General features: G+C 42.8%; 1 long non-coding RNA gene and 1 pseudogene across 1 annotated transcript; one reads left to right on the top strand and one right to left on the bottom strand.

The window, feature by feature from the left end:
• Positions 1-1,933: 1,933 nt before the first annotated feature.
• LOC147033795 (uncharacterized) lies at positions 1,934-3,655 on the bottom strand (annotated as a pseudogene).
• Positions 3,656-17,264: 13,609 nt separating this feature from the next.
• LOC147033794 (uncharacterized) lies at positions 17,265-51,872 on the top strand. The gene is made up of 4 exons (XR_015058749.1): positions 17,265-17,338; positions 28,482-28,620; positions 51,197-51,385; positions 51,575-51,872. It is a non-coding gene; the product is annotated as an uncharacterized LOC147033794 (long non-coding RNA).
• Positions 51,873-72,089: the final 20,217 nt, after the last annotated feature.

Genomic DNA, 72,089 nt, shown 5'->3' with positions numbered 1-72,089 from the left:
GAGCAGGAGAGGGAGGCAGGTCCGCCCGCCGTTCGACCCCGTACTCCGAGCCAGCAGAACCCCAGAGCCAACCAAGGTGAGGAACGAGGCCCAGGAAGGCCTCGAGACACAATGAAAACCAGGATCGAATCAGCGCAACAACACAGCATGCTCCCAGCACAACAGCCTCCACCAGAACAGTTTTTCTGTCCCGATCTTCTTCCTCTTCACCTTTTTTTCCCGAACAGAGCCTTTTTATCCTCGAGTCCCCGCCACCTCCAATCGAGCCGCCCCATTGGCCCTCCGCCGCTGCCCTCCGCCAATCGTGATCACGGGGCGGAGCCATCCGCTGCACTGTCCTGTGAGGTCACGGCAAGCCTCCAGGGAATACCAAAAGGGGTTTACGCAGACACACTTACCCTACCCCATATCCCTATCTAATTACGTGACAATTATCATTTCCCCCTTGAAGAAATGGACATTTACTAGACAACTTATCACCACTGAATTGCTACTTATTACATCGAGATCCTGGTACACTCGAACAGCATGGCATACCTAATTAAACATCCGAATTACCCTTTGAATGCATACCCCCCCTCAAACGTAACACTGCCCCCTCCTCTGGTACCGCAGCTCCTGCAAGGTATATCACAGGCGCGACCGTACCAGCCTTAACACTTACTGACTCACACCTAATTAACCTAACGAAACAAAGTATGAGGGGCAATGGGCAGCGAGTCGCAGCTAACTTACCTATCCTGCTTAATGTACTACCCCCTTACGGCCTTATCCTCGCCGAAACAATCATTCATTTTTTTATTTTTTTAATCACATGAGAGCACTGAGCGAAGTTGCACTCCATCCTCTGGATCATCGCTCTTGCCCAACACTCTTCCAGTGATCTGGGGAGGGGAAACAAAAGGTTCCACAAAAACACAACACTTATACTTTACATTCCTACTCTAAGCCTTAATGACACTATTCATGGGATATTTACACTTGACCGCGTCCCCCACTGGATGCTAATAGACCCAGCGTTACCTGGGGAGCCAATTTTCAAATTTGCTCGCCCCAAAATTATGCGGACATCATGCCCTTGCTGCACATGTCAAGTTGTGCGGGATCGAGTGGGACTCACACATCTTCACAACACTCACACCATGGTCATCATCACATTTCTAGGTCATGGTCCCCATTTTAATGATGCAGGCTGAATCCCGTCATGGCCGTGGGGTGGGTTACCACAAGATAATGGGGGCATCTCAGGTGCAACCATGCCCACAGGTAAGCTTAAGTCCAACCCGGACGTTTCTCCGCCCCGCTCCCTTTGATTCCCACCCCCCTGGTAGCCATCAGCTCTCATCCCGTACAACACACTGGAAGGGGTCTCACTGGCTCCTCTGACCTTCCTGGGTCGCCAAGGTCCTACCCGCCTTGGTCGCCCAACCAGACCCTCTCCCAGTTGCCTCCAGACACTGTCACCGTTAGCCACCAGGGGTGAATCTCCTTGAAGGGGGTCGCAATTCGCGCTCACCGTGAGCTTCAGCAATCCTTGTGGACAAGCACATCATCCCCACCCACAAAACCCACATGACTCCCCCACCCCATCGGCCTTACATGTGACACCTGCATTTCTAACACTTCACCGACCATGACCTTCCCTGTTACCACACCATGTCCAATAAAAAATCAATGTGTACACCATACATTTCACTTCTTTACTTAAAACAACTCACACAGCACTTCTCCTCACCCGATCCACGCACCAGCCATTGGACAGCCACTCGTGCCCGCTTTGTTTCCAATTACCCACTGTCCCTATTGTCACTCTAAAACCCAGCAGAACTTACAAACCCATGCCAATTTTTCCACAATTCATTTTTTTTCACCAAAGGAGGGCACTTCGCCACAATCTCAGCAGCCGAGCATGGCCCTATATGCTCAGCCCAATCTAGTCTCCCCGACCCCCGACAGTGATTTCCGGACTCGACCAAGGTAAGGGCACCTCGGATAGACCTAGCGGTTCAGCAGGAGGATTCATCCTCTCCGGGCTTGAAAGTCTATTGGAGGGTCTCTCCATCGCCGGGTACCGGCAATATCGTTGCATGTGTCCTCTTCGCCCGCACCGGAAACAACTCCCCATAAAAGGCCCCCGTGGGTATCGGTGTAATGTCTCTTCCGGTTCCGGACCCCCTCAGCCATAATCAAATTGCTCTATTGGCTGGGCTGGACCCCGCCGCTTTGGCGCACCAACTACCGAATTACCCCTTATCAAACTTGACAGTTTCTGGCAAATTTCCTGTAACATTTGGGTAATGCCAATTTCTCCCAGCCCCTCTCCTTGATCCTGAATCTCCGCCTGTCGGACCGTCACCGATGGCCTCTCCAGCATCCGACCCGGCCGCCTCCACCAGGCCAGCCTGGCTGCGCACTCAGCCGCTCGGTGAACGGTGGGTGGATCCTGTAACTCCACGAGCACTCGGACCTCAGGGTCCGGAAGAGCAGCTAAAAATTTCTCTCGTGCCAGTCTGTGCCATGCCTCCACTGCTAGGTCCCGATACGTGATCCTAACTGATTGGTAAATGTCCTGTGCCAGCTCCTGCACTGTCTCACCCGGCTTTAATCTGCGGTGCTGGAGCTGGGCCCGCACCAGATCACAGTTCGCTGCGAACCCAAACCGACGGCTCAACGCCTCGCAAATGTGGGAGCTGGTCAACATCCCCTCCGCGATCACGTTTAACACATCTGCGGCTGGTCCCCGCAACGTTGCCACCAAATTCCCTGTACGTTCCCGCTCATTCCACCCGTTTAGTCGGGAAATGCACTCAAATTGCGTCAGAAAAGCTTCAAGGCTCCCTGACCCGTCAAAATTTACCAGGGGGATCACTTTCCCGGTGGCCCGCTTCCCAGTTTCTCCCTTGTCCGAATCCAGCCCAGGGATCAAACACCCTTGTGGCTGCGTATCCAATTTCGGAGCCCACTGTGGCCAAAGATGTTTTGTGGTGAGGGTCTCATGGGTCAATTTTGCCTCCTGTTCCAAACTTTGAATGGACCGATTCACCTCTTCCCGCAGGATCTTCTGGGCCCGCACAACCTCCTCCAAGGCTCCGTCGCGAGTTTGCAGCTGCTCCTCAACCAACCCGTACACTCCACTTACAAAAGACGGCTCTACCAGGCCTTTATCCAAGTCTTCATCTTGGCTCATAATTTTATCTTGTTCGTCCAAACGAGCCTCCAATTCTTTTACCTCCTCCGCCAAATTCATCCCTTGCTTCCTCAGCTCTCCCCACTCTTCAACTTGCAGCTGCATACGAGCATCCACACAGGCACGATGACGTTCCAGGCTTTCATCCACTTTATCAACCCGAATGTTCGTTGCATCAATTTTATCTACCAATCTTTTTCGTATATTTTCCCCCTCCAATGTAATTTCTATCTTTGTTTCCTCCAATCTATCCTCGAATTTACTTTGCATTTCCCCCAATTGAACATCCACACACTCCTGCATCTCAGTTTTCATTTTCTCCATCTTTTCCCCCAATTCATCCCTCATTAAATCAATCCGTGCACCCAACTGTTCCCCCATTACCCCCAATTGATCTCTCATTTTCTCCATCTTTTCCCCCAATTCATCCCTCATTAAATCAATCCGTGCACCCAACTGTTCCCCCATTACCCCCAATTGATCTCTCATTTCTGCCCTCTGTGTCACGAATTGATTTGCCATTTGCGCCGTCATTTCTGCCCTCTGTACCGTCATTTCTGCCCTCTGTACCGTCATTTCTGCCCTCTGTGTCACGAATTGATTTGCTATTTGTACTGTCATGTCTGCTATTAAACGTTCCAACATTGTCTGTATCGTCATCGCACCGGTTTCCGGCGCTGCCGGCCCCGTTATGGGCGATGAAGCACGGTCCACGCTTGGAATGGGGGAGTTTCCAACCCTACCCCCGTCTCTCCCTTCTTTCCCCGACTCGCTGCCAGACACGTGGCCTTCCTCCTCAATCATCTGCACATCCTCCATGGTGCAGAAGTCCCGTTTGCCGCCAATTAAATTTAATTTGAAAACTCCCGCCAAATTTTTCCTGCGCTCGCGCGCTTTTCTGCAGTAATTTTATGTTCCAATTCGTGGCGACATTTTAATCCTGGTATATAATTTAGAGGGGTTCGAACATCCAACACCCTAACACCAATGTGACGTCCACGGGACTTGAACAGTCCCGCCAACGTAGAATGAGCCGAAACGATGGAGGCGGTTTATTTATTTATAACCCAAAGATGGCGGTTTTAATCGCTCTACCGCAAACGGGACGAGGAAGGTGGCACGAGTCGCTTTTCACTAAGTTGATAACGTTAATTTCTCTAACCATAAATAACAAGACTCCGCAAGAAGAGGGATCCGGGGCGATTCGACGGGATGGTGGTGTGGGTTCGGGCGTGGGGAAAACACAGACAATTCCAATGAATATACAAATCTCAAACCCTCTAAGGCGCCAGGTACACACACACACACACACACACACACACACACACACACACACACACACACACACACACACACACACACACACACACACACACACACACACACACACACGTAGCTGGTCCTGGTGGTCAGGATGGCCCATGGTGTGGACGCAACAGTCCCTGGATTGGCGTCGGACGAGCTGGTGTTGTGCTCGTCAGGGCCAGGAGACACCGTGGTGCTGTCGACCTCCTGGTCCTGGCCCAAGTCCGCTCACAGCCGCCAGGGAACCAGTTCTGGCGCCAAGTTGCGAGCAGGAGAGGGAGGCAGGTCCGCCCGCCGTTCGACCCCGTACTCCGAGCCAGCAGAACCCCAGAGCTAACCAAGGTGAGGCACGAGGCTCAGGAAGGCCTCGAGACACGATGAAAACCAGGATCGAATCAACGCAACAACACAGCACGCTCCCAGCACAACAGCCTCCACCAGAACAGTTTTTCTGTCCCGATCTTCTTCCTCTTCACCTTTTTCCGGAACAGAGCCTTTTTATCCTCGAGTCCCCGCCACCTCCAATCGAGCCGCCCCATTGGCCCTCCGCCGCTGCCCTCCGCCAATCGTGATCACGGGGCGGAGCCATCCGCAGCACCGTCCTGTGACGTCACCGCAAGCCTCCAGGGAATACCAAAAGGGGTTTACGCAGACACACTTACCCTACCCCGTATCCCTATCTAATTACGTGACAATTATCATTTCCCCCTTGAAGAAATGGACATTTACTAGACAACTTATCACCACTGAATTGCTACTTATTACATCGAGATCGTGGTACACTCGAACAGCATGGCATACCTAATTAAACATCCTAATTACCCTTTGAATGCATACCCCCCCTCAAACGTAACAATATATATATATATATATATATATATATGTATATATATATGTATGTATATATATATATATATATATATATATATATATATATATATATATATATATATATGTATATATATATATATATATGTATATATATATGTATATATATATGTATATATATATGTATATATATATATGTATATATATGTATATATATATATGTATATATATATGTATATATATATATGTATATATATATATGTATATATATATATATATATATATATATGTGTATATATATATATGTATATATATATATATATATATATATATATATATATATGTATGTATATATATATATATATATATGATTGTGGTTTCTCACCACTCCGGCATGCAAGCGACCGCTTTTAACTAATCACCGCCGCGCGCCCACCGGACGTGGCAAACCTCGTCGCAGCTTTCGGATCAACGCCGAAATCCAGCAACGGGTGTGTTTTTAATCACACCGTAAATCAGCCAACTATTCTCTCCATGCGCTCCCAGGTCCGATCGCCGAATTGTCGATTTACCCAAGTATGCGCGTAGACAGAAATGCTGGGGATTTACACCTCAACGGGACCTGCTTGGAAACGAGCCGCTTAAGCAGCTCGCTCCGTTTGCGATTTGCCGAGCGGTGTATTATTGTGAGGCCCCGTTGGACCCGATTATCTTATCGGCTATTTAAAAGCCAGCTATTATGTCAAATGCAATACGGCAGCTCAATTGAGGGAAAGGACACAACGAACAGGTGGACATTCAAACAATGACATTTATTTATACACACGTAAGCAGTCATACACGTATGCAATTAAACAAGTATGCAATCATGTAGTCAATAAAGCAATGCAGGAACGAGCAAGACAAAGAACTACAACCGTTCTATTCTTATGTACACATTCACTTAACAGTTCATTACTTGATGGACAAGGCGCCGCGACATTCATACAAAGAAAAACTCCAGGAAAGGAAAAGGGAAGAACTGGACCTCGTGGGCCTTTAATCGTTCACAGAGCTGTGTAGACCGCAGGAGCTCCGAGAGGCCGTGCTGGTTACCTGCCACCTTCGTGGTGACTCGCTGGTTGACCCTCGATGTTTCGTCGACACGGCATTTGGTACTGCACGACTTGGTTGGCCCAAGTCCCGCCATGTGGCCTGGTGGTTCGGGCCTAGCCGAAGACGCCTCCGAGGAACGAACGGGCCTTTGCTCTTTCGAGAGTTGATGCTCTTTTAAGAGCCTGCCCGTTCCTCAGCGTTGGCGATCTCTCTTCGGCTTTCTCCACCGACTCGCAGTTCTGCGCGGCACGGCAGGCTTGGCTGCGCTCCGACGACCCCAACTGCCCTCCACTGGACTCGAACCTTGCCGGGCTGCTGGCTTCTTCCGACTCGACTCCAGCTCAACTCCTGACTTCCACTCTCTGCAGCTCCCCGACAGACTGCTTGCTTGGCGTTCAGCACGCCTTTATATGGGGTCTGTGAGTGAGTTTGATCTCTCACCCCTCACCTCTCACCCCCCGCTGGCTCCGCCCCTTTTGCGATTCTGATCCGATCTCTTCACGAAACGTGGAGAGAGAGCGGACGTGGTAGAAATCATCAACCATGCGGAAGTTGCAGGAATCATCAGCCGTGAAAGCGGTCGTTGTGGAAATCATCAGCCCCCACGTCTGTCGGCGGAGATGCCGCTCATCCGTGGGATTCGCCGTGGCTGGCGAAAAGATGGCAGCGTAACGGAGATGAAGGTGACGCGATGTTGTGGTTGCTTTGTGGTAGGGATGGCGTGGTTGTTGAGAGGCAGTTGTGGTTGTTGAAGTAGTGGTTGTGGTTGTTGAAGTAGTGGTTGTTGTTGAAGTCGTGGTTTTTCCAAAATAAAGATAGGAAAAGAATAATGGCTGACCCAAAGATGACAGCCCGGTCACACGAATAAATCCCTTTTGACATCGGTGGGGAAATCTAATCTGAACACACACTTATCGACATAACTGATCTCTGGGAAACCTGAATGGTGTTCTGTGAATTTCCACAACCGTAACAATATACATACATATATATATATATATATATATATATATATATATATATATATATATATATATATATATATATATATGTATATACTGTATATGTATATACCGGGCGTAGTGGCGTGCGCCTGTAATCCGGCTACTCGGAGGCTTGGGTTGGAGGATCGCTTGAGGACGGGGGCTCTGCACTGGGCAGGGTGTAGAGCAGCCCGGAATCATGGCGAAACCCAAATCCTGATCCCTGTGTCGTAAGAGGCGACCAGGGTTGCGTCAGGAAGGGCATCCGGCGTAAAACCTGTGCCAAATCAGTATGCGGATCATAACGGATGATCCGCTGTGGCGACCCCTAAAGGGAGCAGCCGAAAGATGAACAACAACAACAACATACTGTATATGTATATACTGTATATGTATATGTATATATATGTATATGTATATATGTATATGTATATATATATATATATGTATATGTATATATGTATATGTATATGTATATATATGTATATGTATATGTATATGTATATGTATATGTATATGTATATGTATATGTATATATATATATATATATATATATGTATATACTGTATATGTATATATGTATATGTATATGTATATATATATATGTATATATATATATGTATATATATGTATATATATGTATGTATATATATGTATATATATATGTATATATATGTATGTATATATATGTATATATATATATGTATATATATGTATATATATATATATGTATATGTATATGTATATATATGTATATGTATGTATATATATATATATATATGTATATGTATATATATATATATATATATATATATATATATATATATATATATATATATATATATATATATATATATATATATATATATATATATATATATATATATATATATGTAACCGTTAAGCCAACTGTGCTGAATATTAGCATCTTCATTTTTTTTTTTTTACAGATAAACAGCTGGTGTGCCATCACCGAAAGGGTTACATTTTGCAACATTCGTATTCCATAATTGTCCTTTTCTAGCTGTTAACAGACACATTACTTGCAGAACTGTCCTAATTATCTTGATAGTCTACTGTGGCATCCCACTTCCCAGGATAGCTCACTGCGTTTTGAATTGAATTACTTTAAACAGCACCGTTGTTAAAATATCAAAAAAAAAAAACCCGGCAAGATTATCTGCGCATTCACACACCTCTGCTCGGCGAATTGCAGTCCCAAGAATGGCAAGCATTTATTGTTTGTTTGTTTTTGCAAGGGCGATTTAATTTGTTTTCTGTAAACGCTAAGGGCCGATTGGATGCATAACACATTGGGTGAAGTGTCCTATAATTCTTGAACCCATTGGACCATTTAATTTGCTTCCATTAACCCGAGTGAGGATGCCTGAGCTTTTTACTGTTGTCAAACTGTCTTGCATTGCCGTTTTGGAGACGTCCGTCAGGATTGTTTACATCCCACTTTGAGTAGGACAAGTATTTTTTGATGCTCGCAGCATTTTTTTTTTTAAATGAATCGATCATCGATCAACTCTGCACATTTTCCTCGTCTGGTCTTTTTTATTTATTTATTTACCTCTTCTTCTTCTGCTCTCGTTTACTTACACTGCTCTGTACTTGTTTTTTAAACCTACCTACGGTTCATGCTGCAGCTTGTACATGTATCCCATTCGGGACAAAGCCACTAGTACTCATCGGCGTCAGTATATGTTTACATGTATCACAAAGACTTTATCAAATGATAGACAAATCAACACTAAATGAGATTTAACCTCATATCCCTGAATCATGAGCTATGGGTTGTGATGGGAATGCCCAGCACACCCTTCTGTAGGTATGGTCATGTTCTCGGGTGAGGTTTTAAAGGTGAGAAGTCTTGCTTGATGGGAAATTATTGATCAGAGCCAATTTGAAGGGTCCAACCTCACCTACTGGAGGACTGGGCTGTAGGAATGATCCAACCTCACCGACAAAGAAAATCTCTTCCTGCATTGTTTTTAATCCTTATTTTCTTTTTTTTTTCTTACTTAAGGACAGGAATATAACCCATCGATTCATTATTTACTTTAAAACAGCAAATTATTAAAAACATCCTCCAACCCCATCCACTTTTTATTCATCAAAAACATACACAGACAACCTTCCTTCTTTTTCCCCCAACTTCCACCTCCTCACTACCTCATTTCCCTTTTGTCCGCAATTATCCCAAGCTCTCGTAATCTCTTCATTTTCTTCTTTTCTCTTATTTCTCATTGCCAAGATTGACCAAGGACCTCGTTTCCTCTTTTGAACTTCCCATCTCAGGAGGTGTTTAGCAATACCTGACTCACAAGGTAAATTTCTTGGAAAAGTCTCGATACTGTTTTGTTGCTGACTCCCCCACATCCAGTACAATGCTCTACATCTCCAAAAGTTAGGCTTCTGCAGCATCACTGTCTACAGATCTGGAAAATAATGTTACTGAACACCTACCTGTAACATGTCTTTCAACACAGGAAAGTCCCAAGCTCTTTGTCCATCCAAAATGATCAGCCCCCAATTATCTTATGCAAGCTGTATTTATTATGGTAGATGTGCAAAACACTGGAAGACAAGTAATCCCCTGAGATCCTGGTCCTCATGATCAGCCAAAACCTGTCTAAGGCAGACCATGTCTCCAAACTGGCTTCCAAGACTTGCTGTAGCATTGGTATTCTCCACAGAACAAAGTCAATTCCAAACCATGCACATAGCTCATTATCGGTGTTCAAGACGAAATACCATGGAGTATGGCTCCCCACCTTGAACTGATGGAACAGCTTCTTTGTTTTTTAAAACAGGAGGGAGGCTCATGGAATACCAAGGTAGAACTGACAGTGGGATAAACATCAAGGAATGAACGAATAGGAAAAAAGGAGAGGGAGCAAGGAAGGAAACAAACTCACAAGTAAGATGGTTGGGTGTGTGGGGGGTAATAAAGATCATGCGTCGTCACAATTGGGGATGTGAAGACTTGATGGTGTACTGCTTCCTTGAAGTTCTGGCAGGAAGAGTGAAACTGAACAGCCTCTGGAAGGTGGTTCCATGGATGGGAAAATGTAAGTTCAATGATAAAAAAAACATATAAGGTTATTCGTAATGCAAAAAATAATATACAATCAGTAATGCTCAGACAATGACCTTTGTAACGATGTGGGTTTTATGATCCCTGGTCGAGTCGTAGAAGAGAAAATCATCGCAAAGACAAACACAATGAAAAATCGCTCATAGAAGTGACACTTGACAAAACAGAACAAAGTAGAATGGCATTCAGGAGAGCGTATACCTCCGAGAGGCTGAACAGTTTATGATTTGGATCCCACTGTATCCACTGATAGGCTGGATCTGAATTCAGACCTGAACCAAAATCGAATCAGCTTGTTCTTGTCACCAAACCAACTCATCCACTTATAGTTTTGTCATTACCTATGCAGAACTTTTTGAGATATCATCACATATATCGTTTTTGGCCTGATCTCTCAATTATAGAAATTAGGCCTATGTTGACCTTTTGACCTCAAAAATAATTGGTGGTTGAATTCAGTGACCTCATATGCAAATCATCTTCAAATTTCAAGTCAATCCGTTGAAAATTAAAGATTTTACAAATTGCATCTTAGCTGTTGAACTTTGGCCTATGTTGACCTTGAAAATAATTGCTGGTTGAATTCAGTGAGGTGATTTGAAAATCCTGTTCAAAAATTTAAGTCAATTGGATGTAAATTGACAATTTTAGAAATCTGGCCGATGTTGACCTTTTGGCCTCTGATGATCTCAAAAATAGTTGGTAGTTGAATTTAGTGACCGGATATGCAAATCCTCATCAAATTTCAAGTCAATCCAATGAAAATTGAGGATTTTAGAAATTGCACCGAAGTTGTTGACCTTTGACCTATGTTGACCTCAATAGTTGGTTGAATTCAGTGACCTGATGTGCAAATCCTCTTAAAATTTCAAATCAATCCAATGAAAATTGAAAATTTTAAAAATTTGGCTTAGGTCGACCTTTTGGCCGATGTTCACCTCGTAAAACTTTGTCGCTTGACCGTCGCAAGGATGGTGCCTACAATCTGCGGAAGTTTCAGAATGATCGGCTGAGTGGTTTGGGCTACAGGTGAGCGGCCAGACAGACAGACAGACAGACAGACAATCAAACTAACAGAACAGATCAATATACTGTACTTGGCAAAAAAATTTTGACAAGTAATAAGGCATTTATTAGCTCCATTGGACTTCGTTCGAAATGGGGGGGAATTATGGATTTGGTCTCGATTTTTGTGTCTGTGCGTGCGTGCATCCACAACCATACCTCAGACATGTATGGACCAATTTTATTCGTACTTAGCACAAAGACAACACATGATGGTATACATATACACATCATTTTGTTTGTCGATGCAATTAAAGATGGCCAACTGGCGGCCATTTCAGTTGTAAAAAAAAATTAAAACCATGTGTCGAACACGTCCTCAACCATTTGTCGTACATGCATTTACCGATGTTATTCAAATTTGGCACACAGTTAATGAATGATGGCTGACGTATGCACGCCATTTTTTTTTTTGGAGATCAGATCTAACATGACCGACTGGCTGCCATTTTGTTCCTAAAACGTGTCCCCAACCATTTCTCAGACATGCATGATCCAAAACTGTTCAAACTTGGCACAAGCATAGTACATGGTGGCATACTTGTGGAGCTCACTTTTATTTTGCGATTGATCAAAGATGGCTGACTGGTAGACTGGCTGCCATTTTAGTTGTACATAAATGTGGGCTCGCCCTTTAACTCCGTCCAGCAAAATTACGAAAACAGTGGGGGCTATGACATATTTTATGTCTTTTTTTTACTTATTATAGAAATATTTGATGTTGATTATGATGTCGATGTTTACACATGCCAACACACACACACACACACACACACACACACACACACACACACACACACACACACACGCACACTTCATGTCCATCAGGGGCACGGCATACACACTGATGCCTCCCCATGCATGTGAAACACCAGGGTGACACCTTATAGCTGGGTTAGGAATCTAACTCAGACTAGACAGCTTCGAGGCGAGTATACATACCTCAAATCCCTCCTGCCAGCCCATCTTGTCAAAAAAACCTTTCACAAAAAAACACCTTGCCAGCACTATGAAGAACGTTTTAAATACCCTCGGGTATTTCCTTCATAGACTGTATTTGACTCCCCATTCGGTGACAACCCTAAGATGGATTTCGCTGGAGGAATGGCACGTTTAGATAGCACTCTCATGAATTAATTTCTGGAGACAAATTATTGAACAAACAAATGTCGATAAAATGAAGAAGGGTATTTTCAAATGAAACCTCTGTTTAATACAGCAATCACCATTCAACTAATCATCGCATCCACCCACTCAATTGTGTATTTACTTGGATTTTGTTCTTTCCAAAACCTGCAACACTTTGTAACATCAACCTCCAAACAACAGACCCATTTCACTTGTTTCCAAAGAAGTTGTAGGGCTGCTGGAAACTGGTCCATGTTTCCTTCAACATCAAACCATCGGTAGGAATGGTTTGTTTGTTCAAGCAATGAAGCCAACCGACGAAGTGAAACCTTTTTCTTCTGCTGAAAGTTGCCGAGATGATTGAGAGGGAGGTTGCATTGCAAAGCACTGCACTTTCCCAGACCAATGTCCCTCCCCCCTCCCCCCCCGGGTGTTCCAGTCTTAACATGCAACAGCAAGTTCTTTCTCAGTCGACCAAACCTTTTATGATACACCACACATTTTCAGACGCATTTTGCAAAATGAAGCCAAAATGTGAAAAAAACATGTGAGTGAAGTCGATGGCTTGCCATCACAAATCGCGACGCTTCCCACCAAAAGAAAAGTTGAAAGATGGCAAAACGTTCCACGAGGAATGATCCAATATCCAAATCCACTCCGTGGTGGTGGCAGAGGAAATTACAAGTCAACTGTGGAGATGACTTGCATTTTTGCACTGCACACGTCCCAAGAGAGTGAAAAGGCCCAAAGCCAACCTCCATTAATCAGGGGATGCAGGGGAAGGTGGGTGAGATTCTGGAGGGAGGGTAGATGGGAAGAGGAAGGGGTAGGGTTGGAGTCTGGAGGGAGGAGAGTGGGGTGGGAGGAGGCAAGGGGAGGGTGGTATGAGTTGGGGGAAGAAATAGGAAGGAAGGCAATGGGAGAGAGGATGGACCCGGAGTTGCCTGGCAATGCCGGGCACCCCTGCTTGTCCAAAATAAATTGTTACATATTTCATGCATCCTTCATTGTTGATTAGTTTCATTTAAAAATGTGCAAAGTTAAAAAAAAAAAAAGTGCATTTAAAAATTTCATCCAAAAATGTGCCCGTAATTGTATTTTTGGGTGTTTAACCTTTTGGCCCTGTCCAAGGGCCCCAGGGGTGGAGGGGGCCAAAAATACTACTGCTCTTGCAAATTATTTTCATGTGTTCATCATAACACCAAGTTTAGTGAATTTATGCACAACCAGGAGAAGATAGCGTTACAAACAAAGAGACAGACAGACAGACAGAGCTGATTACAATAGACGTTTTTTGAAAGCGTGGGGATAAAAGACAAATAAATCCCTGATCCGATAGTGATGTGTGCTTTTCCTGCATGTAGTACCAAATGTGATTCCAGCTACTCCTGTGTTTTGAGATTTGTCTGAAAACTTTATTATTGATGATGATAAATTAATCTTTGGTAATACTGTTCAACAGAATTACTTGTCTCTGGGAAGGTGAGTCTCGGTGTGCTTCTGTTTTTTTTTTTTGTCTGATGATGAGCAAGCACTCGAAACGTTAGCTGAACCTTGTTTCCCACAGCAGTAAATGTACTCTTATCAACATCTTTATATATCGATCCTGTATAGTGTATATTCATAACCTGTGTCCACCTTTCTTCCCTGTTTGTCACTTGTGAAATCAAAGACTCGCAAGTATATTGGTTGGTCTCGTCTGTTATTCTGTCTGCCTGTGCATGTCAAATCACCAACAGGTCACATTTTCACTCCGATATTCATGGAACTTAACCACCTGGTACAAGTAGTCACTAGCAAGAACCCTATTGTTTTTGAGATCAACAGGTCAAACAGTCAAGGTCACATAAATCGTCAATTTTCATGCCATTCACTTGATATCAATATCTTCTATAATGGTGTGTGTGTGTGTGTGTGTGTGTGTGTGTGTGTGTGTGTGTGTGTGTGTGTGTGTGTGTGTGCGTGTGCGTGTGTGTGTGTGTGTGTGTGTGTGTGTGTGTGTGTGTGTGTGTGTGTGTGTGTGTGCGTGTGCGTGTGCGCGCAAAGCATTCAACCGAGCAGCCTGAAACTTTGCATGCATACTAAGGGAACTCCAAGGGAGTGCAGGAATGAAAATTGGGAATTTAGGTGAAATAAAACACCAATTTTGAAGATAAGTAATGGCCTTATTTAATTGCATCCTTTGTCAGGTGCATCCTCAGCCACCTCATTCTTACTCGAGGTGTATCGTCTGTTATCTCGCTGGCGTCTTAATTCACCATGTTTTTTGGCCAACCATGCCTTGACTTGGAACAGGCTGCAACGATTTCTTCACGATAAAGTATTTTTTTTCACTTTCCTCACATTATTGAATGCCTGATCATCACACCTACAAATCGCTGGATACATGCAATGCTTATAAATGCCAGGAGATGCCAGCGTTCATAGCTTTATTTCATTTCTGCACATGCTATAACCTTGAGCATCCCTTAACTTAGCTGAATTACAAAATCTAAATTCCAGAACTAAACTTAGCAGCAATTCCAATGGCTGAAAAAAAGTAGTCCTTTGTCTAATTTGGAGATTGTTTGATGTTCCCGGTGTCTTCTGGAGGTATGTGTTTAATATTATGGATCAGCGATCACTAATCGCTGGCCAAGCCAGCCGTTCCTTATCAACCGTTTCGTTGGAGTACTCAAGCCACTTGGCGAGCGCTCTACAATATTTGCACCGTCACTGAATCCTGTATATCGATCGACTTGAACAAAGTTCAGGGGGAAACTCACCTGCGTTGGCCCCGCAGTGTTCTGCGATGTATCGGGTGGTTGCTTGCTGAAAATGTGCAATTTTTTTTCCCGTTTTTGCACGATCTTCTTTTATTATAAGACCAATGACTTCGGCATCGATAAATACAAATAAATAAAACGAGAAAATGATGTCGTGCAGAGCATGATGCTTGCGAAATTCACCCCCCCCCTCTCCAAAGGTTGCCATGAATACATCAAATTGTCCATTTCATTAAGATTGAAATTGGTAATCTTAATCAAAGCTCAGGTCAATCGGATGAAAATTGATTATTTTCTCAAATTGAAATTGATGATTTTAGAAGTCTGACCTTGAGTTGACCATTGGAAATTTGACTTAAAAAATAGTTGGTTTCTAAATTCATTGAAGCACTATGCAAATTGCTGCTTAACTTTTGGGTTAATCAGATGAAAATTGATGATTTTTCAGATGAAATTTGATGATTTTAGAAGTTTGACCTTGAGTTGACCTTTGACCTTTTGACCTCAAAAACAGTTGCTTTCCCAATTCACTGATAGACTGTGCAAATCCTGTTCAACTTTCAAGTTAATATAATGTAAATTGAAATTTTTAAGTTGAAAATTGATGATTTTAAACATTTGACCTAGAGTTGACCTTTGACCTTTTGATCTCAAACATAGTTGGTTTCCCAATCCAGTGACACAATATGCAAATCTTGTTCAAATTTAAAGTCAATCGGTTGAAAAATGACGATTTTAGAAATTTGACCTCAAGATGACCTTTGACCTCAAAATCAATAGGCTTCTCAGTTGAGACTACCTCTACAACTTGGTAAAGTTCATGACGATCGGTTTATAATTGTGACCTGTAGGTGATAGAATAACAAAATCGACTAACCAATACACTTGAACCCCACCCACCTTATACACCCTTAATAAACGCAGATTTTGATGCGGTCAATGCACTTTTGTATATCACTGATGATGAAGGTTGTGGTCAAGTTTCATCAAAATCGTGTGTGTAGTTTTGGAGAAGAGCGAATACCTATTTTGGGGGCTTTAACCCCCACCCCGTAGACCCCTTAATGAGCGCAGATTTTGATGCGGTCAATACACGTTGATATATCACTGGTGATGAAGGTTGTGGTCAAGTTTCATCAAAATCGTGTGTGTGGTTTTGGGGAAGAGATGAAATACCTATTTTGGGGGGTCGTGGGGTGTCAAAACCCCCCGTAGTTCCCCATAATGAGCACAGATTTTGATGCGGTTAATAAACCTCCGTTCGACATCAGATATGAAGCTTGTGACAAAGTTTCATCAAAATTGTCTTTTTTTTCAAACGGTAATGACCGACTCACTGACTGACTCACTCACTCACTCACTCACTCACCTACGGACACTGCTCAATCGCAAAAGCTTACCTGACTAAATTCCAGGTGAGCGAAAAATGAAACATTTTCTTAACATCATGGCATGATAGCCAAGAGGTATACATGCTTGTTCTAAGCTGTGTCGACTGAATTCGAATCCTGATTCAACAATGTGTGTGCCGTTAAACCAGGTGCAACATCTGCCGGAATGTTGCTGTTTGGGTGCGTTTTATCGCCCATCCCTTCTGCTCACGCTGCCTTTCCTTCCCTTCCCCTCATGCTGCATTCCTTTCCCTCCCCTCATGCTTTCTTTCCTTCCCTTCCATTCAAGTCATCCTCCTGCCAAACCCCCTCCACCACCATACAACTCTCTAGAGGTCGAGGAGAAGAAGGGCTATCAAAGAATGCGTGAATTGGGCAAATTAAAGCTTTTTTTGTGTTTTTTTTTTTTTGCAGTCAGAACCGCTGCTCGGATCAATTCAGTTTTTATAAAGCAGTGGATCACCAGATCACGGCAGGATAACCAGGAGGTATGCACACTCACTCTAAGCTGTCTCACCTGGGTTTGAATCCCGACCCAGCTATAAACTGTCATCCCGGTGTTTCACAGGCCGGGTGTTTCATCAATGTGTATGCTGTCTCTCAGATGGACATTAAACTGGGTGTCACATCTGCCGGAATCCCACCCTTTCCTCTCCTTCTCATCCCCTCTGCCCTCCCCTTCCCCTCCATTCCCCCACCCCTCTCTCCCTCTCTCACCCCTATCCCTCTCTCTCCCACCCCTATTCCTCTATCTGACCCTTCTCCCTCTCCACTTCCCCTCCATGCTGTCTCCCTCCCTTTTCCCTCCCTCCTCTCTCTTCCCTCCCTTCCCTCCCTCCTCTCTCCCTCTCTCCCTCCCTCCCTCCCGCTTTTCCCTCTTTCTCCACCCGCTCCTCTGAATAATCCCGTCAGCGAAGCGACCGATTGTATTTGCTAGTATATAATACGCTTGTTCGTGTGTCTGTAACAATTGGTTGGACAGCTGCCCTGACTCCACCCACAATTGTAACTTCAATGTGCATTTAAGATGCTTCACGGAGAATATATTTAATTTACGATTATTTATTAACACAATTAGGCTACTCATAATCACTTATTAAAAAATTACACGGAAAGACAAACAACCGACCGTAATAAATCATCACCTGTCTGACATCCACTTCCTGTTTAGATTGCCCAATCCCTGAATCGAGTTAATGGCATCAATAGCAAATTTTCCACTATTTCAATGAGGTAATGAATCTTATGTAATCACTGAAATTTGTCTGAGGTCATTATTTACTTTTGACCCTTAGAGTTAGATGCAGGGCAGGGGTCTTGGGGACCGGCAAGGTTGTTGTTGTGCTACCGTATAACTACGTTATAAGATAATTATTTTATTTGCATAAGCTGACGTGTATGCTCTTGAGAGAGGGTACAGAGAGACAGAGGGGTTCGGGACACAAGATTTTGAGGCAAACACACAATTGAGGCGTTCGGCCTTCTCACGAGCGGAGTCTGCTGTGGTGCCATTTGAAGTGAGGGAAAAGATGGAATAGAAGGGAAGCATTCTCCAGAGACAGACTTGACAAGGCACCACCAGGTTTTTGAGGAGGGAGACAAGTTTGAAAGTTTATTCTTGAGATTGGAGAGTTGTTCTCTGGCTGACTCAGAGTATCGAGAGAAGGAGGATGGGTGCAAAAGAGATGAATGTGCATAAGAGAGAGAGAGCAGGATTCTGTGAAAGAATTCCCTGGCTGAATCAATATCAGCAGCGGTGGATATAGGAGGTCAGTCCTGAAGTTTAATGGCTGCTTGCAGTCCCTGCCAGTCTGCCTGAGTGAACTGCCAGACTCGCCAGCACAGAGGCCATTCTCTGAGAATGGCCAGAGAGATGTTGGGCTTTACTAGCACATAATCAGAAGAGCCACTCAGGATGTCGATCAAGATGACGGAGCACGAACCACTCACTCAGGATGATGGAGCATGAACCACTCACTCAGGCTGATGGAGCATTAACCACTCACTCAGGATGACAGAGCACAGACCACTTGCTCAGGATGGCGGAGCACAGACCACTCACTCAGGATGATGAAGCATGGCCCACTCGCTCAGAATGACAGAGCACCGACCACTCACTCAGAATGACAGAGCACGGACCACTCACTCAGAATGATGGAGCATGTACCACTCACTCATGATGATGGAGCACGGACCACTCGCTCATGATGATGGAGCATGGACCACTCACTCATGATGAAGGAGCACGGACCACTCCTCATGATGACTGAGCACGGACCACTCGCTCATGATGACGGAGCACAGCCCACTCGGCAGGATGGCGTGTCGTGGCAAAAGCATCCGCAGTGAGTGAATGATTTGCTCAGAATGACATAACGTGGTACTGCAATCGACTGAAGGGCACTTGGAAAGTGGCTTAAGCACTCAAGCAAGCACGCCAATTAAATGGTTGACAAGGAACGGCTGTCTAGGCTCTGGCTGCATTCCATATAGGATCCCTTTAAGTTTAAAGCTGGTCTTCACCGCACATGCAGCAGTTTATGAAATAAAATGAATTTGTTCAAATAATGACTTTATCCACAAAAAAGTTGCTGCTTCTGAAGTACAACCCTGGAGACACCGCAAAGTTTAATCGTCATGAAATAAACATTGCAGGTAATCCGCCATGTTGCCTGCTCATCCGTGCACATGTCATGTGGTACATCGTTCGCGGTCTGTGCAAAAATTATAACTTTATTTTAAAATGTCCGTTTTTAATCATATTTGCTTTGATTGCCTGTGGAGCACCTCGTGAAACCTCTGAAAATATTGACACAGATCTGGCAGATGCTGTGGATACGCATTCCCTCTTTGGGACAGGACACAAGGTCCAGCAGTGAATACAGGAAGTCGTACAGCTCAATAAAGCTGGATAATTTTCGCACATTCTTCAATATTTTGTTCACTTAATTTGTCTCCAAATAGTAATATTCTCCAAATAGTGGAAAAAGAAAAGTTTAATGATTTGGAAATATCAACATTTCCTTGTGTATGTATGGAGGAGGGAACATAGTCTTGCTTGCTTAAAGTTTCAGGCTGCTAGGCTTAAAGCAAAGTTTCAGGCTGCAAGGTTTTATGGTTTTGGCGTTATGGAGGACAAACACGCACACAAGCACACACACTAACAAACATTGCCACTTATTAGTATAGATAGATGTATGGAGTCATGTCAAATTTCAAAATCATCATATTTCTTAACAGTAAAGAAAAAAAATTCCGCATATCCCGAACTACAGTACATCACCCATGTTCAAGTTTTTTGCCAGAATGAAAGTAAAAAATTGTTTCTCTGAAAAAAAATGAAAGCATTGTTGTTGCAGCTTTAAACATAAATCTTCTTGATGTTTTACTAAAGTCGAAGTAACCCGATCTGAATCTGGTGATCCAACTTGTATGTATGTTGGTAACACCATTTATGGGCTGAATGCACAATAATAATAATAATAATAATAATAATAATAATAATAATAATAATAACAAGAAATAGGATTAGTAAGTATACTGTAGAATAAATGGATTGAAACTTGGTGCCTTCTGGGCCTGCATTTGCCAAGTATCCGGATCATTGATGTGAGGCATGATGAGCCGAATGGCATCCTCCCCCATCAAAGTTCCTTGTACTTCCTTGTATTGAACCATTAATGCCTCAAAATTTTGGTTCTTTTAAGTCGTCAGAAATGCCACGAGTGTAATATTTTTCTTTTATAACTTTAACTTGGGTCTTTCATTTGTCATCGCTACTATTGTTCTCTGCATTCAGCACATTTCCAATGATCACAGCACCATTTGATGATGGGAGCAGTTTGATATAATAGTTGTCAAGACGTGCTGACTGTGAACTATTTCTTATTTCAAATTCAACAATGTGTGATCCTGTGTTAGGACGTGGAATTAATGTGAAGAAAAACATTTGCACAAAAAAAGGTTGAAAAAAAAAACAAAATGCCAAATGTTGTTTACTTTACACTGTCATGACGAATCCCAATGCGAACAACTGGGTCAGGATTCAGTTTTTACAAAACACACTCCAATAATCCCTCTTTCCATCAATCCCCACCTCGCTCCCATACCCCCCTCCGCTATCCCCTTCCTCACCTGCTTTCCATCTCGCTCCCAATTGAATCACATAACTTGATTGGTATCCATATGGTCGCATCAGTATCTAAGCCGAAGAACTTGTACTTGAACATGTCACGTAAAATAATTCAATTAAAATTGTAATTTGTTTTTACGTCCAACATGCAACAGTGCAAATGCATCATTGTCTGCTTTTGACTTGTATTTTCAATCGGTAGTTTAAAGCCTGGTGTTGGCTTTGTGGTTAGGATGGCTGGCTTGGGATCCTCAGGTCCTGAGTTTGAGCCCCGTTGGCTGCTGAATTAACACCAGGTGAGATTGATTCAGCCTGTCATCCTTCTGAGGTCTGTGAAATGAGTACGTGCACTGGTCGATGGGCACAGCATCAGCGGCACAGCCGTGCTCCAAGAAATGATGGCTACCCGGCAGCCGAGCTGCCCATCCGCAAGAACAGAATGGAATACGTAGTTTGCATCACTTTCAGGAGTATCTCAAGTCGCACATTCAATGGCATCATTCTTAGTTTTTACTTCAGTTGAGCTCTTTGTGGAATTATTTGTTGAGACAACTGGTGTATAATTATTGGCAAACTTGGCTGGGTTAAAAAAAACAACAACTGGGCTTTGAGTACACACCACCCACAGCTGTTGCCAACATACCATGCTCAAAAATGTTGTAGGTTTCGACAGCAAAGGCATCCACAGTTATGTACAAATGTTGTTGCTTCGGCTCAATCGTCGTTTCGTATTGGTGTGAGTGATGGACCCCATTAAATCTGCCACTCACTTATTGTTTGCAGAATAACTCTGTGATTATTATATCCCATTCCACCCACACACCAAGTGGCGTATAAATGCCATCATCATTTTGCTTGTGCCACTGGCAAGGATAGCTTACCCCACATCGCTTTCCCATTGCCCATCATTTAATTTCATTGGTAAGCCATTTGTGGAAGGCGGGTGGCAAGCATTAATCATGCCCAATGCTCAGCAAGTTAAACGTGTGTGTTTGTGTGTGTGTGTGTGTGTGTGTGTGTGTGTGTGTGTGTGTGTGTGTGTGTGTGTGTGTGTGTGTGTGTGTCTGTCCGTGCCTCAAACCTGTAATCCACAGTATCCACAACATTTATAACAAAGTTAAGACTAAATTTTCATCAACTTATGATTTTTCCACGTTATACACTGACATTCCACATTTTAAAGTCGTAACTGCATTGGATAGTTGTTTTAGATAAAGCATTTGCAGGCGGTAATAAACTATACTGTTACGGCTGTGGAAATTCGCAGAACACCATAAAGGGTCCTTAGTTCAGTTAGATCGATAAGTCTGTGTTCAGTTAGATTTCCCCACAGTTGTTTCATGGGATTTATTATTCGTGTTCACCGGGCTGTGATCCTTTGAGGTAGGTTTTTCTTTCTCTATCGTTATTTTGAACCGACATATCTCACCCACCATTACAACAACCACCACCAACTACGCCACAACACCAACCACGCTACAATCGCCACAACAACACCACCACCATTTAATTCTCTTCGCCACTACGCCAGCCTGCAAAGGCCATCCTCCAGAGACCATGTGACAACCCTTTCCGCGTCGAAAGCCGTCCAAGGGCGCCAAGTAAAGGGACCAAGGAAGGAACTACGATGACGTGTGGGTTTTTTACCGCCTTTTTTCTCCGAGGCTGGTGTGACAAGAAGGGCGAGGCGGCTCGCTCGCGATTGGTGGATACGAGGAGTGAGGCGGTCGGAGTTGAGAAACACTCCTTTTTGAGAAGCTTCTCGAAGGGAGGCGGAGCCGAAAACGGGGAGGGGCGAAGGGCAGAGCCCCAGGCTACATAAGGCGGACAGCCGCGAGCCTTGCTCTCCTCTCCTCTTCGTTGGCGCTCTTCTGGTCTGGTCTCCTCTCTGGAGCGGCCCGTACACCAGAGGCGTGGGTCGGTGGAGAGTCTGGGCGACGTACCGGAGATGCGGACGGGAGGCGCAGCTCTGCAGGCTGTGGGGCGCGAACCTGCGCGTCCGTGGAGGAGAGTGCCATCGAGGCACCTCGAGGGTGCAGGTTACCTGCTACGGTCTCGCGAGACCCGTGCCATAAAGACCTAAGTGGTCCAGTCTGACCCCCTTGTCTGTGAGGGGGTCTTTTGTGTTTCTTTTGGGTTTTTGAATGAATGTTGTCATGGCGCCGTCTGTTAGGTAAAACCTGTGTGACTCTGCATGTACATTCTCATTGTAGTCGTTGGTAACGCTTTCGATTTGTTGCTTGTACATACGTGCATGACTGCCTGGCTGTACATACATGCTTAATTGTAATAAATGTCCTTCCTTGTGAAATGTATCCCGTTCGTTGCGTCTTCTATTCCCCATTGAAAATGCCATCTTGCATCGCGGAATAATTGGTTGGGTTTTAAACACCCGGTAAGGAGAATCGGATCCGTCGAGGTCGGCGATAATACCTGCTCGGTTATCGCTGTAGAACGGAATGAACCGCTCAAGCAGTTCGTGTCCCAAGCCGACCTGCGGCAAGGTACGGCCCCTCAGTAGGTTACTCGCGTGAGTACTTAGGTATTTCGATATTCGGCGAGTGATCCTATTTCGCGCGGGGTAGAATGCGGACTGGGCTGTGGTGAGGTTAAACCCCCACCCGTGACTGGTTTCTGGCGATAGTTCCAGGAGGGTCACGACTGAATTGTCTGACCGGTGGGCGACGCGGCCGATCGCATGCCGGCGGGCGCGAATTCGTAACAATACTTTAGTGTCTACAAACTAGAACGGCACTGTTCGATGTCACGACGTTGGCAGATATGCATTTGCCCACAGTATTATTGAAGGCTTTTTTGTAAAAATAAAAATAAAAAGGCTGCCGAACCACCTGATCAATGACGTCATCAATCCCCCCCCTCCCACAATACAAGTTAGCCCAAAATGACCTTCAAACGTTTTCGTACTGATCGCATAAAGTGTTCAACGTATGCATTTATGATGTCATAATGAAGCCACCTATGACATCATCAAAAATGAATCGTATTTTTTATGAGGAGTACTTGACATGTGCCAAGTTTCAGTTTTTAATGGAGTGGTTTTGGAGATGCAGAGATCCAAAGTTGTTTTTCTTTTTTTGCCAACATGGCTGCCACACCATGTCACCGATAGCGTCATCATTTTTTATTAAAACATTCCACATGAGTAGTCGCACCTATGTTGAAAATTTCGTGCCAATCGGAGAAGTGTGGGGGATTGACGTTTCACCTTGGACATCACAACATGTCCGATCACTCGAGCCCGGATCGAGATGACTCCTCCCAAGCTTCATCCGAAAGTCATTGTGGACCTTTGCCTGGCATTATGGAGCTCAAATGGTTTTTCGACAGAATGTGCAAGAGTACCATATCTGGGGGCGGCTAAACGACGTACCGAATGACACCGACCCTTAGAGGCCTCCTCTCCCCATATTGCAGGAAGAGTGGCCATCATATGGTTTTATCAGGGTCGCTAATACCGTGACAAAGGTCTGCAACACCCCTGGGACACCGCAGTACTTAACTTTAATTGATATGTCTGCGCGAACCCCCCTCCCCATGGTGGATGAGCGGGTCAGCCTTGGGCAGAGTAACATGGCCGTGCGTACTCTGCTCCCAATGACGGAAAAGCTGGATTACCATGGGAAGAGCAAGAGTTCAATACAAAACGTGGCCGTGTCCGGTTTTCAGTAGCCATTCTAAGTGGTGCCGGTGCAGGCAATGACAACAGTGGGCAGCCGGCGGCCACTGACAGTGCCACTGAAGCCAGTGTTGATATTGATGGGGGCTCGGTGGCCACTGGCGGTGCCGCTGTTTCTAGCGACAACAGTGATGTGTGTTTGGTGGCCACCGGGGTGGCGGTCTTGGCCATTACTCATCTATGCTCCAAATGTAAGCTCACCAACATGAGGAAGCGTTCCATTCAGTGCTGGTTATGTAATTCTTATGACCACTATTCGTGTGTTAAATTGTCTGGGCGTCAGGCGGTGGTGTTTATGACCAATTGGTCATGCCCAGCCTGCCTTGGGATTGCACCGAAGGTCCCCCGGCTATCATGGCCTAACCAATGGACTTTTCCATTTACTTGTTGAGATGTCGTAATAATTTTAGGGTACTCCATAAAGTACCCAAAGGTGCTCTTTTAGGGTACTCCGTAAATCCCTGTCACCGATGCTTTTGGCAAACTTTTCCATGACATTGTCCTTGAGAACCAGGCCCCCTTGGCCTGGTATCGCCTCCTTGTTATTTTGTTAGTTTGTCCTAAGGGTACCTGATAAAGAGGCTCTGGACAACCCGATGTCTCATTGACTTCTATAGTCAAGCGTCAGGTGGCGCATTTTTATTATTTTTATTTTTTTGGCAATCGACAGCTTGCCGCTGCTTCCATTCGTCCTTTCTAGCAACTCCACAATTAAGCCTAGTAAAGCCGATAACTCTCAATGTATCAACAGAAGGGTCAAAGCAAAATGTGCCGATCTGGATATCAAGGGGGCCATCAGAGAGTTGGCGACTTGTGAGGAGCATGCTCCACAATCAGCCAAAATGACTGAAGCCCTCAAAGCCAAACACCCAGCTGCCCCGCCTGACTTCAACCTACCGGTTATGCCCGATGGTGAATTAGCCACTCCGGTGGTTCTTTCTGAGCATCCCCCCCCCCCACTCCACGTTCTGACTGCAATCTGTTCCCCTCATATTTCCGCAGAGCACTCAAGGTCCGCCAGTAACCCCCTTACTGTAAAACCACTAAAATCGGGAATCACTGCTCACCTTCATTCTTTCATTCCTCGTTTTTCCCCCCCTTTGAAATAAACTTCCACACTCTATTCAATCCCACTCTTCCCTCCAGGTCTTCGAAACAGCTGTTCACCACCATCTCTTATCTTCCCCCATCCAAAACCATGTTCTTTTCTACCCCCATTCATTCACCCCAAACCTACCTCCTTCAAATCCCCTGCTTTCCTTCCTGAAAGCCTCTGTAGTGTCCATCTTGTATACCCCGTGTTTCCCGCCCTATCCCTCTCCCTTCCACAGATCTCCGAATGCCTCCGTTCCCCACTGTTTTGTCCTTCCCTTTCACGCCCCTCTTGTCTCCTGCTCCCCTTGTTATACATTTTGTGTTTTCTCTTATACGAGCCTCTACAATGTATATATTTTTAAAAAATAAAAAAATATATCTACCTTTATACATATGCCTGAGTTTGACAAGATGTCCAGATATCTCTTGTGAGGGTCATGGAAGTAGCAGCATTGATCATCCTGGCAAGCTTTGCCCTGGTTTCTTGATACACTTTCAGAAGCATAATTTGCATAATTGTAAATATGTCCTCTCAAGTCGTCACACAGTCTAAAGCCCTTATAAAGTCTTTGAACCACAGTAGTCAGCAACGTATACAGGCTGCATGTCTCAAACGATCATACCTATCAGCATTTGGTCAATGTGATACTGTCTTGGGGAATCAGTGCCGTACTTTGACCTTTTACAAAAAGTACTTTCAGTCGTCCATTGTGAGAGCAAACCTGTTGCTGTTGCCGACATTGGTTTCTTTGAATCGGCATTCACAACCGTCACCAATAGGTGCTCTCTCTGGTGTTTGGTTTGCAAATGTTTTAGCATGTTGGACGTGTTACAGCGATGAGAAAGGTATACTGAACAAAGTGAGCACACAACTTTCACACCGTCTTCTTCAACCATTCCGAAATAGTTCAAAACTTCACTTCTGGTCATTTTGAATGAAATGTTGTCAAAACTTTAACACTCAAATACTTATCACTTATCAGTCGATGTATTGCCTACCCGTCTATCAGCAAAGCAATCAGCATGCTTTACCTGCCAAGTCTCAATGCCTTGATATTCATTTAAAAGGAACACGTGTTTAGTGTGTTGAGTTTGCAAGTGAATTGCTTTTCCTCGCTATTTTGCAAACGGGATGCAGCAGGGGCGTTCCTTTTAAATGACTGCATTACCAGGCCGCTTGTAACTGGAACATGCCAACAGGTACGAAAAAAATTCCCTTGAGAAAAACGTTTATTTCTTGGAGGTTTGAAATACTTTGAGTTGACGTCGATTCCAGTTCGGTGCTCAATTCCTTTCAATTTCATGGTTTCAATCATTCTGCCCACCATTACATTTTAGTTGTAATTAAAATAAAGCCATATGCTATGGCACTGACTTCCCTTCCCCTCCCCTCATCCTTCCCTCCTCCCAAACTCTCTGCCCCCCTCAAAACTTTTGCAGCGTCTCTGGGCGGTGTTCATGCCTTTATTTAATTACAATAAAATGCGATGAGCTCCAAAATCTCAAAACCAGAGCCGAATTTCAGAATTTAAACTGTGAAATTGAGCTTAGCAGCAGTTCTGACTGCTGAAACAAAAACAAAAGTGTTTATTTGCTATTAATTAAATAAATAACAAAAAAGTATCCACGGACGTCTCCATGCGGTGTTTGGTCATACGAGGCATATTTTCAGCACCATTTCAGCCGCGCGATTACTTAAAAAACCATCGATTATACAAACACAACCTTTCTCAGGAAACACTCGTCTCTCCAACTGACTCGGGCAAAAGGTCCAAACCCAGCTCACGTTCCTTGTTCGTGGGAAAACAATCCAATGCTTGGCGAATCGGTAACCTATGAACATTTTCAGATATCACTCCAGATTTCAACACTTATTTAGTCCACAAGTTTGATTCTCAAATCAGATATAATATGTTGTTTATATACTTTGATTCGTAGGTAGGTGTAGTAGGTCATGTAGGTCATGTTTTCATGTGTAGTAGGTCATGTAGGTCATGTCATGAGAGTAGGTCATGTTTTCAAGGCAAGGTATGTTTGAATAGGCCGAATCAAAATGGTGGCTCAGACCCCCTGTGAGGCAAACTTGGGGGCTGCCTAAGGATAAACCTTTCATGGAGGTAAGCCGTTGGAGTATCTAGTAGGAGTATCTGACGTTGCTTAGTGCTGTTCTAATTCTGTTGGCATTTTGAAGAAATCAAATTTTTTTTCTATTTTTTTGTGGGTGTCGACAATATTCCCTACACCCACTAAGGAATGGGGCTGGGGATTATTTAACAATTCCTTTCACATAGCGACAAAAAATTAGCCACTTTAGAGCATTAAAAAATAATCCAAAAAATAAGGAACCTTTTAAAAAAAAAAATGTTTTTTTTTTTGCCTAAAGCACTCACTTCTCGGCACTCACTGATGAACCTCCGGATGTTTGACGAGGACCCGTTCAGCCATTTGTGCGAAAAATGCCAACACACTACACAGACACACAAACGGCTCTCTGAAAGTATAGATTTTAGGAATAGCTGAAACTGGACTATTCAGTGTGTGTTTGTGTGTGTGTGTGTGTGTGTGTGTGTGTGTGTGTGTGTGTGTGTGTGTGTGTGTGTGTGTGTGTGTGTGTGTGTGTGTGTGTGTGTGTGTGTTTCACACCGGACTCATTGTGTGACTGATGATGACCAAAGTGCATGGCATTGCTTTGTTTACTTTGCAACAGGACTTGTCACTCTTCTGATGCAGGACACACACACAGCCTCCCATGTGTGGTTGTGGGTTGTCTGCGTGAATCATTCGTCCGAGAGGAAACACTTTCCACTGCAGGGAAATGTGATGCACATCACCACACAACGTGTGAGGTTGGTGAAAGCTGGATCATAAATTGATGCTTTTTTTAATATTCTTTTTGCTTTCAAATGTGAAATCTCAGCTTCTGCCCCTTTGTGTTTCTTCCAAAATTCTCCTTATTTAACCATTGTTTTACTGATTGATTTCATTCTAAAGCAGGTGTAAAAGACCTGCTTGTCTACAAAAGCTCTTGAAAAGGTGAATGACCGTTGGACACTCCTTTCTGGATATTTGTCCTGAGACACTGCTCTGTAAAAAGCATTATTTCCCCTTTCGACTTTCTTTGTCTTTCTCGGTTTATTGGTACCATAATCACTATCGAGCTGTCTTAATATGGTGTCAATCCACCGATGAGATCACACTTCAGTCGAATGAAAATGCAAATTGTTGCTCACGCAAGAAATGGAATTCACCACCAACCTTGTCCAGAGGAAGCTTGGCACCCCGCCAGGTGGTTACCAAGCAATGGAGAAATTATATTCAACTCTGAACACATGACAGAAGTTATATCAAACAAAAAAACTGGTTTAAACACCCTCGAAATGCATTTAAATTTTTTATTTTATTTTAAAAGTAAATATACATTCCCAACTACCTATTGCATGAGTCATTCCCTCTGTAAAAATGGGAGTGACGCAGTGTAGCAATTGGGATACTGCATGGTCTGGACGTTCATCACAAACGAAGCACAACTCCTCTTTCATACTTCATGACACTTTGGTAGTGAGTATAGTCCTGTGTTGTTGGCCGAGCTCGACAGAAGAATGAGTCCCAAGGTTGACTTCTCACCTTTGGTTGTAATCCCCATTCGTGGGTTTCAGAAGTTGGAATGGAGTCCTCCTAGGATTCAAAGTATCCAACTCCATTTTGCGACAGGATCACATTTTGAGGATGACGTTGGTCGATGAAACGTTTTTCCTTCCTGTGCATCCCCCATGCATCATGCATAGAATACACTTTGCAGTAGAGGATGTTCTCCTCCTGTATGCTCGAGTTCATCTCTTTCTATTTCGATGGAGCTTAGTTATTGTTGATTTTGGGACAAGCGGCACTTCTTCAACTTTTTGCTTCGATGCAGAGCTCTGTCTCATAGTGAGCCTGAGATCTTGTTCCTCACTCGAACGTGCAGTCTTTATTCTTTTCAGCACACATTCTGGTTGCCCTGAATTTCCGCACAGACCAAGGTCTCAGCCTGGTGGTGGTCTGTGTCCCTCTATTTAATTTTTTGTGAGAGTTACCAATCATCGATTGGCATTTTTGGTGACTGATTGCCAGATGGTTATTCCTTAAGGGGCCCTGGGGCGACTTGTCAGGGCTCACCGATGGCACTTTGGGGAGTCGTGCCAAGACTGTCATGGTCAAATCATTGTGGACAGATCGCTGAACTCTCAGATTTGGGTTAGAACCCTAACTTCTGGCCTTTATCCACCGACTGTTTCCTTCTCCATCTGCCCCAGGTCACCTGTTCTTTCACTATCTGATACCTGTTTACCTATTTTAATCTGAATGCACACCTCCATTTCCTTCATCCCTCTGTTCTTCAATTTGTGGAACCGAGTCCTTGTATCTGTTGTCTCGTATCCCTCCCTCCATTCTTTCAAGGGTGCTGTCTATCGTCATCTCATGTTTTTTTTTCCCATATCCATCTCTGCTCTCTTCTTCTCTCACTCCCCTCTTCCACTTCATTCCTTAATGCCACTCATCCACTCATGTGACATCAATCTCCCTGTTCCTTGTTGATCCTTTGTCAGTCTGTGAACCTGCAACCCTTTGTTGTTTATCTCCTCTTTGAGCCTGCATTTCAGGATAAAATAAATAATAATATTTTCTCTCTAGTTCCCCCTGGTGTGAATTTTGGGTCTTACTACTCACAGCTCAGACATCCTTTCAAGACTAATTTAGACTGAACAATATTTTAATTTTTTTAATACACCAATGTTTTTTTCATATATCTCAAATGTGGAAGCCATATTTATTGATGAGGAACAGCGTAGATTCAATTTAGGTGGAATTCTTAAATCTGTCGAAGCTCAAACTGTATAGTATGGCTCAGACAGGCAGCAGTTTTCCTTCCTGACTGCAGGAGGGTAACTGTCCGACATCTGCAAGGACAGATGGTGTCGCGGTGCATTTCTAGCCGTGGTGTAAACCACATTCATCTTCCTTTTTATTTATTTATTTTTCTTTCTTGTCTATTTAAACTACATTATTTGAAGTGTGTACAACATGTGATGGTGGTCGTTTATGGAATTTGCAAGTGAAATCAAAATCTCCGAAAAGACCTGAAAATGCGCAAACGCTGTTTATTTTGTGAGTTTGTTGTTTTGAAGCAACATGAGATATCGAAAGGCATTTCATTGAGAAGTTCCAAAGTTTATTCTCAATGCTTTTCCCAATAATGAACACTCAACAAATTCCTCAACAACAGCAAGCCTCATCCCATTGCAACAACAAACTTTTAAAATGTAGTTGATGAAATGATTACGATATGTCTGGGGTCACCAACCTTTATTTCAATGCGAGCTGCTTTTGATTAATGAAATATTTCAAGAGCGACGAAAGCATAAACTGAAAATATTTGAATTGATAACGGTACAAATTTAGTTATTACAGTTCATTGACAAAATACATATTTAAAGAGAAGGAAAATTGATGTTTACCTTTCCCTCCGTGTGAAAATTGACGCTGCACGCTGTCCACCAGCACAGCGTAATCTGGCGTGCATCCTGAGAGAGCAATTGCGATGGAGTCTGTCTGTCAGACGGGTTCGAAATTTCGATTTGATGCAGTTCACGCCGGAAAAGGCTGAGTTGCAACGATAGGTCGAGCCAAATAGGGAAGCCACTTTCATTGCAACTCTGCGGATGTTCCCATACTTTTCTGTGTCCATGAGACTGCAGAAATTTGTGGCAGATTGCCTTGATTTCAAGCGAATGTCATTTTGAAGGCTGATTGATAATCTCCATTTCCAAAGGGATACAATCAAGGTGAAACTGCACACTAATTTGCTCAGGAATGTCACGAACATCAACTTCCATGAAGTTTGTTGAAGTGAACATCACACTGGGCTCCATCTCCTCAAAATCATTCAATCTATCATTGAACTCTCGGCCAAGCCTGGTCAGGAAATCACTGGACTTGTCAACGTCCACGATTCCGACAGCAACCTCATTTCCTGGGAGCATTTGAAGCACAGAAGGGAAACGTTGCATTTTCCTTTTCTGCACTTGTATCAGAAGGTTTGGTTTCGACTTGTAAGCCTTCACTGCACTAATCATGTCGGCAATTGTATTCTGTTTCCATTGCAATCCATAGTTCATGGCGTTCAATGTTTCTGTCATATCTGTTGGTGAAATGCCAAATCAAGCAGCCATGCAATGTTTGATAATTGGGTGGTATCTTCATTTCTTGACTCCATGAAAACTTTAATTTCTGGTAGCAGTGAAGGAAGTCGACGCAGTGTTTTTATTCTGCTATAAAGTGCTGTGAGAGATCGCCATGCTTGTCCAGAAAGAACTTGAAACTTCGGTGCTGTTTCGCCCTTGCATGAATCGCATTAATAATTCTAACAACGGGAGACACAACGTAATCAAACCCCATTACTTTGGTACAATGATTCAATGAATGATTCAGTGGTCGTTCACGGAACGAGGGAAATCACGGTCTGCTTTGCACGTTGCGATGAAACCGGCATGACGCCCGATCATTGCAGGCATGCCATCGGTTGGTATTGTGACGAGCTTCTCCGAAGGCACATTCCTTTCTGCAAATTAATTATTGACATTGTTGTCGATATCAACTCCTTTGGTTGTGGATTTCAGTGACAACAATGTCAACATTCCTCTTCAATAGTGAGGTATTCAAACGCCATTTGAACGAACACTGTCAGTTCGCTGGCTCCGCAACTACACCTCCTCTCTCTCTCTCTCTCTCTCTCTCTCTCTCTCTCTCTCTCTCTCTCTCTCTCTCTCTGTCTCTGTGTGTCTCTCTCTCTCTCTCTCTCTCTCTCTCTCTCTCTCTCTCTCTCTCTCTTCCTCTCTTCCTCTCTCTCTTCCTCTCTTCCTCTCTCTCTTCCTCTCTTCCTCTCTTCCTCTCTTCCTCTCTTTCTCTTTCTCTTTCTCTTTTTCTTTTTCTTTTTCTCTCTTTCTCTTTCTCTCCCTCTCTCTCCCTCTCTCTCCCTCTCTCTCTCATTCTCTCTCACCCCCTGCTGGACGTTAGTAAGGGGTGTGTACTGTCATGGCTGCTCCTTGCTTTGTGTAGTGAGTTCCTGTCCTCTGCCACGCTGGTTGGTATCTCCTACACTCCCCATTTCATTTCCCCTGTGTTTGTTTTCTACTTGCAAGGTTCTCCTGTGTTTCCTTTCTGTGTAGAGAAGAGAGAGAGAGCACATAGTGGCGTTAGTAAGGGTATCATCAGCTTTTGGTGCGGTGCCCTGTTAGTCCATTCATTATTTAAGAGCCTTTCACTTTAAACCTGTTTTATTTTGGTTTTTATTTCGCTTGCCTTTCCTTATTTTGTTTAGTTGGCACCCTCTTTCCCAAGGTTCAGGAAAGTAGGAGTGCATTGTTAACTTCCTTTTCCTGATTGAGGAAGATGACGAGTGTCACGTCTTTGTAACATGGCGGCGGCTCGCTTGCAGCAAGATGCTGCTTTCGAAGCACTAACTTGTAAGCATGCTTTTGTTTGTGTCCCACCCTGACGGGGTTCTTACTGGAGAGATTGTTTTGGCGGTTGGAGACGTTATCGGCATTGAGTATGTACATGGTGAATCACGTACGAATCAGAAGGTCGTGGTGTTCGTTTCCGATGTACGTTTTGTTCACGATGTCGTGAGTTCCGGGTTAACCACACAGAGTGGTCACTTTGTTATGGCCTCCCCGATGGATGTCCCGGCAATGAAAATAATTGTCTCTAACGTGCCTCCTTTCGTGTCGAATGAACAACTTGTGGCTGTTTTGTCTCGTTAGGGAAAAATTGTTTCACTGATCTCGATGACCCCCCTCGGGTGCCGCCATGACCAAGCAAAGCAAGTGATGAGCTTTCGGAGGCAACTTTACATGATGCTTCCGGACCGTGGGGAGGAGACGAGTTTAAAGGTTTCTTTTAAGATTATAATTGACAACTATGATTACAATGTGTATGCTTCGTCAGCGACTTTAACATGTTTTCTTTGTGGAGCCTTTGGACATTTATAAAGATTTTGTTTGAAAGCTTCTTGTTCGAAGTGTGGGGAATCGGGACACGTTGATATAGATTGTGAAACAGTTAACGACCCACAACCTCGTTTGGTGGAGGAGGTGATGTCCAGCGAACCCAACGTTCCCACCCATACTGTTCCCTTACATAGTGAGAAGGGGAAGGATGATTTTGTTACCTTGTCAAAAAAACTTAGAGCGTCCGCTCCTCGAGACCCCACGAGCACTCCCAAGGTAGTCGTACTCGATACGGTTGTTCTGGTAACTGAGGAACCTCATGGGAATGAAAAAAAGGATGAAATGGTTTTCAATCACGAAAATGTACTTCAAAGTGTACAGTGTGGTCCGGGCCCTTCAGATAGCGGTGAAGTGTCTCTTGGTGTTACTGAACCATGTGTAGAATGTAGGGAGGTATCAGCGCTAGTTTTTCCTTAGACAGTCCAAAATAGTGTTGCGGCTCCTTTCGATGTTCCCGCCCCAACAAATGATCAACACACAGTTTGTGAGGCCCCGGTAGAGGTGCCCGATGTAGTTGTACAAGATGGTGGATTTGAGGTCCCATCTTCTGGCTTCGCTTTAAGAAGGGGCTTTGTTTCTTTAGTAATCTGTCTTCTGTCTTTTTTTAGTGTTGCTTTAGTGTTGCTTTTTTGCTTCGTCCATGTTTTGTTCCTGACTCATGCAGTTTTCTTGAAATAGTTAAAGGACACTTAGCATCCTTACAGTTGGTGTATCAAGGTTTTCACCTCACCTGACTTAATGTCTATGCTCCTCGTGAGAGCGGGGCTCGTAAAGATTTTTTCACACATCTGGCTAATTACTTCCATACTTTATTCTTTGATCACTGTATTTGTATCGGAGGAGATTTAAATTGCACGTTTGAACCTAATTTGGATAGAAACACACCAGAACCACATCCTGAATCTCATAAAGACATATCTTGTTTTTCATCACTTGTTCGACTTGATGCTTGGCGCATGCAGCACCAGGCAGCATCTCAGTGGACATGGTGCCGGTTTGCTAACAGGTTGATAACACTTGCAAGGCTGGATCGATGGTACATTAACTCCACTTTCAGAAACGTACTCTTGGATGCGTATTGGACCTTCAATACCAGCCTGTTTGAGGATAGTTTTTTACTGATGCTTTTCGTAGTTTTTGAGAAAAACTTATCCAAAGTAAACCTTCCTATTCTTCTATCCAGTTATGGTGGGACAACGCGAAAGCTCAAATTCATGTTTTCTGTCAATGTTACAAGTCCTTTTCCACGAGTAAGAATAAAATTGCTGTTTCACTCTTGGAAACTGAAAATTTTGCAGTTAGAGAAAGACTGAGCTAAATCTCAAAATGACAGAAAGCTTCGGCTATTATGAGAAAAAAGATGCTTATCTCAGAGAATTGATTCATGAAAAAGTCATGGGGATGTCAGTTCGACTCAGAATCCAAAATGTGAAGTTTTCTGACACCCCAAATAAAAGTTTCTCTAGTTCGAAGGGGTGAAGAAATCCCAAAGGCAGATTTTCTCCTTGTTAGATGCGAAAGGTAATATTACACAAAATGAATGTGATGTTAAAAGACTTGTGAAAAATTATTTTTCTGATTTATTGCGAAGGAATCTGTGTGTAAAGATTGTGTTGATGAGATGACAAATCACGTTCCTTCTTTGAGTTGTGGTCAGCCTCAAGCTCTTGAAAAGCCGCTTACCCTGGAGGAACTCAACATAGCTCTGAATATCTTTGAACGTGGAAAAGCCCCTGGAATCGACGGACTTCCAGTGGAATTTTTTTCTGCATTTTGGGACATCTTGGGTCCAGAAGTACTGTTGGTTCTGCAAGAAAGTTTACATTCTGGCATACTGCCTCTCAGCTGTCGAAGAGCGGTGGTTTGTCTTCTCCCCAAAAAGCGACGATCTCCATCAAATCAAAAACTGGCATCCCAATTCATCACTGTGTTCTGACTACAAACTCCTTTTCAAATTGTTGGCCAATCAGCTAAAACTTGTCATCGGGAGTCTCGTTCATCCTGACCAGAGCTACTTTCTGGTCTCGCTACTTTCACCCTTCACCGTCGCTATGTTCTCCAACATCAACTCATCCTGGGAATTCTTTCAAATAAACTTGCTCTCCCTCATGCACAGATTTATCCCCTCTCGTCTTCAATTGTCCGACCCTTCCTCCTGCCCTTGGTTCACTGAAGCTTGTGACGAGGTAGTTGTCCTGAAACAACTTGCCTTTGCCTCATGGAAAGCAAACCCAACTGAGGGCAATCTCAGTTCCTTCCATAAAGCTCGGAACAAGTGTGTATCTACCCTCAGGAGAGCCAGAAAACAACATCTTTCTAAGCTCAAGTCTGAACTCTTAAACCTCTCTCCCTCCTCCAAATCCTGGTGGCATCTAGTCAAATCTGTTTCTGGTGTATGTTCCCCCTCCATCCCCTCCCTTACCTCAAATGGCCACACTGGTGATACCACACGTAAAAAGGCTGAATGTCTAAACTCGGTGTTTGCATCAAAATCTTGTGTCTGAAACCCATCGCTTTCTGTACCCACCTTACCCAGTCACACCCAAGTGTCCTTGGACTCTGTGTTCTTTTCTCCTGACAAAGTGGAGAGTTTGCTGTCAAACCTCGACTCAGATTCGGAGTAAACTATTATATTGGAGTGAAAATCAGACTATATCACTATCGGAGTAAACAGAGGCAAGTTCAGAAAATAACTTGTCAAGCCAAAAGAGAGTATGAGAAGGACATGGCTCAGGATATTAAACATAATAACAAGGCTTTCTTTAAGTATATCAGGGAAAAAGAACAGGTTAGGACCAGTGTGGGTCCATTGAGGAATAGTACTGGGAGAGTGGTTGGTGATGAAAGTGAGATGGCAGGCTTAATAAACATGTATTGTTCTTCAACTTTACACAATAACAGTCAGGAGAATTGCCAATATCTGAGAGTATCTATCAAGGAGGTGAGGAAGGGCTTTTACAGAAGATCCAGGTTGGAGTGGAGGAAGGAAAGGAACAGCTCAGAAATCAAAGAGTAGATCAGGCTCCTGTTCCAGATAATATGCACCTGAAGGTATTGAGGGAGGTGGCTGAGTAGGTCAGTGAGATGTCAATGGATATTTTCAATTGTTCGCTGAAGTCAGGACAGGTACTGGAGGATTGGAGGGCAGCAAATGTAACATCATTATTTCAGAAAGGATCCAGAGAAGAATTGGGAAACTATAGACCTGGTAGTTTGACTTCAGTTGTGGGCAATGTGTTGGAGACATTAACTAAGGACCAGATGAGGAACCATTTAAACAAATACAAACTAATTAAAGGTAGTCAGCATGGGTTTACCAAAGGTAATTCCTGTTTAACAAATCTTTTAGAGTTCTATGCAGCAGTGTCTGATTGGGTGGATGAGGGAAAGGCAGTGGACATCGTACATCTCGACTTTAAGAAGGCATTTGATAAGGTACCACATCGGAGGTTGTGAGCCAAAGTGAGGGCTCGTGGAGTGGCTGGTCAGGTAGATAATTGGATTGCAAACTGGCTTAGTGATGGGAAGCAAAGAGTGGCTGTGAGTGGGAGGATGCAAGTAGCAGGGTACCTCAGGGATCAGTACTCGGACCATTACTATTCATTATTTACATCAACGATTTGCATAGTGGGGTGAAGAGTAAGCTTTTCAAATTTGCAGATGACACAAAGCTTGGAGGTAAGGTGGATAGCAGAGGAGGTGGTGATCAGATTCAGGAAAGTATTGAAACTTGCATCGATTGGGCAAAAGATTGGCAGATGGAATTTAACCTGAGCAAGTGCAAGGTGTTGGTGATGGGAAAGAACAACTTAAATAGAGATTACATGATGTCGGGGGTAATTTTGGACCGTGTCACACAGGAGAAGGACAGGGGTGTGGTAATAGATATAGGAGGTAAGCAGGCAGCACAGTGCCAGACAGCAATTGGTAAAGGAAATCTGGTTTTAGGTTATATTTGGAGGGGGATCATTTATAAATCAAAAGAGGTGGTGTTAACATTGTGGAGAAATTTAGTGAGGGCCACATCCAGAACATTGTGTGCAGTTTTGGTCACCACAACTCAAGCCGCTCTCACAACTTGACGATTTAGCCAGCATATGCCGACGTATGAAAAATTGTCAAAAACGCTGGCACACGTCGAATACGTTATGGGTTAGTTTTGTATACGTTAAGAGCATGCTAAAGCATGCTGGCATACGTCGTCGTACACTGAGCTCGTCGACAAATATTAACATGCTCAAAATTTTTCGACGTATGCCAGCGTATGACTCACACGTTCCGCATACGCTGGCCATAAGTTGTAGGCACGTTACGCGATCGTTGACACACATCGACACACGTTACTTGAAAGTTACTCATAAGTCAAATCACGTCGAGGTAATGTTTAGCGTACCTGAAAGTTATTTCTAACCTATGAGTTACGTGCTTTGAACCTATGAGTAACGTATCTCCAACACATATTGACGTATGTAGACATATTTGACGTCTTCCGGACGACCACAGAACTTACTGAACGTGTTTCTAACTTACAGCTACCGTATAATGGCGTATTGGCAGCGTTTAGGGGAATTGGTATATAAAAATGGGCTTCACAGGAGGAACCCGTCAGTGTTCCAGACTCCATGCTTTTTTTTTTCTTCGGTATGACGGTGATGTTGACACTTCGATTTCTAGTGCGGTTCTGATTTAAATCGTTGAGCGGCAGCCTATTAATTATATTATATTATAACTGCACTAGAAATCGAAGTGTCAACATCACCGTCATGCCGAAGAAAAAATAAAAAAATAAAAATATGGAGTCTGGAACACTGACAGGTTCCTCCTGTGAAGCCCATTTTTATATACCAATTCCCCTAAACGCTGCCAATACGCCATTATACGGTAGCTGTAAGTTAGAAACACGTTCAGTAAGTTTTGTGGTCGTCCGGAAGATGTCAAATACATCTACATACGTCAATATGCATTGGAGATACGTTACACATAGGTTCAAAGCACGTTACTCATAGGTTAGAAATAAGTTTCGGGTACGCTAAACATTACCTCGACGTGTTTCAACTTATGAGTAACTTACAAGTTACGTGTGTCGACGTGTGTCAACGATCGTATAATGTGCCTACTACTGATGGCCAGCATATGTGGAACGTGTGCGTCATACGCTGGCATACGTCTAAAAATTTTGAGCATGTTAAAATTTGTCGACGTGCTCAGTGTACTACGACGTATGCCAGCGTGCTTCAGTGTGCTCTTAACGTATACAAAACTTACCCATAACGTATTTGACGTGTGCCAGCGTATTCGGCAAATTTTTCAGACGTCGGCATTCGCTGGCTAAAACGTCAAGGTGTGACAGGGCCTTGACACTTCGATGTCTAGTGTGGTTATGATTTGAATCGTCGAGCGGCAGCCTCTTAATAGGCGACGCCACGTGATCGTCGACGATACGCTGCCACGCTATGCATACGTGAGACTATCGTTGAGCATAGGTTGTGAACGCCAACAACACGCAAAGCATTCGTTGGTATAAGTAATCTATAAGTTATCAAAACGTTCTGTGTACGTTACTAATACGTTTTGCATCCGTCCAACTCGTTATGAATACGCCCAAAACTTTAAAAAAAACATCAATAGTTCAGCGTACGCCAGCGTTTTACATACATTTTGATACGTTGCCATACGCTGGCTAAAACGTCAACGTGTGACAGCGGCTTCAGGAAGGACAAAGATGTCATGGAGAGGGTTCAGCAGAGGATTACTCGATGGATTCTGGGCTAAGCTCGACTCAGCTCTGAGGAGTGGCTGAAGGAGACAGGTGTTTTATACACTAGAAAGGAGGTGGTTATGAGAAGATATGATGGAGATGTTTAAGATAATGAAAGGTATAGAGAAAATAAGTGCAGATGAATTCTTTGACACAGTAGACAGTGATAGAACCAGGGGCCATAGCCTGAGAGTAAAGAAGAGGAGAGTTAAGACTGCAGCAAGGAGGGGACTTTTACTCAGAGAGTAGTTTATGCATGGAATGGTCTCCATGGAAAGGTCGTGACAGCAGAAACAGTAGATAAGTTTAAAATAGAATTAGATAGATTCCTTGAAGTTATGGAGATAGAGAGGTGTACGGATGTTGACAAGACTTTTAGGTCGTTTGAAGATTGATGGGTGATTGTGTGCATGTGTACAGAGTGCTGTTCGTGGGTGTCTCGTCAAGGGGTGCTGTGTGGTTGATGTGTTTTTTAACCAAGCCCATACCCCCTCCCCTGAGGGGTAGGGAATAAAAAAACATACAAAAACTTAAAATATATGGATTTTGAAAAAAAAATTGCAATTTCTTCTTTGCATCTTGTGTTGATAAATTAGTATGGTGTTCATGCAGGTATGATGGGCTGAATGGCCTCCTCCTGTCTGATTTCCTTGGATTTTTTTTTCTTGTATCTACAACCAGTTCAGATGGCATCAGCCCACGTGTCCTAAAAACCTGCTCCTCTGCTCTTGCTCACCCTCTCTCTGTTCTATTCACCCCTCATTTGCTCAAGGTCATCTGCCATCTTCTTGGAAATCAGCAAAAATTACCGCCCTGCATAAAAAAGGTGCAAAAACAGATCCCTGCAATTACAGACCAATCAGCATTCTCCCAATCATCAGCAAGGTTATGGAATGCATCATCGCTTCAGACATTAAATCCTTCCTCTTCTCCAATGGCTTGATTTCTGATCATCAATTTGGTTTCAGACCAGGTCACTCTACCTTGGATATGCTGCTTCTGCTCTCCCAAACAATGGATTGAGGTCCTCAATACTGGACTTGAAATCAGTGCCATATTACATATGAAATCAGAGACATATCGCGTGCTTTTGACAGCCTGGCACCCTGCCCTGCTCACCAAACTCTCTTCCTCTGGTAACCAAGGACATCTCCACTCATGGCTCACAGACTTCCTCTCCTGTCAGTCAACGTGTGGCCCGAGATGGAGTTCTCTCATCCCCTCATCCTGTTCAGGCTGGAGTTCCTCAAGGCAGTGTTCTGAGCCCTGTTCTTTTTCTGGTTTTCATCAATGATCCCTCCGACTCTCTGGAAAATCCTCTTTATCTCTTTGCTGATGACTCCACCCTCTGCCGTACCATCTGTCATCCCTCAGACCAGCAAGCCACAGCTTCTTCGCTCTCTGCAGATCTGGGTAAAATCACAAACTGGTCAAACACGTGGAACATGTCTTTCAATCTGGACAAATCTCACACTCTCACTATGTCTCTCCAAAAGGACCATTTAGAACCCCCCCTCCACCCCCCATCTACTTTCACAATAATCCACTGGAAGAAGTCCTTTCTTTCTGGCTTCTGGATCTCACTATCTGCCATGATCTTTCCTCGGAAAGCAACATTTCCAACTTGGCCTCCAAAGCCAGTCGCCGACTGGGCATCCTCCGTCGTGCAAAGTCCTTCCTTGGCCCACCTGAGCTCCTGACCACATACAAAGCTTTCAACCACAGCCTGATGGAGTACTGCTCTCCCCTCTGTGCTGGTGCTCCTGCCTCCCACCTTTCTCGGCTTCATGCTGTGGAAACCAAGGCACTTCGGATCATTGGTATCTCTGTCGTTGAGGCCGAGTCTTTGGGCCTCTCACTTTCTCACCACAGGCAGGTTGGTTGTCTTTCTGTCTTCTGCCATCTCCTCTCTGGTCTCGCCCCTCCCCTGCTCTTTCTGCGATATGTCCCACCCCCTATATTTCTGCAGGACTCTGAAGGTCTGGCAGCAACCCCCTTATGGTAAAACTTCCAAAATTACGAATCACTGCTCACCTTCACTCTTTCATTCCTTCATTTCTCAAGGTCTGCCAGCAACCCCCCCTCCCCCACCTTTGGAATAAACTCCCACACTCTCTTCAATCCCATTCTTCACTCCAGGTCTTCAAAACAGCTGTTGAGCACCACCTCTTATCTTCACCCATCCAAAACCACGATCTTTTCTTCCCCCCTTAATCCACTCCAAACCCACCTCCTTCAAATTCCCTGTCTTCCTTCTCTAAAGTTCCCTGTCATGTAAGGTCCTGAAAGTCCCTGTAGTGTCCATCTTGTATACCCCGTGTTCCCCACTCCATCCCTCTCCCTTCCACAGATCTCCTCATGTCTCTGTTCCCCACTGTTTTGTTCTTGCCTCTCCCACCCCTCTTGTCTCCTGCCCACCTTGCTGTGCATTGTGTGTTAGCTCTCATATGAGCCTCGACAATTATACAAAAATAAATAAATAAATAAAAATGAAGGACGTGATCCCTTTGTTATAGCCAGTTTTGAAATGCAAAAACGTAAGAAAAAGTCACAGGGGGGCAATCACATACTGGGAGAAATTATCCTTAAACCCTACCTAATTTACTACAGCACCGCCCTCATGTGGTGACAAGTAACACTTGAGCTCACAGTGTCCCTACTTAATTTACACCGAGATGTCTCCCACCCCACACATCCACGGACCAAGCATCTCTCCACACTCCTATCTTTCCTATGAAATTCCTCCATCTATCCCACGAACATCACAATATCATCATCAATTTAAGAAAGAAATAAGGATAAGGTCGAATGGGGATCCGTCCATATGATTCCTCACAAATTTGTCAACAGATTATTATTATTAGGTCGTGAGAAAGTAAACAACATCAGTACCACTTCATCCCTGTGTTGTTGGTTGTATTTTGTCCAATTTTTCTGTGATTTACCATACCTTGTCGTGGTGTATTGTCGAATTTGTGTCCATGTGTGTCTGGCCTACTCCACAAGCTCTCAGCTAGTGGGCATGCTAATTCTGTCTCTGATCTGAGCCCACAATCCTCTTTTTGGCAGTGTCTCGCGTAGCCAACGCTGCTCATAGAGAGCTCGGCGTTGTTCTTCCTCCTCTTCCTCCTCCTCCTCCTCTTCTTCTTCTTCTTCTTCTTCTTCTTCTTCTTCTTCTTCTTCTTCTTCTTCTTCTTCTTCTTCTTCTTCTTCTTCTTCTTCTTCTTCTTCTTCTTCTTCTTCTTCTTCTTCTTCTTCTTCTTCTTCTTCTGAAGACAAAACCTTAACCTCTAGGACTCGGCTCTTGTATATGCAAGATCCGGATCTCCTTAAATACTCAGCACATGTACACATCCTCGCATTGACGGTGCCTTTTGAGAGCGTCTATCATGAACTTTGAAATTTATTCCGGACATTTGCTTTAAAGTTTCGAAAAGTTCACGTTACTATTTAAAGATTATTCCATTTATCGTATTGTAATTTCGTAAATACACTATTTATTTCGTAAATACACTATATATCGTAAATACGTAAATACATTATGACGGGTCTCGTTATTGGCTTAATCAAGGCACGTGACGAAATATCGGAAGTTGCTGTTGTTGTTGTTGTTTTGTTGTTGTTGTTTTAGCCGACAAAACCTTTCGGATGCTGCTCTTGGACACATTTGTCCTTGTTCCATTAAGTGTTCTCCTTTCACGCTCCTCAACTTTATTATTTCCTCTTTGTTTCGAAAAACCCCCCAAAAAACATGAACTCAATCTGCCTGTTATTTCCTTATTTCTTTCATTCTTTTTTTCTTCCATTCTCAACGGATCCCAAATGAACGAGCATTCCTCCTCATTTAATTAATTTGCTTCATACTTTAAACGCCTTTCACAACATTTTGTGATGATTGATTTTCCTAATCACTCCATCACAAAGACCCCACGTGTTATTCCTCTTCTCATTCACATAGTTTCCTTCCCAAAACTTTCAAATTCACAAATGTTTGGTCCATCGATCACACCCCCCACCTCTCCCCCCCCCCAATACCTATAGCATACCTATAGCATGATTTTTATCCATGCAACCATCAATAACTCATTTCACCAGTCTCGTGATGTCTGTCTTCATGTATCTGAGTTGGCGATGATGAGAAGTCAAGTGCAGAGATTGCTTGCAAGTGACAATCAACTCCACTTGGTCATTCCTCTTTTTTTTCCCCCCACCTGTGGAACAAACTTCCACATTCTCTTCAATCTCATTCTTCCTTCCAGGTCTTCAAAACAGCTGTTCACCACCATTTCAGATCATCCTCCATCCAAATCACCCCTGTTGCCCCTCCCATCCTTCAACTCCCAAGCCCACCTCCTTCCAAATTTCCAGTTATTCCTTCCTAAAAGTTTTTTTCTCTATCCTCTACCCCGTGCATCCTCCTCCACACCTCTTTCCTCCCCACTTCTCTTATTTGCCCAATGAGCAAGTTGCCCATGCCCGTATGGGATTCTAAACGGGGTAGGGATGGAGACGGCAAAATGCAAATGGCTTCTTCTGTCATCGACCCTGCAAACTGGGAGCAACAATTCTTAGTTATTGCCACATCTGATGCAATTTTAATGCTCTCCTGGTGGTGAGGTGCTCCATTTGAAGCTGTTTGTTCAATATATGTAGCTTTTTGATGCCTCGGGTCCATACTAAAAAAATGTATTTGGTGTCAAAGCCAGTGACCAATTGCAAACGAATATTTGGATTCTCCCTCAATGTTATCATTTAACCTTGCTGTTGGTGTTTCCCGCTTCTTTCTACTGTTCCTTTTGTCTGTTGCATCCTGATCCATTCAGTGTTCATGCTCTTCCACAAGCCTTGACCTTGTAGAAAAAATACCTCCTCTTCACATACAGTAACAGTGTAAAATACTGCCCTTCATGGCAGCACCCTCCCCCTCATCATTTCCCATGCCTTCCCAAATCTACCCCTTCTCTTCCCCCCCCCCTTCAGCATCCCACCACCTCATGTCCTCCCCCTCTTTCTGCTTCTCCTCACCCTGCCCCTCCCATATTCCCACTCACTCCACAACCTCCCATCCTCCCCCTCATCCCACCGAGCTGTGCCAGCCAACATCACCACATTACATAAACATGGTGCCAAAACTGATCCCCTTAACATCAGACATATTCGCTTCCTTCTAATCATCAGCAATATCATGGAATCCATCATCACAGGGGATATGAAATCCTTCGTTTTCTCCAACAGCCTCATCTCAGATCATCAATTTGATATCAGACCAGGTCACTCCACCTTGGACATTTATACTTTTTTGTATACCATGTCGAGGCTCGTGTAAGAATTAACACACAGAACATATAACAAAGCAGGAGGCAAGAGGGTAGGAGATGGAAGCATAAAATAGTGGGGAACAGAGATATTCGGAGATCTGTGGAAGAGAGAGGGATGGTGCGGGGTACCATGCGGTATGCAAGATGGACACAACAAGGTCTCTCAGGAAGGAAAGCAGGGACTGTGAAGGAGGTGGGTTTGGGGTGGATTAACGGGGGTAGAAAAGATCAAGATCTTGGATGGGGGAAGATATGAGATGGTGGCGAACGGATGTTTGGAAGGCCTGGAGGGAGGAGTGGGATTGAAGAGAGTGTGGGAATTTGTTCCAGAGTTGGGGAAAAAGAGGAATGAAGGAGTGAAGTTGAGCGGTAATTCTTGATTTTGGCAGTGTCACCAGAGGGGGTTTTTGGCGGACCTTGAACGCCCTGTGGAATTATATGGGGAACAGAGCACAAACAGAGCAGTTGGGGCAAGGGCAGAGAGGAGATAGTAGAGGACAGAAAGACCACCGACCTGCCTGCAGTGAGAGAGTGAGAGAACAAAAGACTCGGTTTCATCGCGGGAGATAACAATGATCCTAAAAGCCTTGGTTTCCACAGCATGATGCCGAGAAAGGTGAGAGACAGGAGCACCATCCCAGAGGGGGGGTCAGTACTCCATCAGACTGCGGATGAAGGCTTTATAAGTGGGTAGAACCTCAGGTGTGCCTAGGAAGGACTTTGCACAATGTAGGATGCCCAGTCGGTGACTGGCTTTAGGGGTCAGCTTGGAAATGTGGCTTTCCCAGGAAAAATTGTGGCAGATAGTGAGGCCCAAAAGCTTGAATGAAAGGACCTTTTCAAGGGGATTGTTGAGAAAGTAGATGGGGATGTTTCCAGACAGTCCTTTTGGAGAGACATATTGAGAGTATGGGATTTGTCAGGATGGAAAGAAATGTTCCAAGTGTTTGACCAGCTTGTGATTTTATCCAGGTCTGCAGAGAGTGAAGAAGCTGCTGCCTGCTGATCAGAGGAATGAGAGATGGTATGGCAGAGGGTGGAGTCATCAGCAAAGAGATAAAGAGGATTTTCCAGACATGCTGATTCTGCTCTCCAAACAATGATGGAGAACGTCAATGTGAGTTATGGGAGCATGGCCGTCTCTCTGGACATATCTCAAGCATTCAGTACGATCTGGTAACCCGCCTTGCTTTCCAAACTTTCTGACTTTGGCATCCAATGGCACCTCTAAACACGGCTTCTTCTGTTTTTGTAGCCAGCATGTGGCTCTCAATGCGATCCTCTCATCTCTTGCTGCCAAGGCTGGAGTGCCCCAAGGCAGTCTCTTGGAGCAAGTCCTATTCCTCAACTTCCACTGAAGCTTATGGTGAGGCAGTTGCTCTGGAACAACTTGCCTTCTCTTCCCGGAAAGCAAACCCGGCCGAAAGCGATCTCAGCTCATTCTCCAAAGTCCGTCAACAAGTGTCTGTCCATTTTCAGGAGAACCAGAAAGCAACACCTGTCCAACTTCAGGATTGAACTTTCAAACTTGTCTTCCTCCTCTAAAACGTGGTGGTGCCTTGTCAAGTTGGTCTCTGGTGTATGCTCCCCTTCTGTCCCATCCCTCCTTTGAAATGGTCCCACAGCTGACTCTACTTGTGAGAAGGCTGAGTGCCACAAGTCTGTGTTTGCTTCTCGATCTTGTGACCACAACCTCTCTCTCTGTGTACCCACCCTTCCCAGTTGTACCCAACTGGTCCTGGACCCTGTGTTTCTTGCACCTAAGAAGGTGGAAATATTTCTGGTAACCATAGACTGATTCTGCAACTGGACCAGATGGCATCAGCTCACATGTCCAAAGAACCTGCACTGCTGCTCTTACACATCCTCTCTCTGCCATTTTCACCCTATCATTTCCCTTAAGTCATAGTCCATCTGCTTGTAAATCAGCCAACATCCAATGACCTCACTTCGAAAACTTCCAACTGGAGGCAAAGTCATGGAATACATCATCACAGTTGATATGAAATCCTTCCTTTTCTCCACCAACGTCATCTCAAATCATCAAATTGGTTTCAGACCAGGTCATTCTACCTTGGGTATGCTGCTCCTACTCTCCCAACAATGGATGGAGGACCTTGGTGGCAGATATGAGATCAGGGCCCTCTCAAAAGACATATCCAGAGCTTTTGATACAGTCTGCTATCCTGCCTTTAGTAGTCACATGAAGGTAGCCACACGTTGCCGACCCTGTAGCCAACGTGAGGCTCTCCACTGAATCCTTTCATCTTGTCTCCCTGTTATTGCTGCATTCCCCCAAGACAGTGTTCTGAGCCCAGTCCTAATCTTCACCAATGATCTTTCTGACTCTGTAAAATCCCCTTTATATATTTGCTGAGAACTCTATACTCTGCCGTGACATTGAAAAGGGATGCCATGACGTCCCTTTTCCTTCAGACGGGCAGGCAGCAGCCTCTTCCCTCTCAAAAGACCTTGACACAATCACAACATTTGGAATGTCTTTCATTCTTGACAAATCCCGTACACTCACTATCTCTCTCCGAAAGAACCATCTGGCAAACCCTCCTATCTACTTTCTGAACAATCCTCTTGAGGAAGTTGTCATTCGAACTCCTGGGTCTCGCTATCAGCCACGATCTTTCTTGGGCAAAACACATTTCAAAGTCTGCGTACAAAGCCAGTCACCTTTCTTAGCACATCTGAACTGTTATCCACCTCCAAGGCCTTCATCCGTGGCTTGATGGAGTACTGCTCTCCCCTCTGGGCTGGCACTCCTGCCTCACACCTTGCTCAGCTTGACGTTGTCATGGAAACCAACACCTTCAGGAAAATTGGAATCTCCTGCGATTAAGCTGTCGCTGGATATATTGCTTTCAGGTTGCAGACAGCTCAGTGGTGTCCCTTTCTTCTCTCACCTCCTCTGATATGTGAAACACCCTGCAACCCATGCAGACTTTTTGGAACATCGGCCACATTTTCCGTCCAATCACCATGTAACTTTGTTGAAACCTCCATGGGTAGGTCCTCATATGTTGAAAGTTTTGTTTCAATCGCTCAAGCGGTTTTGCAGAAAATGCTTTTAAAAGCGAATAAAGATGAAAAAGTGAGGGTGGAAGAAGTGAGGTTCTGAGCCGACGTTCAACAAACAGCATGGTCAAGGATGGTTGTGAACACCTATTACTAGTCATGTTTTCTTCTTAACCCCCCCCCCCCCCTGATGTGAATTGTGGGTCTTACTTCCAACAGCACAGACATCCTTTCAAGACTAGTTTAAACCCAGTAATATTATTTATTATTGAAATGCACACACCAGTTGAGTATCAACAATTTTCATACATCTCAAACGTTAAACCCACATTTATTGATGAGGAATAACGAACGTCCTGTCGATTCGATTTCCATTTATGTGGGATTCTTAAATCGGTCGAAGTTGAAACTCTACGGCTCAAACAGGCAGCACTTTCCTTCCTGATTGCAGGAGGGTAACTGTCTGACATCTGCAAGGACAGATGGTGTGGGAATGCATTTCTACCCATGGTGGAAGACGCATTCACATATTTTTCACGTTTTTTTTTTTTTAACGCTTTTTTGTTGTTGTTTAATCTCTATTTAAACTACATTAGTTGTGGACACAGAATTCAATTCCACTCCTCTTAAAATCGACTGCTTATTTTCCTTTTTTGTCATCAGGTTTGTGATCTCCAAGGCATTTCATGTGCATTACCTTCCAATGATACCTGCTTTATTTTGTTGTTTAGAAACCCTTAGCTACTTTCAGTTTTATTAGATCATTAATCAGCATCCTTATATTGCCCATAATCTCTTTAGAAATACCACCGCTCTGACAAAAAAAAATTATTGACGCCTTTGGGTGGCATTTATTGTTGTGCTAAACCTGACGCGCTGCTCCAAAAAGCAATTTGACCAAAGATATTCGGTTTGTTTGTTTGTTTTTTGTGGAACTTTCTCTGTATAAATGTTCAATGGGGAGGCTTTGCAGTGAGCAGCAGCGAGCCTCGACAGTGAACGGGATGGAGGATGGGAGGCCCCAAGGAGGTTTTTCAGTGTCTCACTCGTCACAATATGAGTGAGTGCATTATTAAACATTCCCACGGTGCTTTGGTCAGCCTGGTACATAGTCCATTGCAAAATTGTCCACACACCTGCCACTAAACCATTCCTGACATTAGATTGGTGATTCTTCAGTTTGTATATCGCAACACACCATTTGTGTGATCAAAAGAAATATTTGTGCAAGTTCATCCACAATGATCATGACACTTGTGGTTGTGTCGGTTTATTCACAATGTGTTATGGTACTTATGGTGCAGGTTTAAAAAAGTTTCACTTCGATCTGTTCAGCCATTTCAGAGAAGAAGATTTTCTAAACGTTTAAAAAGAAAAAAGGCTGCCGAACCACATAATTGATGATGTCATCAATTTTTTCCATCAATTATGACATCAAAACGAAGGCACCTATGACGTCATACGAAAAATCAGACTTGTTCCACATGCGGAGTACTTGTCACATGCCAAGTTTCAATTTTTTTCCATGGTGGGTCCAAAGGTTTTCTTTTTTTCAAACACGGCTGCTACACCACGTGACCCATGATGTCATAATTATCATTAAAACTTTCCACATGGGTAGTTGCTCCGATGTTGAAGATTTCATGTCAATCCACCAAGCGGTTGCAGAGAAAAACCGTACTCACGTTCTGTACCGACAAACAAACAAACAGACAAACGGACCCAAACGCAATATCCTCTCCTCTAACGAGGGTAACAATGCAGAGCTTTGCCAGGGTTCAGCTGGCCCCTTTCAAACAACAAGCCATTGAGTTGGATTAATGGATGAAATCAACAGGATGTTGAAGTGCACTAACCGCTGTGGGAAGTAAGGAGAAGCTGACGTTTCTGGCATTAACCCTTCATCAGATCAAAAGACAGCACATATATTTTATTGTCAATGAATGAGATGGAATGGTAGCATTTGTTCTCTATTTTTCGAGTACGTATAGCTAAAGTGTTGAGGATAATTTACTGATGGTGATCCATGCTGCATTGTTTGGAGGGAGGGAGGAAGGGGTGGTTATCCAGCTGCTTGAAGCTGGTATCACAAATGGTGAAATGCCAAACACAGATCCTGTGCACAGTACCATTGTTCTGAAGGAAGAGCAAGCACACCTGTGAACAATGGCCCCTCAGCATTTGTCCTTGATAGCTTGCCACAATCGTTGCATGGAGTCGACATATTATTCCCTTTGTGATGTTTTTTTTTCTGAGGCATATACTTAAGGTGGATATCAGCAGGATTCAATGCGTGTCATCGTAAAATGAGGCCATGATCAAACTGGGTGAAGATAAGGTGTGAAATATCTCAAGTGGTGGTGATCCATTGTGCTCCATTGTGTGGATCCTTTCCATGATCATATTATACCCAGAGATCTGTTTCCCGTTTGTTTCAAGATAATAGTGGTGAACCCACATTTCGTTACCGGTTATCAGCCGAGCGATAAAGTTAACTGGAACTCCGTTGAACAGTTCGAGTAGCCTGAGTAGATGATAAATAGGGTTTCTGGGACGCCCATTCAAATGAATGGGGGAAAAGGGGAAAACTTTCTGACCCAAGCCCCAAAAGCTCAAAATAGGACTCATTTTCTCCCCACATATCCCCTTCCCTCCCATACAAGCAAATGTAAAATTGAGACTCATTTAATTTTCTTTTAACATTCATTTCCATCGAGTATATTCACTTTATCTCTTCAAGCACGAAAGAAAGGGAAGTTCACTATCCCTCCTTAGGTTCTGTAAAATTGGGAAGTGCCTTGAAGAGCACAGTCGTGCTGTGGAAATGAGGAAGTATTCTGTGCCCATGTCTCTCATGGTTATATCTTAAATCATCAGAACACTAACAGAACAAAGTTTAGCTTAAAGCAAACAAAATAAGATATTTAAACGTAAGTTTCAGATGAAAGAAAAGATAAAATCTCTATTTCAGCCCTCACACCCGAACCAAGTCAAAAAAGCCCGAAGTCATTTCCTTTGAGACACACCCTGAAAACCCCATTGTTGTGTAATCTCCCATGATGTCATCAACTCGGACTATTTATTGCCAAGGCGAACTGAACTTCGTATGTTTTGTTTAGAGAATGGATTGTGCAGAGGAGGCCTCTGACCTTGCGGATCAATCGTTTTCACAAGAGGAGAAGTGAGATCCTTAAACCAATTCATAATTTGCTGTTTTATGCAGAATTAAATCACTATACAACAAATAATTATTGTATGTTTTTTCTCACAGGTTGTCCCCAATAAGAACATCGTTGATAACTGATCTGGAAAATGAGGTATTTGAATATCACGAGGAATGGCAAAAAATGAATGACTTCCTTAAACACATTCAATCGTTCAGAAGGGAATTGAATGACATTATTGTTGGCTGGAAAGAAGTCCTCTCACGTCCTCTGACCTTGAATGAGTTGAGTCATAGGTGAGAAATGATCCCTCTGTCTCTCTCTTTGTGTGTCTGTGTGTCTCTGTGTGTGTCGGTGTGTGTCTCTGTCTGTGTCTTTGTCTCTGTCTTTGTCTCTCTGTGTCTCTCTCTCCGTCTTTATTTCTGTCTCTATGTCTCTGTCTATATCTCTCTTGAGTGTTCCTCATTATTATTATTATTTTTCAGTTTAAACACCTGTCTGGATGAACCGAACACACAACTTAATCTTCTGGAGGAATCTGACATGACACTCAATCTTCTGAAGGTAAACGTTTCATTTATTATTTTATTAATATCATGATATAATCATCTTTATATACCCTAATTGTTCTTCACTCTTTGTTTTGAACAAAATATGTTGATGGAGTTTCAAAATCACAAACCATCAGACTGCTGCAAAAGAAGATTTTGTTCCATGTTTTTACTTTTATTTAATTGTATATGCTTTCCTTATAATTATCTGATTTTGAATTACAAAAAAAGAATGAAGGAGATGTAAAGGGGTTGGGGTGGTGGGGGGGGGGGTTGGGGGAGGGTTAGAGTTGGGGGGTAGGTGCGCTCCCCCAACGACCCACCACCCCCCTCATCCCTTTCCCCTCTCCTCCCCATGTGTGTGTGGGGAAGGGTGGGGGTGGGATGAGGGGGTGGTGGGTCAAAGGTGGGGGCACACAGGGGGTGGGACTTGTGTGGGTGGGTGGGACTTGTGTGGATGTGGCTTTTATGAGTGGGGTTTGCATGGGTGGGGTTTGCATGGGTGGGGTTTGCATGGGTGGGGTTTGTGTGGGAGGGGCTTGCGTAGGCGGGGTTTGTGTGAGTGGGGTTTGCGTGGGTGGGGCTTGTGTGGGTGGAGTCAAAAATGGGCGGAGTTAAAAAAGGGGTGGAGTCAAATAAATTTCTTTTTTCAAATTACCTTTGTCTTTTGTAATCCCTGTGAATAAAATGAACCGAAAATCTCTTCCCCCTTTAAATCACATAATTTGTAAGTCCAAGGAACTGTACCGATGACATCAACAATTTTAAAAAGTTAATTTATCCATCGCTTGGTATAACCTTTTTCAAAATTTGATTTCCACCTATATATTCTTCCTATATCACCAACTTTGAACTTGGGCTTTCTGACATTAATCTCTTTTTCATATTTTAATTTTGTAAATGTTTCTGATGGCTTCGTTTTCGTTGAGGGATGAATCGTGTCATTGTACTTATCTACAATGTCCTGAATTAAAGACAACCATTGTTGAGAACCGAGTTGAGTGAATTTTTTATATAATCTCTCTTTTAAAGTGCGATTAAAATGCTCAATAACAACTGCTTTTTCGACATTAAAGGTGCTGTATAATGTAATGTTGTTATTTTAAAGAAAATTCATAAATGTTTTGTTGTAAAACTCCGTTCCCTCATCGGTCCACAATTTTTTCGGTTTGCTCTTGCTTTTATTAAATATCTGTTGAAAGGCTAACATAAGAGTATTTACCTGTTTTGTTTTTTAAAGGGACAATCCATGCATATCTACTCCTCAAATCGATAAGGTTAAAGCATTCTTGTACCCCTTATCATTATTGAGTTCAATCAAATCAACAGACCAGATATAATCAACTACCTTGGACTAAACCTTCCTTCCATGAAACTTTGTGATTATTGGTTTATATAATTCATCAGCTAATTGCTCTTCAATCTTAATGACATCATTAGAGCCTATAAGTTTTTTGAATTTCCAACCCCAAGTTTCAATTTAGCATTGATCATCTTCTTCACGATGAACCGATCAACTTTTTCTCTCAAGGTTGGATTTTGTATCAGAGACAAATGATACAACATTTGTCTATCGGCTTCATGTTTTTCTTCCAACGTTGTGATATTTCCATAATCAATATTGTGCCTCATGCACACTTCATCAACCCTATTGATAGGTTTGCTCCACGGTTTAGGATTGTCAGCCTAATCTAATCTTTTATTCAAGTTTATTCCTGGACCACAGAAAGAATAACCTGGTAGATGTAATTCCCCTGGTATTCCAGTTGTTCTAAATTTACTTCCTGACAAAAACTTTTGCATATCTCCCCCTCGTTTGTGTTTGGTGATGAATTCACTCTTTTTTGAGCCACACACCGAACATGTACCTTTTTGTATAACCTTATTATTTTTACTTTTAACATACAAGATATTTTTACTCTTGGTTTTCTTTTTACATTTGAGACAATAACTCATTTATTTACGTGAAAAATTCTGACAGAGTGCGAAAAACTTTTTAGTTTCCAACATGCACATTTGAATCTTAATTTTTCAAACAGAAAGAATCCTGAGAAATGTATTCACTCTTCTTCTTACTCTTTTGGCTTGCTCCCATTAGGGGTCGCCACAGCGGATCAACCGTCTCCATTTCGCTCTATCCTCCACATCTTCCATTGACACTCCAACCACCCGCATGTCCGCCCTCACCGCATCCATGAACCTCTTCTTTGGCCTTCCTCTTCTCCTCCTGCCTGGCGGCTCCATCTTCAACATCCTTCTCCTGATATACTCCGCTTCCCCCCTGTGCACATGTCCAAACTATCTCAATCTCGCCTCTCTCACTTTGTCTCCAAACCGTCCTACCTGCGCTGTCCCTCTAATATACTCATTTCTTATCCTATCCATCCTCGTCACTCCCAACGAGAATCGCAACATCTTTAACTCTGCCACCTGGAGCTCCGCTTCCTGTCTTATTGTTAGTGCCACCGTCTCCAAACCATACAACATAGCTGGTCTCACTACCGTCTTATATACTTTCCCCTTCACTCTTGCAGCTACCCTTCTGTCACAAATCACTCCTGCAACTCTTCTTCACCCACTCCATCCTGCCTGCACTTTCTTTTTCACTTCTCTCCCACACTCTCCGTTACTTTGGACAGTTGATCCCAAGTATTTAAACCAATCCACCTTCCCCACCTGAACTCCTTGCAACCGCACCATACCACCACCCTCCCTCTCATTTACGCACATGTACTCCGTCTTACTCTGACTGACTATCATTCCCCTTCTCTCCAGTGCGTACCTCCACCTCTCAAGGCTCGCCTCAGCCTGCTCCCTACTCTCCCTACAGATCATGATGTCATCCGCGAACATCATAGTCCATGGAGACTCCAGTCTGATCTCGTCCGTCAACCTTTCCATCACCATTGCAAACAGGAAAGGGCTCAGAGTCGATTCTTGGTGCAATCCCACTTTAACCTTAAACCGGTCCGTCATTCCTACCGCACACCTCACCGCTGTCACACTGTCCTCATACATATCCTGCAAGATCCTCACATACTTTTCCACCACTCCTGACTTCCTCATACAATGCCACAACTCCTCTCTTGGCACCCTATCATAAGCTTTCTCTAAATCCACAAACACACAATGAAACTCCTTCTGGCCTTCCCTATACTTCTCCATCAACATTCTCAAAGCAAACATTGCATCAGTGGTGCTCTTTCCTGGCATAAACCCATATTGCTGCTCACAGATCGTCACCTCTCCTCTCAACCGAGCTTCCACTACTCTTTCCCACAACTTCATCGTGTGGCTTACCAACTTTATCCCTCTGTAATTTCCACAGCTCTGCACATCACCCTTATTCTTGAAAATCGGAACCAGTACACTTAATCTCCTTTCCTCCGGCATCCTCTCACTTTCCAAGACTTTATTAAACAATCTGGTTAACAACCCCACTGCCATCTCTCCTAAGCACTTCCATGACTCCACTGGTATACCATCTGGGCCAACCGCCTTTCCACTTTTCATCTTCTTCATAGCAGTCCTCACTTCATCCTAACTGATCCACCCCACTTCCAGATTCACTATCTCCACCTCTTCCAACCTTCTCTCTCTCATTTTCTTCATTCATCAGCTCCTCAAAGTACTCCATCCACCTTCTCAACACACTCTCCTCGCTCATCAGCACATTCCCATTTGCGTCCTTTATCACCCGAACCTGCAGCACATCCTTCCCAGTTCGGTCCCTCTGTCTTGCCAATCGGTATAAATCCTTTTCCCCTTCTTTTGTATCCAACTTCTCATACAGCTCGTCATATGCCTTTTCCTTGGCCTTTGCCACCTCTCTTTTTGCCTTTCGCCGCCACTCCTTGTACTCCTGCCTACATTCTTCATCTCTCTGACTATCCCACTTCTTTTTCGCCAACCCCTTCTTCCTTATACTTTCCTGTACTTCCTCATTCCACCACCAAGTCTCCTTATCTTCCTTCCTCTGTCCAGATGTCACACCAAGTACCTTCCTAGCTATCTCCCTCACAACTTCTGCTGTCGTTGCCCAATCATCCCACCCATCTTTACCACCATCCAACGCCTGTCTCACCTCCTCCATAAATTTCACGCAACAGTCTTCCTCCTTCAGCTTCCACCATCTGGTCCTTGGTTCAGCCCTCACTCTCTTCCTCAACCTCACCTCTAAAGTCATCCTACAGACCACCAATCGATGCTGTCGAGCTAAACTCTCCCCTGCCACCACCTTACAGTCACTAATCTCTTTCAGGTTGCCTCTCCTACTTAAGATGTAATCCACCTGTGTGCACTCTCCTCCACTCTTGTATGTCACCCTGTGTTCCTCCTTCTTCTTGAAATACGTATTTACCACTGCCATTTCCATTCTTTTTACAAACTCTACCACCATTTGCCCTTCCACATTTCTCTTGTTTTGACCGTACCTCCCCATCACCTCCTCATCCTCTTTAATCCCTTCCCCAACATGCCCATTGAAATCTGCTAACTTCATCTAACTCACTCCAGAAATCTTCTTTATACTCCATCTCACACCCCATATGTGGGGAATATGCACTGATGACATTCATCATCACCCCTTCAATTTCCAACTTCACACTCATCACTCGGTCAGACACTCTCCTCACCTCCAATACCCTCTTGACATAATCTTCCTTCAGGATTACCCCGACACCATTTCTCCTCCCATCCACACCATGGTAGAACAGTTTGAAACCACCTCCAATGCTCCTGGCCTTACTCCCCATCCACTTGGTCTCTTGTACACACAGTATGTCCACCTTTCTTCTCTCCATCATATCAGCCAACTCTCGCCCTTTGCCAGTCATCGTCCCAACATTCAGAGTTCCAAGTCTCACCTCCACACTTCTACCCTTCCCCCTCTCCCACTGCCTCCGGACTCGCCTTCCCCGTCTCCTTCTCCTCCTTCGCCCAGCAGTAGCACATTTTCCACTGGTACCCTGCTGACCACCAGTACCGGTGGCGGTCGTTGGTAACCCGGGCCTCGACCGATCCGGTATGGAAATTCGTTTTGTTGTCCGCATAATGATTTGGCATAGGTTTTTACGCCAGATGCCCTTCCTGACACAACCCTGGTCGCCTCTTACGACACACAGGGATATGGTGCACCTATTCTAACGGGGCATACACCGGGCCCAGTACAACTGGTACTCATTTCGCCGACCTCGGAAGGATGGCAGGCTGAGTCAACCCCCTGGTGTTTCCGACTTGATATATATATATATATATATATATATATATATGTATATATATATATATATATATATATATATATATATATATATATATATGTATATATATATATATATATATGTATATATATATATATATATATATATATGTATATATATATATATATATATATATATATATATATATGTATATATATATATATATATATATATATATATATATATATATATATATATATATATATATATATATATATATATATATGTCTTCATCTTCTTCTTCTTCTTCTTTCGGCTGCTCCCATTAGGGGTCGCCACAGCGGATCATCCGTTTGATCCGCATAGTGATTTGGCACATGTTTTACGCTGGATGCCCTTCCTGACACAACCCTGGTCGCCTCTTACGACACAGGGATATGGTACACCTATTTTAACCGGGGTATACACCGGCCCAGTATACTGGTACTCATTTCGCCGACCTCGGAAGGATGGCAAGCTGAGTCAACCCACTGGTGTTTTCGACTTGGCATATATATGATACATCACTATGCCGTCATATCAATTTTTATGATGTCATTCCTATTTTTTGACATTTTTTTGTCTCACAACCCAGAGTTTGCATCGGATCTTCATAAAACTTGCCGTGTATATGCAGAAAGCCCATGCACAGGCAGTAACCATCTCCGATTTTGGAAATTCTTCCAAGAAAAAAAGTTGACGTCATAATATCGCAGCTAATGGAAATCGCCTATACCATTATCTCCGAAACTTGACAAGCTGTTTGAATTTTGTTTGCAGGAATCAAGCCGGGCATTAGCACAGATAATTTATCGCAAACCTGATACATCACAATGATGTCATATTCGTTTTTATGATGTCATCATTAAGAGGACGAGGATCTTAGCTCATTTGAACTTGTTTATATTAAAGGTAATTTTAAAATGGTCCTTCACTATTTTTGAACGAAATGTCATTTCACGTGATATATTAACATCCTTTATTTCATCAGGATTTACATCTTTATGGTTGTTGAAAAAAATACAAATTTCTCCTTGCATATTACAGATGGTCGAATCTTTTCTTTCTGAAGCTTCATCCATGAGGTTTTTCTTTTTTGATACTTTTTCTTCTTTAATTGCTTTTTCTCGTTTTGAATATATTGCCAGAAGGAGAAGAGAAACTTTTGTTCGAGCTACTTTAATTGATGTTCTTCCAGATATACTAAAAGCCCTTCCACTGAAGGAAATTGAAGAACTCATATTATTCACCAAAATTGGTTTTTTTCCAAGAGTTGTTATATTTATCTTTATTTAATTTTACATCCTCGACATATTTCTCAGTGTCTTTTACAAATGAAGACATTGATTGAAACTTGTCTTTTGTGTCTTGATACATTGTATTTAAGTGAAACATGTTGTAGGATAAAATGGTTTTAAGCACAGATTCACCCATAAATTAAACGAAATTTTCATCAAGAAAATTTTATTTTAAGCAAAGTTTTGTTTTATAAATATGGTGAATACAACGTACTGCAATGTTTGTAATCATGAATATAAATGTGATAAAAAACACCTTCAAACGAACAAACATACATTCAATCTTTTCAGACAAATATCTCCACTTGACCAAGAAACAAAACATTGGGATAGATGTGATAATGATATTCATAAAATTATTTTTTATAACAAACACCTACAATCATGCAAACACAAGGAGAATGAAGAAAGGGAAGGTGCCACTAAATTCTCCATTGAAAACACCGATGGGACATTTAAAGGACATATTCAAATAAGATTGTTTCGCTTTCAAGACCCTGGACCATCTTCATTCATTGAAGCTGTTAATATGGTTAAACAAAGTGTTGAAACGATAATTAAAAACACATTAAGTGAAATGAAAACTTTTACGTTTTATATGGGAGTAAAATTGAATATGGTGAGAGAAGGAGATGAAACTACTCCCTGTATGAGGACAAACCCTCAGTTTATCTCATCATTTCAAGATTTTGTAAGATGTGATGTTTACGATGAACTCCAGAGACAAGAACAAGATGTTGATAACACTGGAGTAGGTAGTGGATTTGCTATAACAAAAATAAATTGTTTAGATATACACATCTTAAAATCAGATCCTCTTCAAGCTTCTTCTTATATTGATTTACCAAAAGAGATAAAACTTAAGAAAGCGGTTGTGAATATTCAAAACAAAGATAATAAATGTTTTCTATGGTCTGTTCTTGCTCACTTCCATCCTCCACAATGGAAACCTGAAAGGGTTGAACATTATAAGAAATACGAGAATACATTAAATGTTAAAGATTTAAAGTTTCCAATGTCATTGAGAGATATTTCTAAATTTGAGGAAGTGAGTAATCTATCTGTTCATGTATATGGATTAACGTATACAAACAAAGTTCAGATATTAAAAATTTCAAACAATTACAAAAGTGATGAAACACACATTGACTTTCTCTACTTTACTTCAAAGGAAAAATCACATTATGCTTTCATCAAAAATTTATGAAGATTAACCAAATCACAACTATACAAGAGAAAATGTAAAACGTATCCTTGTAAGAGATGTCTCAACTCCTTTCACACAAAAAAACGATTAAATCAACATTCGAAATGTTGTAGTAATCATAAGTCAACCGTTATCAATTTACCAAAAGCAGGTTCAACCATATCATTCAAAGATTTTAACAGATCTATAAAACATGTTTGTGATATATGCTGATTTTGAAAGTATCCTTGAAAAGATAGATACTGTTTCTCCAAATCCAAAGGAATCATACACAAATAAATATCAAAAACATACTCCTTATGGTTTCTGTTATAATATCAAATCATCTGTTGGTGATGAATGCAACAAGTTAGAACTTTATGGAGTAGAATATGCCTCAGAGGAGTTTTAAAGACGATTGGAAAAAGACTATAAGACGAAGATAAATAATGTTTAAAACCAATAAACCAATGTTATTAACGAAGGGAGAGAAAAAGGAATTTAGAAAGAACAGTATCTGTCATATTTGTGAGGAGAAAATTGATGGAGAGCTCAAAGTTAGGGATCATTGTCATCTTAATGGAAAATATAGAGGTCCAGCTCATTCCCGTTGTAATCTTAATTACAAGCCCCCAAACTTTATTCCTGTCTTTCTTCACAACAACGCTCACTATGACACACACCTATTTATTAATGAACATTCAAAGACATCTGGAAATATTTCTGCCATTTCTAACACAGATCAAAAATACATCTCATTCACAAAAACAATTCATACATTCTCCATAACCAATATCGGATTTCTTGACACATACAAGTTTATGGCAAGTCCATTATCTAACTTAAGCATGAGTCACATTTGCTCTCCGGCTAGGATATGGCGGCCGTACCCCCCCCCCCTCTGAATTGATAGAAACGTGCGGCGGCCGCAGAGTTTCTGAGGTGGCCTCAGGGTGGCCCTACGCCGTATGGCTATATTTTATAGGCCGTAGGGGTCTCCGTGGAATTAAAGCACGGAGTTATAACTTTTTCCATTTCTAGGTTGGCCGTAGCAATTCGACAAGCCATAGCCATGATGTAGATGTGTTCCACGTCGACCGTGCGTAGGGCGTACGGTGGGCTTGCGTTATTCATGTGTTTTCCGTCGGCTCTTATCAATGAAAAATGAATTTTGCCAACCCCCAAAAAATTACGGCGGCCACACTATTTCCACGTTCGCCTTAGGGCCCCCCTGCAGTCGCCTTGTGGGCACCTTGAGGCTACCTTGCATCTGCCTTGAAAATTATATGGCCGCCGTAGGGAAGCCCTATGGTCACCGTGCGACATCAAATCAAAGACGGTACGGCACCCCACATTTTCGGACTCCACAGTTTCGAAATACTCCGTGCGGCTACCCAAAAAATAAAAACATATGTGACTGCTACATTGTGTGACCGTGGAAATACTGCGGCCGCCCTATAATTGCGAGTGGCTGAGATTTTTTTAGACCCTACGGCCTCCGAGCCAAATGTGACAAGCATTAGCATCAAATATTGAAAACTTACCGAATATTAAATCACATTTCTCAAATCAAGAAGAGATTGATCTCTTATCACAAAAGGGAATATATCCATATGACTACATGGATTCATTGAAGAAGTTTAAAGAAACACAACTTCCTTCAAGGGAAAGTTTATATCGCATTTTGAATAAAACTCAGATTTCCGATAGAGATTATACACAAGCTAAAAAGGTTTGGGAGAAGTTTAATATAAAGAATCTTGGAGAATATCATGATTTGTATCTTAAAACTGATGTATTGTTATTGGCTGATGTGTTTGAAACTTTTAGAACAGTCTGTCCCAATAAAAATGCTTATGGATTAGACCCCGTTCACTATTACACAGCCCAGGGTTTGGCTTGGAGTGCTATGTTAAAAATGACAAAACAGAATTTGGAATTAATCAGTGATATAGATATGCTTTTAATGATTGAGAAGGCTAAAAGAGGAGGAATATTTCAAGTATGTTCCAAGAGATATGCCAAAGCAAATAACAAATATCTTCCTGATTATAATAAGAATGACAACTCTTACCTGATGTATTATGATGCTAACAATTTGTATGACTGGGCTATGTCTCAATCTTTACCTTATGGACAACATAAATTGGTTCAAGAAAAACATTATGAAAAAGTTTTACAAGACATTGTTGTCTCTTCTCAAAAATAATTGGATGAAGCTGAAGTTGGATATTATTTTGAGGTTGATTTAAAATATCCAGAAGAACTTCATAACAAGCATAAAGACCTCCCTTATGCCCCTGATAAAGAAAGTCTAAGAAAAGAATGGTTAAGTGATTACCAACAGTCATTTAATATAAAAAGTAAATCTTGAGAAAAACTACTTACTGCATTAAATGATAAAGAAAGTTATGTTTTGCATCAAAGGAACTTGAGACAATATTTATCTGCTGGGGTGAGAGTGAGAAAAATTCATAGGATTTTAAAATTTAAACAAAGTCATTGGTTAATGAAGTATATTGATTTTAATACAAAAAGCAGAACAGAAGCAAAAACAGATTTTGAGAAGGACTTTTATAAATTCATGAATAATGCTGTATTTGGAAAGACTATGGAAAATGTTAGGAATCGACAAAACATAAGACTTGCTATGTCTTGGAAACGGGCTTCAAAGTTAATTAATCGACCAAGTTTTGAGTGAGCGAAGGTGTTTTCAGAGAATTTTTGTGCTATTCATTTGAAAAAAGAAAGTTTTGAAACAGATAAACCTATTTATATAGGAACATCAATTCTTGACTTGTCAAAGTCGTTGATGTATGACTATTACTCTAATAATTTAAAATCAAAGTAAAAGGATAATGTATCATTGTTAGATATGCATACAGATTGTTTTCTATGAGAAATTAAGACAAGTGATGTATATGAGGATATGATTGGTAATATTGATATATATGATACAAGTAATTATAAGTCAGGTGATATGTTGTTTTCATCAAAGAATAAAAAGGTTATTGGTAAGTTTAAAGATGAATTGGGTGGGAAGGTCATGAGTGAATTTATAGGATTGAGATCAAAGTCTTATGCTTTCACGTATATTGATAATAATTGCATTGAAAGGTGTGATAAGAAGCTAAAGAGAATAAAGAATAATATAATCAAGGAAACAATAAACTTTAAACATTATTACAACTGTTTAACCTTAAAGAAGGAAGAGTACAGAAGAATGAATACAATAAGAAGTTGTAAACATCAATTATATACAGAAGAGATAAATAAGAATTTGGAGCTTTTGATGATTAAAGATATATTTTAGAGAATGGAATCAATAGTCTCCCTTATGGTTATAAGTATAAGTGTTAAGATATTGGGTTGGTAATTTTAACAGGCTACCGCTGTCTTTTTACTGATTTATAAATGATAGAACCAAGCAATAACCAAACCAAAGAGTGGAGATGTAATCAGCCTTGGTATTTAAATGGGAAACATAAAGAATGTGAGAAATATCAAATAAGTCTTATTGAAGAAATAACCGGGGTAAAAGTAGATAAAACAAATAAGTGGATAAATTTAATTCCCAATAAGTTGGAGGATGTAAAGAAAAAATATGATATTCAATGGAGTTGCGTCTGCGCTTCATGTCAGCCACCCATTTGGTTACTGCAGAATATGAGGGTACACCTTCGCCATACACAAACACCATGCATCTGTGGATTCCTTCACAGCTGTCACCTTCTTTGCATGAGAACTCGTTTTATACTTCACTGCTCAATTTGAGTGAGATCCAAACTTGAATGACAGAAAAATCTTACAGTGGTTATCCAAAGGCAACAAGAAAAAGAGGGTTCCGAGATTGCAGACCCTCACCAGGACTTCTTTTGAGTGGTGTATTTTTGTAGGTTTGAGGATAAATCGAATATTGCTGCCAAACCATGTGACCTATGACGTCATACATGTGACCCTTTTGTTCCTCATGGATAGGCATTCATACGTGTAAAGTTTCAGCTCGATCTGTTCAGCCATTTCAGCGAAGAAGATTTTTCAAAGTTTTTTTTTTACGCAATATGGCTGCCGAATCACGTGACCGATGACGTCATCATAACATTTTTGTGGACCATTTTATCCTGAGATGATCCTCAAAAATATTCATACTGATCGCATGTAGAGTTCTACATGTACAATTTTGACGTCATGAAGACACCTATGAAGTTATAAAAAAATATCACACTCGTTACCCATGAGGAGTACTTTCAAAGTGCCAAGCTTCAATTTTTTTCTTGGTACAGTTTCAGAGATACAGAGGTCGAATTTTTTTCCATTCTTCCAACATGGCTGACACACCACGTGACTTATGACATCATAGTTATCATTAAAACATTCCACATGAGTAGTCGCACTAATGGTGAATATTTTGTCTCAATCCGCCAAGTGGTTGTGGAGCAAAACACGAAAGTTCTTTGCGGACAAACAAACAGGAAGAAGATGTCATGCAGAGCACGAAACGTGCAAAATCCATAAAACAAATTTGACCTCAAAAATAATTGGTGGTTGAAATCAATCACCAAATGTGCAACTCCTCTTCAAATTTCAAGTGAATCGGATGAAAATTCGCAATTTTAGAATCTCGGGCCAATGTTAACCTGTTGGCAATGTTGACCTCCAAAATAATTGGCTCGGTGAATTCAGTGACCTGAAATATAAATCCTCTTCAAATTTCAAGTGAATCGGATGAAAATTGAGGATTTTAGAAATCTCACCAAAGTTGTTGACGTTTGGCTGATGTTGACCTTTTGACCTCAAAAACATTTGGCTTCTTCTTTATGACAAACTCTACCATGTGGTGAAGTTTTGTGAAGATTGGTTTGAAATTGTGACCTGTAAGCGACAAACAAACAGAATAACAAGAAAAAGATGTGGTGCAGAGCACGATACTTGCAAAATCCACCCCCTCTCCAAAGGTTGCTATGGATACATCAAATTGTCCATTCAATTAAGATTACAAATTACAATCTTAATCAAAGTTCAGGTCAATCGTATGAAAATTGATTATTTTTCAGATTGAAATTGATGATTTTAGAAGTTTGACCTTAAGTTGACCTTTTGACCTCAAAAATAGTTGGTTTCCAATTTCAGCGATGCACTATGCAATTGCTGCTTAATTTTCAGCTTAATCAGAGGAAAATTGACGATTTTTCAAATTAAATTTGATGATTTTAGAAGTTTGAACTTGAGTTGACCTTTTGATCTCAAAATTAGTTGGTTTCCCTATTCACTGACGCGATATGCAAATATTATTCAAATTTCAAGTCAATCGCATGAAAAATGACGATTTCAGAATGTGACCTCAAGATGACCTATGACCTTTGACCTCAAAATCAATAGGCTTCGCAGGTGAGACTACCTCTACAACTCGGTTAAGTTTCATGATGTTCGGTTTCGAATTGTGACCTGCAGGTGACAAACAAACAAACACAGACAGACAGAATAACAAAGTCGACGAACCAATTCACTTGAAAAATCTTCAATTTTGCAAATAACAAACAAACAAACAGACAGAAAGGGGAAAACACAACCTCCTTCACGTTTGCTGGTGGAGGAAACAAACGGACCCAAATACAATGCCTTCTCCTTCCTCTCGTTCAGAGAGGGTAACTAATGGCATATAACAAGCGTACGCGTAAATTTACAACAAACAAAATAAGCGCCTCTATGGTGCCAACCTGTTGCTCAAAATGTTTGAGCACCCTTCGTCATATATTCGTCAATGGAAAGAAGGGAAAACGGAAACTTCTCTGCACAAAGATGCCGAGAGGTCCAATTTCATTCCGGCCAATGGGAGAAATCCGCCAATTTCTGTGTGTTCATTTATTTTCATCGTACGGGTCAGGTAAGGTGGATTTCCCATTTCAAATTGAGACCGGTGCACCTGCTGGGAAGTCCCTCTTTTCACCTTCCCACGTGTGAGAGTGTTGTGAATCAATTCACTTGGGTACTCTTCCCTCAGGTACCCCAACTCATTCTGTGAAACTTTTATCTTTCGAACACCAATTGGTTTTCCTGTAAGATTGCATCAGAAACAAAACGGTCTCTTTGGAATGTTTTGGGGCATGCGCGCGTGCGCGCACGCGCACACACACACACACACACACACACACACACACACACACACACACACACACACACACACACACACACACACACACACACACTGGACAGTGAAAATCACACTTGGCTAGTTCTTTGCCATAAAATTGATTTCCTTCCCTTACAGCCGGGTCATCAATACATAAACGTTTTGCCACTTAATTGTTGAAATGAAAGTTCAGTGGAAGACCGACGACTGGAGCTTCCTGTCTTCGAATCTGGAACCTTACAGCACATGATTGTGATGATGCACTAACTGTCATAGGTCATGCCGAGATTGTGTGCAAATTTTTACCCCAACCCTTATGCGAACCCGAATGCCAACCCTAATTCTAACCCTAACCCTAACCCTAAATTTTTACCCCAACCCTCATGCGAACCTTAACGCTAACCCTAACCCTAACTCTAACCCTAACGCTAATGCTAACCATAACCCTAACCCTAAATTTTTACCCCAACTCTCATGCTAACCCTAACGCGAATCCGAATACCAACCCTAATGCTGATCCTAACGCTAACGCTAACCCTAACACTAACCTTAGTGCTTGAACTTGTTTGTTTTTTATTCGCTGCCTACTTGAACCCGGGACCATCACTCAACTACTTTTACAACTGCACCAAAATGTTCCTGTTCAAAACTTGGTCTTGCTCTTCCTTATCTATCGTTCTTGCGAAACTGAATCCAATAACCTGAAATCTTCATTTGCAGCAACACTTTATTTGGCTCTTCCTTGACTTACGTTTCACCTCAACAGGTGCCACAAATTGAGGTTATCAACAAACAGGTGTTCCAGAAGGGAGATCCTTTGTACTTTCTACTCTGAGTGACTGCTTCATGTCCTTATCTTGGTAAGGTATATTCAGGTCGTTTCAGCAGTTCTCTCTGACCCTCTTTGCCAGGGGATGGTCTGTCCTGCAAGTAGATTCAGTTGACTCTTGTGTCGTCATCGATTTTGAGTAAGTGTGTGTACTTCACCTGTGCGACAAACCTTTAGAACAAGTTGTACGTGTATATGAGGGAAGTACTCTCCTCCATTCATGTTTTAAGATGAAATGAGAGCACCAGGTGGTGTCTGTTACAGGAAAGGCGAGGCACTGGCTATTTGGCTGAGTTGTCTCTGTGGCACTGCAGAGTCGGAGGACCAAGTTCTTTTCAGTGTGCAGAAACGGAATATATTGTACATGTATAGATTTTGTACACATCATCTATCATGCCAATGCACTGACTCTTTCCTACCTCATTGCACCCCTCCTGGTGGAGGTATTTGTGGTTGACGTGAAGTTGTGTTTCTTTTAGAACAAGTGGAATGCCTTGCACACACACACACACACACACACACACACACACACACACACACACACACACACACACACACACACACACACACACACACACACACACACACACACACGGCTGTTGAACAAGACAACCACAGCCACTGAGTTTGGGAGAATGGCTCTCACTTCCCTGGGTACTGTGGGGACCAGTGACATCACAACAATGGTTCCACACATGGTGGAGGTTCTCACCACACATGGTGGGGTATTTCCTGAGGAGGACTTTCCTCCTCCCCGATGGAAGCCAACCTATGGTTGTTTGTCCATGCTCTTTATTTTTTAAATGCTGAACATCAAGCAAGGAAGCAGCATGGACCATTTTGAAAGTTTTTGGTCAGACTCAGTCGGGGTTTGAACCCTCAGCCGGGGTTTGAACCCCCAGTCCAGCCAGGGTTTTGAACTCTCAGCCGGGGTTTGAACCCCCAGCCCGGCCGGGGTTTGAACCCCCAGCCAGGGTTTGAACCCTCATCCAGGGTTTGAATCCTCATCCGGGGTTTGAACCGCCAACCTCCCAGACTCGGAGTGGATGCTCTCACCATCACACCACCGAGTCTATTCATTATGCCACCAAGGTCTGAGTACTTCTTATTAACCTCCGCCGTCGAAGATCAGAGGTTACTGTTTTCACCCCTTTCTGTTTGTTTGTTTGTTTGTGAACAGTATTACGGAAAAACTCCTCGACGGATTTCGACGAAACTTGGTGGGGGGGGGGTTAGGTATGGTCCAAGGATCATGCCATTAAATTTTGGCCTTGGTCCCCCCCCCCCAAAAAAAAAATTGTTAGAGAAAAAATTTTTTTTTTGCTTTTCTACATGTTTTAAGTGATTTCCAACCCCCCCCCCCAAAAAAAAAAAAATTGTCAGAGAAAAAAAAATTTTTGCAATTTTTTTCAACAAAATTTCGATTTCTTTTTTTTTGCATTTCTACATGTTTTCAGTGATTTCCAACCCTCCTCCCAAAAAAAAAAATTGTTGGAGAAAAAAAAAAATTTTGCAACTTTTCTTTCAACAAAATTTCGATTCCTTTTTTTGCATTTCTACATGTTTTCAGTGATTTCCAACCCCCCCCCCCCAAAAAAAAATGGAGAAAAGAACTGTAACTCTGTCAGCACTGTTGACATCATATTTAATGAAAAAGGTTCACTTAGGTGACCCAGCAGTATTGGCGGCGGAGGTTTTGCACTCTCCCGAGTGCTCCCCCTCTAGTTACCTCCGCCACCGAAGGTGGAAGGAGGTTATGTTTTCACTCTTGTCTGCCTGTTTGTTTGTTTGTGTACAGGATATCTTAAAAAGTTGTATATGGATTCGGATGAAATTTGGTGAACAGGTTGGATGTACGACAAGGAAGAATTAATTCAATTTTGGTGAAGATCCGAATCCAGATACGAGAATTTTTAAAGTGATTCTTCACCACTGAGAGATGGGGCCAAACATGATGGATGTATTGCACGATATTTCAATAAGTTGTGGATGGATTCGGACAAAACTTGGTGAACATGTTAGTTGCGTGACTCGCTCACTGCGATCGCCTCTCCACACGTCGTTGCAGAGATGGACGTCACAGATTACACCGATCACAAACAAGCATTTCTTTTGCACAAATGTATTTGTGATATTGGTGATGTTATATTTATTTGAAATTTATTTGCAATATAAAAAGGTCCAAGTGGCCTAAATGGTCAAGGGTCTAAACTGTCTAATCTGTTTGAAGGTTGTAAGAGGTCGAAATGATGTTGAGGTCGAAGGGGTCTTTTGGGTCCTCGAGGTCGTTTAGGTATTGAGGGTCTTTTGGGTCTTAGGTATCTTGAAGTGTCTTCAAAGTATGGTCGAAGGGGTCTGAGCAGTCTAAAGAGTCGAAACGTATGTTCCAATCCACCCATCCACGGGGTCCATACTCTGTGCAGAGCATTGGTGCTGTTGAAGCAGTCTCCTTGGCTCTTGGTTACAATCCTGGACAGGTCGCCACTCTGACACAGGATACCAGCAAGCTGGCACTCATTTTGCCGATCTCAGGAGGATGACAGGCAGAGTTAACCCCACCTGGTATTAATTCAACAGCCAAGTGGGATTTGAACTCAGGATCCTCAGATCCTAAGCCCACCATTCTCACCAGTCAGCCAACAGCAGGCGTACATTCCAATGGCACATAATTAATAGATGTGTGTGTGTGTGTGTGTGTGTGTGTGTGTGTGTGTGTGTGTGTGTGTGTGTGTGTGTGTGTGTGTGTGTGAAGTCAGGGTGAACTGCCGTTCAAACTGTACGTAATTAGTCGACGTACGTGCAGTCTGAAACCGACGTTGAAACAGCCATTTTAGTTGTTAAAAAAAGACACCCGATATTGAACACGTCCTCAACCATTTCTCGGATCTGCATTTACCGACCTTGTTTAAACTTGGCAAACAGATAAGGAACAATGGATTACATCAGCACGTCATTTTTTTCGAGATCAGATCCAAGATGGCCGACAGGTGGCCATTTTGTTACTTAAATTTGATCCCAACCATTTGTCAGACATACATGGTCCAACTTTGTTCAGACTTGGCACAAACACAGCACATGATGGCATACACGTGCACCTCACTTTATTTTTCAATCTGATCAAAGATGGCCGAATGGTAGACTGGCGGCCATTTTTGTTGTAAATAATATGGGCTGGCCTTTAACTCCGTCCAGCAAAATGACGAAAACAACGGGGGCTCTGACGTTTTATGTCTTTTTTTTTGTCTCCTTTTTTCGTACAGTATTTTAATGTCTTCCCCAGACAATGCAGAATGCATTTTCAGAATTCCACAACAGTTCTAACCACTGTACGCTGTTGTCAATCTGAGGACTGGGAGGATTGGGAGGAGGACTGGGACTGCTCACCTGCAGTGTGACCACTCCTTGGCTTTTTCACAAGATCTTGGCTCTTCGTTGTTCACCTTGGCGTCTTGGTTTTCTGTAGGTTTTCTATTATCATTGCTTTTCTGAGACCTTGTGAATTATTGGCTTTTTTCATTGGCTCACCTTGGCATTTATGAAAATGAGGAGTGGTCACACTGCTCACCTGTGAACTATGTGGCCTCAGTTAGAATCTTGACCCAGATATAAACTGCCATCCTGGTGTTTTGCATGTTGGGCTATTCATCATTGTGTGTCCCGTCGTTTGCATTGGCATGAAACTGGCTGTCCCATCTACTAGCGTTAGTTGGTGCACATTAAGATCTTACGGCGTCCTTCGCAAAGAAAGGTCGAGTTATCGCCGGCACCCTGAACAAATTTCAATTCCCTGCCTGGACTGCGGGTATCAAGTGATCTGATCTTCCTGAAGGTCACGTGACACCAGGTGACACTGCTTCCCATGTAAGAGCGTGCTTGACGTCTCAGCAGAAACTTCTGCACAATAAACAAATTGACCTGGTGGTTGGCATGTTTCGTGTGATTGGCCTTCTTCGGATACGAAGTGCAATCAACACACAAACACTTGCACATTCAGTTGTCTATGTGCCCCCCACTGTGTGCTGAACTATTTCATCCAACACCCTCAACAGTCGATAGTCGATTTCTTAAAGTCTATCCCTACCATACAAACTCAAAGTCCTGCAATTACCAGGAAACGAAACACATCGTCAAAAACAGACAATGACAAGATGTGATCATCGTCAAAGTTTTCATTTTGCATCTTCATGTGGTTAATGCACCATTAGGTAATAACCCCAACTTCGTTGATTGTCCCATTAATTTCTGTCATGTGTTGCTTTGTGAAGTTTTTCTTTTTCTTTTTCGACAAAACATGACATCATAATCATGAGCAGGAACCATCAGTTCACCAACGGATCACGTTATATTGAACAGAGATTGTGGTTATGTAATGTCATCAACATTGATTCATCTACACCTTGAGGGTGTTTCCAATTTGGTCTGAACTTTTGCTTTTATTTAATCACTTTCGACTAAGTTTTCATGATTGGTGGACCCAACATCACCAACACTCATTCTCCCTTTCGATATGACACAATGGAAACTTTTCATTCCGTCAAAATGACATCCTCGGCTCGGTAGACACTATTTGTAACACGTGGTTCATTCCGTACACCTGGCGTGGACTCTTTTAATGATTTGTTTCCATTTGCTGTGAAGTGACGTCACCCTTCCCTCTCCCCAAGATCCTTCCGACTCTCACATTTACACTCCCCAAACACACAGATCTCCTCTTTGCGGGTTATGTTATACCATCCTTATTTCTCAAGTTCCTCTCCTTTTCATGTCCGTTCAGTAATTGGTTTATTTCTTTGATTTGTTTTTGTTTTCAAAGTCGAGGCTCATGGAGGAGCTAAAACTGACCATGACATAACAAAACAAAAGGAACAGGAGAAAGAGAGGAGCAGGGAAACATGCGTCAGGGTTGAGGGACAAATTACAGGAAGACATGGACAAATAAGGGATGAGGAGTAGGGGCGAACTCACTGAGTGGGCAAGATGGATATAGAAGAAAGGAAAAATTGGAAATTTGGGAGGAGGTGGGCTTTGGGGGGGGGAGGGGGGGAGTTGATAGGGGTCGAAAAGATCATGGTTTTGGATTGGGTACGATCTGAGATGGTGGTGAACAACTGTCTTGAAGACCTGGAGGTAAGAATAACAATGAAGCGAATCCATCCATCCATTGGGACAATACTCTATGCAGAGCGTTGGTGCTGCGAAGCAGTCTCCTTGGCTATTGGGCACAATCCCGGACGGGTCGCCAGTCCGACACAGTATACCAGCATGCTGGCACTCACTTTGCCGACCTCGGAAGGATGACAGGCCGAGTTAACCCCACCTGGTATTAATTCAACAGCTGAGTGGGATTTGAACTCTGCACCCGAGGATGCCAAGCCGACCACTCAAACCATTAAGCAAACACCAGGCATAGATTGAAGAGAATATGGAAGTTAATTTTACATGTGGGAAAACATGGGAATAGTTAATTTTACAAGAAGAAGGTTGATGATTGGCCATGTGAGCTCCTGCAGAAACCTGGAGGGGGGTGGGGGGGTAGGGGAGACAAAGCACAGAAAGAGCAGAGGATGCAAGACTGGAAAAGAGGTGGGAAAAGATAGAGAGACCACCATCCTCTATGTGGTGTGAAACACCATGGCCCCATTGACTCAGCTTCATCACGGGAGATTCCAGTTTCCTTGTTTTTGCCACCAACAACAATGACATTAAAGAGAATGTGGAGTCTGCAACCAAGAATGTGAGGTTGGGTCCTCCGGTTTGGTGGGTCTTTTG

Source organism: Eptatretus burgeri, chromosome 1 (genome assembly GCF_056783735.1).
Source record: "Eptatretus burgeri isolate ZD-2024b chromosome 1, Ebu_testis_v1, whole genome shotgun sequence".
NCBI classification, from domain to species: Eukaryota; Metazoa; Chordata; class Myxini; order Myxiniformes; family Myxinidae; genus Eptatretus; species Eptatretus burgeri.
This window is presented reverse-complemented; position numbering and strand designations above follow the sequence as displayed.